Source organism: Ceratotherium simum, chromosome 3 (genome assembly GCF_057802395.1).
Source record: "Ceratotherium simum simum isolate JZ-2026a chromosome 3, ASM5780239v1, whole genome shotgun sequence".
NCBI classification, from domain to species: Eukaryota; Metazoa; Chordata; class Mammalia; order Perissodactyla; family Rhinocerotidae; genus Ceratotherium; species Ceratotherium simum.
In genome coordinates this window covers 71,410,586-71,482,674 of record NC_141902.1, presented here as the reverse complement: position 1 = coordinate 71,482,674, position 72,089 = coordinate 71,410,586, and positions in this window count along the sequence as shown.

Here is a 72,089-nt window from a genome sequence, read left to right as displayed (position 1 = left end):
CCCTTCTCTCCCACTCCACGACAGCAATCCTCAAAGAGAGGAAAGCAGGCCTCTCTAAACATAAACACAGCCTTCCTAGTCAAACTCAGATGGCTTGACTTTAGCATGCACATTTTGTTTTGGGCTTCACCTTCCACCTTCCTCAGGACTGCAAGGTATCCTTAACTGAGAGAGTCTGGTGGAGTCTCATGCCTGTTGGGGGTTCTGCCTTTTTCAGAATTAATCCTAGGTCAGCAAAGCACTTTAACTGCACACTTCTTCTGGTAGACACAGCAATCTCTAGTCAGCCCTGACTTTGACCACCAGCTTTCTAGCCCTTCAATTCTTGTGCATTGTTGCCTGGGTTGATCAACCTTCCTGCTTTTCTCCCCAGTCTAGGACTTGTCTCTCCTCTGCCCTCCTGTTCAAGCTCTCACTTCATGAATTGGATCCAGGACTCTCTCTCTGTCTTCTCCTAGTAGGCATTCCACAGACTGCTATCAGTCTGGCTCCAAACGACATTTTCAGCAAGATCCATTCTCTATATCTTCTGCCACCATCCTCTGCTCCACCAAGCTTCCTACAGCATGCATGATTTTATGAATCTCTTTAAACAGGTAACCTGCACAAAGCTGGAGCTCCGGGCAGCTCAGTATAAGCCAAAGTTGTATTTAGTATAAGTCAAAGTTGTAGTTAGCAAAATACCTCCAGCAGCCAAGAGCAATGAAAACAAATTGCCATTGTGCTCCTCTCAGTGGATATTTAACAGGGATCAAGTGAGTAGTTCACAGAAATAGTTTTTAAAAAATCTCCTTTCCTGGAGATAACGAGTAGTTACTGGAATCTGGAAAGGCAAGATGTATCTAGAGGGCTGCCCAACAGACCTCGGGGTGGTGACGGCTTCTGGCTGTTGCAAGTCCCTGGTTTTGTACCTAATCCCTGCTTTCACCTTTGTAGATGGTCCCTTTATTAGTCTCTCTTCAAATGACCCAGTTTGAGTGTGTCATATGTGTCCTGCCTGATACAGGAGTTAATTACATTCTCATCTATGCCCTCATAGCGTCTTGTACATATCCCTACTTAACACACAGCACATTGTCTTGTAGTAATCTATGTACCTGTTGGTCTTCCTGAGAAAACTGTGACTTCTATAGGGCAGGGACAATGTCTTGCTCACCACTCTACCTCTAAACCAAGTAACTGTCTGGTGGTGTCTTTGAGAACATAGAAGGAGAGGAAGAGATCAATCTCTTCCTGGGCAGGTGGGAGAGAGTTCCCAGACAATCCTACCAGGCCTATTCCATGCCTGAGCAGGGATCTTCCACAAGGCAAGAATGGGGAGAACAGTAATGGGGAGGCGTGGGTCTATATTCCAGGAGCAGGTTCCCCCAGACTGTGGGCATTACTGTTAGTGCACACACCCAGGAGCCAGATTATCAGAGTTTAAAGCCTGACTTCATATTTTTACTAGCTGTGTGATCTTGGGTAGGTTATTTGACCTTTCTGTGCCCAAATTTCCATATCTATAATATGATCATAAAATAATCTCTACCTCATGGGATTCTTGTATAGATTAAATGTGATACCATATGCTTGGCATATGGTGAGTGTTCAGTAATTGTTAGCTTAAAAATAAATAAATAACATCTATGGTCCCAGGATAAGGCACATGCTGGGGCACTGGGAGGTCTGGGATCTCAGGTTAGCTTTGTTGTATTACCTTGAACAAGTCAATTAGCTTCTCTGGGTCTTAAGAGACCTTCTGGGGCCAACTTTCTACTAACTACTGAATAGTTCTATCGGAGCTAATTCTTCATATATTTTTGAAGGTGGAACCGTCCATTTCCTCTTCCCACATTACTGCCAAACAGAAAAATGGGACCTTGCACCCTGAGAGCACTGGGGGTGGCGTCTGCCTTTCTCCCCACTCCTTCTTTTCTCTTCCCATGGGGGAAGTGATGGTGTCTCATGGGGAAGGTGTGGAAAAGTGCCATCGCACAGGTGTGTCCTTGCCTGTCCTTCTCCATCACTTTCCGTATTTTGGAATCTTGTTACCACCTGCCTTCTCTCCTCTTCTCTGCCTCCCACACATGATAAGCAACCTGGGGAGGGCTTTGCCCCCACAGAGGCGTGGTGGAGTTGGGCGTGGGGGAGAGGCCTGAGGAGGCAGCCTGCAGTTGTTCTGCTTGCAGCTAGGTGGGGGAAAAGAGCACTTGGCCATTGGGTCCAAGTCACATTTTCTAATCTTATCCAACTTCACTAGCAATAAAGCAGATACTTTGATTACTATGAGATCACCCTGAATCTTCAACATATGCTGGGCTGACAGGGAAACTCTAATAAGAAAGAGTCAGAAGGACAGTGACCCAAATCCTGCCTGGCAAGATTTGACTGGCATGGCTGGGTTGGAAGGTTTGGTTAGATTATTTGGTGTTTGTGATCTGCAATGGCTTGTATCCTGACTAATGTTTGTAGGCGTGTAGTTGGTTTAAACAGATGCTGGATGAACAGGCTTCTTTAGTATGAGTGGACCTCATGGGTCAGGTTGTTACCCAGGCAAAGCTCTGCCTTGTGTTCACCTCAGGGCAGGATGGGCTAGTCTGGGACCTCCCCTTTGCATGCAGAAGGGTACTCTCAGGCTGAGGTAGAGTCCCTCTCTGGTTGTCAGGGAGATTTTTCTTAGGGAACTGCCTCTGAAGAAGCAGCTCCACTCCTTGGGAACTTCAGAGTCTCACATGGATAGGGCAGGGCCTTTGCTTCCTCCTAGACTGAAGGAGAGGGGTAAGGTCCTTCCTAGTGTTTCAACCCAGTCCCTGGGGCATAAGGCTTAAGTGCACATGTGCTGATTTCTAGTGTTTATCATTTATGCACTGCTGAGCATTGGTGGGTAGAAGGCAAATGCATTTTTTGCTTGTTTTACACCTTCATCTTCTTTCTTAGTCTAGGTAAAGGGACTGGTATCCATGAGAAATCAAACTCTAATGAAACAGGAAAATGGTTGGTGGGAAGGAATTTTCATACTCGCATCAGAACTGAGAAACTTAACCAAGGCATGGGAAATTAAAAGCTGAAAAAGCAAGATGGGAGAGTGGGAGGGGAAGCATTTGCAGAGGGCGTTCCTCTTTGCAGGCATCTAAGGGAAGCCCTAGGGCTGAGAGACTGTTGGCCTTCTGCCTGGTTTGGGACGAGGAGGACTTGGGAGCACAATTATGCACTTGATGAGGGATTTCTTCCACTTGAGTGAATGCTCGTTGGTCAGGAGCTCTAGACAACCAGCAGAGACAGGCCAGCATCCTGGCAGAACTGAAACAAAGAAGGATTTCTCTTTTCTTTCATGATTTTTCTATTTACCCAAGAGGCCACTAAATCTCTTACTAGATCATTTGCTGACGACAGCAGTGTGGGTCTGGGCGACATTGGGCAGAAACTCTGCAAACCTAATGTTCCCTGGGTAACTGCTCCAAGATGACTGTGGTTGAGGCTGGTGCTGTGATGACTTTCTGTCTCCTAGATGCTTGGAGTCTGAAATGTTGAGCCTGACAGCACTTCAACTACTCCACAAAAAGTTAGCCCAGACTTTGAGCTACTGGAAGAAGCTTCTCTCTACCTAAACTCTGAGTGAAACCTCAGTGCCTGGGATTGCCAGATTGAGGGGTCAGGGAGAGAAAAATTCATGAGAATTTGCATGAACTTTAAATTACAAGGAAGGGAACTTAAATTTTTGGACCTCAATATATATATATATATTTTTTTTTGGTGAGGAAGATTAGCCCTGAGCTAACTTCCGTTGCCAATCCTTCTCGTTTTGTTGAGGAAGATTGGCCCTGACCTAACATCTGTGCCCATCTTCCTCCATTTTATACATGGGGCATCGCCACAGCATGGCTTGATAAGCAAGCGGTGCATAGGTCCATGCCGGGGATCTGAACCTGTGAACCCCCGGGCCGCCGAAGTGGAGTGTGCAAACTTAACCCCTATGCCACCAGCCCGGCCCCCTGGACCTCATTTTTTCTTGGGAAATAAGAAATGGGCAGGGGTTCAGAATACTGGTCCAACTTAGGGCATTATGTATGTGACTGGCATAGTAATTTTCGGAGAATTCTGTGTTGTCATTTGTACTTGTTGCTTTGTCTCTGAGTGGCCTATTCTAGACAATGTGGCTCTGCCACAATAATTCAAAATTAGAAATAGAACAGTGAGTGCCTTTTTGGCCCAAAGTTCAGGGTGACCTTTAGTAGATATGTTGTTTGGATCCATTCTGGGGTCCTTTGGGGGCAAAATCTGGATAGCCCACCACTGGTCCCAAAGGAGAGGTGGGTGTCTGCAGAGTGGCCGTACAGAAAGGAGGAGCAGGTCTGTCCTGATGAAAGGCTGGACTCCCTCTTCTGTCCACTTCACAGGGGACGCTGACACTCTTGGTCGAGCCCGTGTTCCAGTGTTAAGGCGACAGAACAGAGAGTGATGGGATGTAATTCCCTCACTAGGAGTTCCTGACCAGCCTGTCCCCTGGGAAGCTCGAGTTACGGAGCGGCTGGGAGAAAGCACCTCCCTTCTCATCTCAGCGGAGGTGGAATGACTCATCTGGTGGTGAGCTTGGAAAAGGGCAGTGCCTCTGCAGAGCCGAATCTCCCCTCTCGTTGGCCCTCCTTCTCCCCGCAGACTGCAGGCATTCTTGCTTGTATCCTCCTCCATGTGACCAGCCCACTAGTGGGTGTCCAGCTGTTCTCTCTACCACAAGGAGGGCATTTAATTCGCAGGGAAGGAGAAAGCCTGTTTTATCCTCCATCTAACTAGCAGCTATCAGACTGACACATTCAACCCCATCTAAATTCTGTGGCATCTGTCAATTGGTTAAAACTCTAGAGGGAAGAGGAATGTTTTATTAGCACTCTCAGTTCCAACACGTCATTCTATTCTCCTTCACATGGCCACAGGCTTCCCACGGAGCAGTGCTAGAAGCACATGGTCACAGACACACGTTCATCCACTCCCAGCCCCTGGCAGCAGCCCCTGCACAGATCGTTCCTCTGTTAGAGGCAAGAGCTTTAAGGCAGGGAACGCCTGTCTTGTTGATGGGCCTACCCCAGAGCCTTGCACGGTGCCTGGTTCACGGTCTGCACTCAAAGACTATTTGTGGCGTCAAATTCTTCCTTAAAGTTGCCAAAGAAGGAAATGCACTCATCTTCCCTGGAAACATATCACAAGGCAATGAAACTCTTCTAAATGCCTAACCTTAAATTTCTAATTATTTGATTAAATTTTCCCATTCTGTTAGCTCTTAAAGATGTTTTGAGAACTCATTGGATAATCAGAGAAGGAACTTCCCAGATGCAAAAATAAAATAGGTTCCATGCTGCCCAATATGGTAGCCACTAGCCACATGTGGCTACTCCTAATTGAGGTGTGCCATAAAAAATAAAGTGCACACCAGACTTTGAAGACTTAGTATAAAGAAAAGAATGCAAAATATCTCATTAATATTTTTTTCTATTGATTACATGTTGACATGATAATATTTTGGATATATTGAGTTAAAAAATATATATATTAGTGGTACTAGTTTCACCTGTTTCTTTTTCACTTTAAAAAAAATGTGGCTACTGGAGAATGTTAAATTACACATGTAGGTTGCATTATGTTTCCATTGGACAGAGCTGCTCCTGGTGCTGCTTATCTTAATCCTTCAGATCTCATCCTCTCTTGGACCAGGAAGGTATTGACTTGCCATGTGTCTGAAGAAGTCCTTACCTTTCTCTGGCTTCTTTTTACTCCTGTGAAGTCGAGTGGAATCCACACCCTGTAAGGTCACTTCCAAGTCTCTGTTTCATGACTTACATAGAAGAAGGACCAATTGCCCCAAAGGCTCCACCAGCAGGTATTAAAATATTTAATGACCACATTATGGCACAGCTGCCTGTCTGTCTTGGTAGATATTGGCCGTAAACAGAGGGTGGTCACACCAGTGTGGACTGGATGAGCATAAGCTGTGATTCCACCAACCAGTATGAAAATCTTGTAAATGATGAATGCAAAATAGGCTTAAATAGATGAACTGACAGAGAAGGAGCACAAATGTTCATTTCTCTGCTGATTTAGACATTTTGTTTTTTCAACCATCACAACTGAACTGCATCCTGACAACAATTAGAGGATGAAACAAGGCCCTGTATTCAGGCAAACAGCCAGAAGAGGTGTTTCATCCAACACAGGAGAACAATGCTGCGTTTGAAATGATGACCCCCTCAGCCCTAATCACTGTTCCTGCACATTTAAATATGATACTCAGCACTGGTTACGGAAATAGCAATTCAAATGGCTCAATTTTTCTTCATCAGACTTTGCTTAACACAGACTCATTGAAGTGGAAATCTAGTTTGTACAGAATTATTTACAGTTTGTTGGTTTTTTCAAAAAGGACCTGTTTACAAGAAGACACATAATGGGCTCAACTGAGCTGGCCTCTGAAACCAGAATCTTTTATATTGGTTTCATCTCATCAACTCCCTGCTAATGTGCTCTGATATCTTTACCGCATTTCTCTCATCCGCCCTGCCTGTTGGCCTAATTTCTGGGTTTATGTCCTCATAGTGGGCATCCTTTTATTTGTTCTGCCTGGCATCTTATGTGGGCATCTTAGTGGGAGAGGGAGCCTACTTCCTACTACAGAAGCCAAAATGGCCAGACACTTGCTGTCTTGTGTACTGGGAACTGGGATGTAGTCATGTGACCCAGGCTTATCCAGGCAGCTGCTCACACCTGAGGCTGTGATGCTGGAGCTAGTGATGCAAAGAAGCAGGGAACATAGAATTCATTCTCCTAGCAGTGAGATCCCCTGTCGTGGGGTCGCAGTGACACTAGTGGTCTCCAGTGGGCAGCAGAGGCCAGAAGTAGTGACCTGGGTGTGGCAGTGGTGTCTCAGCTAGACTTTTAGCTTAATGAGACCTGTCTGTCACCACTCGCTCCTAGCACCTACCAGCACCTACCCCCCTTATCTTGCTCTACATGTTTAAAAGGCTACATTTGCCATCTTCTAACATGCTATGTTGTTTACTTCTTTTTTTGTATTTATTGTTCACTGTTTTTCCCCGCTAGAGTGCAAACTCCATGAGGATGAGTACTTTTGTCTGTTTTGTTTGCTGCTGTATCCTAAGTACCTAACACATAGTAGGCACTCAGTCCATACTTGTCAAGTTAAATATTTGTTGAAAGAATAATTGAAGTCTTCCCATCGTGTGGTTTTGGCAGCCTGGCCTCCCTTGGTCCATCTCCTTTCTTCTGAACCTTGTTCTCCAGAATCCCCATCGATTTGATGAGTTATCGAATATCATTCCAACACACACCCCTCTTCGCCCTCTCAAGTTAACCAGAATCAGGTGCAGTTGTTTGCAAGCAAGATCTGCAACTGGAATGGGGTCAAGCCCTTTAACTTGCAAATGACTGGGGTGATTTTGCCTCCAGGCATTAGTTGGCAGTTTCTAGAGTCATTTTTTGTTATTGTTACAACTAGGAGGTGCTACTGGTGTCTAGTGGGTATAGGCCAGAGATACTGCTAAGCATCTTACAATGCACAAGACAATCTCCCTCAACAAAGAATTATCTGTCCCCTAATGTCAGTAGTGCCAAGGTTGAGACACCCTGCTTCAACTCCTTCTAGGGAATGCCCCCGGGGACGTCAGGCAACACCACGTGGTGGGTGTGGGCTCCCAAGTAGGGAGACCTGGCTTTGGATCCCAGCTCTGTCTCTGATTAGCTGTGTGATGTGGAACAAGACGCTTGTTCCCTCTGGCCTCAGTTTCCCTATCTGTAAAATGAGAATAATCATGCCTACTTTCAAGAGTAGTTCAGAAGCTTAAAAAGACAGTATGTATGAGAGTGGTTCCTAGACTCTGAAGAGATGTGTCAGCCCTGCCCTCCAATCCTGAGGGTCACTGTAGCCCATTCTAGGTCTGAGTGTTTCTGAGAATTTTGAACTCCAAGCTAAATCCACAGTCAGATATGTCCCAGAGTGAAGGGAAAGGACAACAGGAGTTGTCCTGTCCTGCAGACAGAGCCCAGGGAACAGGGCAGCAGACAAGCAAGGAAGAGCCGGGCTGGGACCTGGGCCTGGCCAGGGCAGCAGGACACCAGCTGCTGTATAAGCTGTCACTTAGAGGGGCTGAGTTTGCAAGGCCAGCTTTCTCCCCAGGCTGCTTCATTGTTCTCCAAGTGTCAGGACTAAAATCTGGCTGGTGGTCACCTGGTAAGTGAAGGAACTTGGCCTCCACTCGTGGTTTCAAGGTCAAGCTTACTATAGGTGGAAATAGCAGAATCAGAGAACAAGTAGAGCCTTCCTTGCCCAATAGTAGTTTTTATTCCCATGAAAGTAAAACTTCTGAGGGCCTGTTATCTATCATAGATGCTCTTATGAGATGGAGACGTAGAGGAGAATGCTCATGTGTGTCCTCAAAGAGCTCATATTCTAAAAAGGAAGATTGGGCAATAATAATTAAAATAACTTGGGATAAATGGCAACAGTAGATTTATGCACAAAGTACCTGAGAGGAGAAGGAGCAACAAACTGTGCCAGAGGCCCTGGGGAGAGGTCACAGAGGAGGGGACATGGGGGCTGAATCTTGTGGGATGGGCAGACGAAGAAATCACGTGGGAAAAGATTTTCTAATCAGAGAGAATAGCAATTGCAAAGGCCCGGGGGTTTGAGCAAACACGCCCCATGTGGGAGAGCCCCCAGCATTTCAGTAAGGGTAGAGCAGAGGGTTTAGGGGAAAGGGGTGGAAGAGGGGCTCTAAAGCAGTGGTTCTCAGTCTTGGCTGCACGTTAGAATCCCCGGAACTTTTAAGAAACTACTCATCTCAAGTCCTTCTCCCTCCCCATATTTGTAAAGAGCTTCCCAGGTAATTCCAGTGTGCAGCCATGGTGGGGAACTCCAGCTCAAAGGCAGAGGAAGGTCCATCTGAAAGAAAGTAGCATAGGGTATTGGCGCCAGCTGGGCCCTGGAAACTGATTTAGGTTCAGGGCCCAATTTTAGATTCAGAAGTAGGTTCAAATCCCAGATCTATCCTTATAGCTATGTGTTACTAGGTCTTAATCTCTCTGTGTCTTGCAGACTTAATCTCTCTGTGTCTGAGTTTTCTCAGTTGAAAAATTGAGATAATAATACTTATCTCTCAAGGGACTCGTAAGGTTTAAATAAAATAACTCGTGTGGAGTGGTTGGCACATAGACTTTAGGAAATGTTAGCTCCTCACCCCTCGTTCCTTATATTCCCTTTATTAAGGAGTTTAAACATTGTCCTCTAAGTGATGGAGAGCTGCTGAAAGATAACCAGATGACATTATTGGATGTGGTTTTTCTCTTTGACGTGCAAAAGTCATACCGGGATGGAGAAGATTGTGTGAAACAGAATAATAGGCAAGACTATTCACGTTGTTCTAGAATTCCTGCTAAAGTCCTACAGCCGAGGAAAATAGGTAATAAATATTTGACATCAAGAGAGGTGCCAGTGATGTAAGGCAGCAGAACCCATCCTGTGACTCTCACCAGCCCCCTTCTGAAGCCAGCCTATTTAAGCCATAGCTGTGGTATATCACCAGCTAAAAATGGTGTGCTTTTTATTATCATCACGCACCATCAATTTTAAACAATGTCAGTAATTAAATGGTCCCCCCCCCACGAATTTTTTTGTCTAAGTTCTAACAACTGCTACAGTTACTGAGTTTTAACAATGTGTGTAATCTTCCCATTTGCACATTTTTGTTACTTATCCTTTTTAAACATTGTATTCTACATGGAAGTTAATTCAAAGAACTCCCAGTTGCAGATCCCCAACCCCTGCCCCCCCAAAACTCAGCCACACGCATTCCTTTGGCAAAGAAGTTCGTAAGGATTTGGAATCATTCGAGCTTGTTTCAGGAACAGTTGGTATCTCCAGCCCCTGTGCTATATCTGTCTGTCTAACTATCTATCTATCTATCTATCTATCTATCTATCTATCTATCTATCTACCTATCTATCTATCTATCTACCTACCTACATTTGTACAGTAGATTAGAAATATAGTATAACTGTAGCACAGTGATTGTAAAGACAAAGAAATAGAACCAGAGTGACTTCAATTCTCTCCTTCTATGAATGCCAGGTGAAATGATGAAATGTGCTGACCTTCATTGCCAGGAGAAATCAAAAGGGCGATTATTTTCACCAAAAAGTGCACAATCTTTCTAAAGTAGTGGATCAAATAGTGTCAATGTTTGTCATTACCAGCCATTTTTTCTGACTTTTGCAGAAGAAAAACTTCAGAAGTTTTTACCAATACAATAGACCTCTATGCTGAATTTTCTGGTAAAGATATTTTAGTGAAAATTTTTCTACTGAAATTTTCTGTTTGAATGCCTCTAGAGTCAATTCCAAAGAAACAAAGACATGGACACTATTTTGATGTCTGGAATTTATTGTGGAATGGGATTTTTAATGAATCTCTGTCAAATTTATACTTAAGATTTTCCGTAATTATTTGTATATCTGTTGCTTCACGAGAAAGAAACTTTTTGAAATTAGAATGTATGAAAAATGTTCTTTTATCAACTATAAGCAAAATTATATGACAAATCTGGCTATACCATCTATTGAACCTGAACATGCAAAGAAGATTAATTTTTAGAAGTTATTGACAAATTTGCAGAAATTAAGCCTTGAAAATAGAAACTGTAATGTTATTATTCATTACTGCCACAGGCCAATATGTAGGTATAAGTTTTTCCTTTTGAAAATAGATTAATTTAATTAAAAAGTATTAATCCACTACCTTTGAACTATTTTGTGTTTTAATGTTTATTTTATTTTTTTATGATTTATATGTTGATTATATATGATTTATAGATTTTTTATGATTATATATTGAAGTTCAATGAACATTTTTCTTTCTGGCATTTCTTTTCTATCTATTATTATTTGTCTCATTTCATATTTATTCCTGAAAATAATTTTGTCATGTAGATGGGAGTAGATGGGAGTGTTAACAAAAGGATTCGCTACTTGTGTCAAATATACCACTGAGCAGAAGACTAGAAGTTCAAGGATTCATCGGTCCCATGCCTCTAAGCCAAGAGAGGAGTCTTGACACAACTCCCTTATAGAAATAGGTGGTCCCCACAAGTAGAAGGTAGTAGGATACCATTCCCCAGCTGGGCAGCCTTGTGCTGTGGGCTTGCTGACATTTCCTCCATGCCCTTCACAGCAGGGAGAAAGGGACTGGGGGAAGGAGAAGGGTAAATCAGGGACGGCAAGGATGAGTCTGTTTTCTGTGGGCAAGAACACTGTGGAAGGCAGCTGGACTTGGACAATTTACCAGGTCCTTGCCCAAGAGGGCTTCCTGCTAGGTGAAGGAACCCCAGCAGTAAGAAGCTTTGGGGGCACGGGTGCCACAAGGCAGAGCTGAGTATGGACCAGAAAAGGGTAGGTTAGGGTTTATCTCCCACACCGGGCAACTGTACAATGGAGAGTACCCTTCTGAAGGACTCATAGTAGTTTCCCCCAAGAACCAGCTGACTGGTTGCTATGCAGCTGATGTGGATGTTCAGTTAGAACAGCCAAGAGAGCACCTGGGAGAAGAGATAGGATAATAAGAACTTGAGGTTTTAAACAGGACTGGACTATTTTTTTAATTATCTAAAAGTGACCACAAGCCATAGATTTTGTGCTAGATGTCATCAAAGTGTTGATAAGAGAAGCAGACAAGGCAGAGCTGAAGGCCACAGTCATTAGAGAAAAAAATTCATGTTTGTATTTTATTGAGTTCAGACCATCAAAAAAATTTACTTACCTCCAGTCTTTAATAATAACAGCAAAATATTTAATATAATTTTAAGGTGAAAACAAGGTTTAAAGAAATATATATATTTTAGTGAGATTTTGAAATTTATCATTACAGAGTTGAATACAGTATCTTCTCATTTTAAAATAATCCATATTTGGAACTTCTGGCTCCTGTTTGTGGTGTGGAAAGCTGGAAAGAGGATAGTCTCTGCCCTTATGACCAAAACAACATTTGAAAACCTACAAATTCACAGCTTTCTTTGAATCCATCAGAGAGCTGAAGTTGTAGGGCAACTAACTCAAAATCTAAGGAAAGACAGTCACCAAGGAGAGATAGGAAATAAGCTTACCTGGTGCAGATGCTTCTAGATGTCTGTAAGAATTCAGCTAAAATTTCTAAAAAAATGTTAAAAGCAGAGTATAGGCTAGTGAGAGAATATAGAACCTCTGGGAGCACAGACACAAGGGGAATTCACACCCACTGAGGCTCTTCTCCAATGACCTCAACACGTGCTCTCAAAAAAGATTGGGGGCAGGGTGAGAGTCCTAAGAAAGTTTCCTTTGAGGTGCAGGCCTGGGGAAGGGGAAGAGCATATCTCCTCTATGGGACAAAAGCCATAGGGCCTCTGGAACAGGCAAAAACACTTTTGCTTGTAGGACCCTGGTAAAAACTCATTGCAGCTCTGGGATGGGAACAAAAAAAGCTCAATCCTCCTAAGGAAGGGACAGGAATATGTGCTAGGTCTAGATCTACAGTTGCAAGCAGGACAGGATCACTGATAGTGCCCCACCTTTGAGACAAGGATACTCATACCATGCCTGCCCAACAGTGAGGCTTAGTAAGAAAAATGAGAACACTGCCTCTCAGTTCGTGCTCTCCCCCAGCAGACTATCAAATGTCGAGTGTCAAGAGTATGCAAAGAGAACTTCTATGAGATTCAGTGCAAAGTGAAGCCTTAAAGTTAGGGATGGAACATACATTAAGAAAAACCTTCTGGCGTACCAGCCCATACTCTAAATAAAAAGCAATACTAAAGGATTTTAAAGACTGTAGCGCACTGAGAGTAACCATAAAACAACAAATTCCAAAACCTATTCAACCTCTGGCTAAATTGATTTAAACTTCACATTAAAGGGGCCTAGCAGAAGTAACAGTTATTTATTTTATTCTCTACTGTCCTACACAAATGGCCAGCTTTTAACAAAAATTTATGAGGCATTCAAAGAAACAAGAAAAAATAATATACTGTCAAGAGACAAAGAAATAAAACAAACCAGACTCACATATGACACAGAAGTTTGAGCTATCACACAGGAAATTTAAAATAACAGTGTTTCACATGTTAAAGGCTGTAATGGAAAAGGTGGGCAACATGCATGAACAGATGAGTGATTTCATCAGAGAAATGGAAAGTAAGAAATAACCAAATGAAAATGCAAGAATTGAAAAACGTAGTAGCATAGATGAAGAATGCTTTCTATGGGCTCATTCGTGACTCAACACAGCCAAGGAAATAATCAGTGAATCTGAAAATAGATTAATAGAAATTACCTGAGTGAAATAAATAAAGGAAAATAGTGGGGGGAAAATACCCAGAACAGAGCATCCAAGACCTGTGCAATAATAACAGTGATGTATTACAGCGGGCTTGCACTAGCTTATGAAAGCCAATTGTGCACATCTCTTTCCAGCTCTTCGTTCAGTGATAAAGAACCGGGTTGAAATTCATCTTGGTGGCATTTTTTTATACCAATGAAATCAGCAAATGCCACAAATCAGGGCTTTCCTCCATAGATAGCTTGTTACACATTGACCAGCATAACACTGGACAATATTAAACAGTTTAACATATGTGTAATTTGATTTCCAGACTGGGAAGAGAAAGAGAATGGGGCAGAAGAAATGATGACCAAGAATTTTTCAAATTTAATAACAGACAACAAATAACAGATCCAAGAAATAGTTCAGATCCAAATTTCAGAGAACTCCAAGTAAAACAAAACAAAACCATCTGGGTATATTATATTCAAACAACTGAAATCTAAAGACAAAGAGAAAATCTTAAAGGCAGTCAGAGAAAAGACACGTTACATAAAAAGAATACTTCTACAAAGACAAGAATTACAGATGATTTCTTATCAGAAACTATTAAAGTCAGAAGACAATGGAGTGGCATCTTCTAGTGCTGAAAGAAAAAAAATATGGTTAACCTAGAATGCTATACCCAGCAAAATGTCTTTTAAAAATGAAGGAGAAATAAAGACTTTCTGATAGAAAATCTGAGAGAATTCGTTTCGGGCATACATGAACTACAAGAAATTCTAAGGAACTGCTTCAGGAAGAAGGACTATGATACCAGACAGAAATTTGAATCTATGCAAAGAAATGAAAAGCATTGGAAATGAAATAAAATGGAGAGGAAATATGAAATTCATTTTTTTCTAAAATATAACTGATTATCTACAGAAAAACTAGAAGAATGTTTTGTGTTTTTATAACATACATGAAAACAAAATGTGTGACAACAATAGCACAAGGGATGAGAAGGAGAAATTGGGAGTATAATATTTTAGCTGGGTTGTTTGTTTTCTTATTGTTGAGTTTTAAGAATTCTTTGTATATTTTGGATAATAGTCCTTTATCAGATATGTCTTTTGCAAATATTTTCTCCTAATCTGTGGCTTGTCTTCTAATTCTCTTGATATTAGCTTTCACAGAGAAGATTTTAATTTTTATTAACTCCAGCTTATCAATTATTTCTTTCATGAATCATGTCTTTGGTGTTGTATCTAAAAAGGTATCACCATATCCAAGATCATCTAGGTTTTCTCCTATATTATCTTTTAGGAGTTTTATAGTTTTGCATTTTACATTTAGGTCTATGGTCCACTTTGAGTTAATTTCTGTGAAAGGTGTAAGGTCTGTGTCTAGATTCATTTTTTTGCATGTAGATATCCAGTTGTTCCAGCACCACACGTTGAAGAGACTATCTTTGCTCCATTATATTGTCTTTGCTCCTTTATGAAAGATCAGTAGACTATATTTATAGGGGTCTATTTCTGGGCTCTCAATTCTGGTCTGTTGATCTATTTGTCTATTCTTTTGCCAATACCACACTGTCTTGATTATTGTAGCTTTACAGCAAGTCTTGAAGTTAGGTAGCATCAGTCCTCCAACTTCGTTGTTCTCCTTCAATATCGCGTTGGCTATTCTGGGTCTTTTGCCTCTCCATATAAACCTTTGAATCGTTTGTTCATATCCACAAAATGACTTTCTGGAATTTTTATTTGGATTGCATTGTATCTATAGATTAATTTTGGAAGAACTGATATCTTGACAATATTGAGTCTTCCTATCCATGAACATAGAATATCTCTCCTTTTATTTAGTTCTTTGATTTTGTTCATCAGAGTTTTGTGGTTTTCCTCATATAGATTTTGTATACATTTTGTTAGATTTATACCTAAGTATTTCATTTTTGGGGGTGTTAATGTAAATGACATTGTGTTTTTAATTTCAAATTCCATTTGTTCATTGTTGGTATATAGGAAAGCAATTGACTTTTGTATATTAACCTTGTACCTGCAACCTTGCTATGATGCTCATTGGTTCCAGCAACTTTTTTTTATCATTTCTTTTGGGTTTCCTACATAGATGATCATGTCATCTGTGAACAAAGACAGTTTTATATCTTCATTCCCAATCTGTATACCTTTTTCTTGCTTTATTGTGTTAGCAAGCACTTCTAGTATGCCGTTAAAAAAGAGTGGTGGAAGGGGAGGGGACACCCTTGCTTTGTACCTGATCATAGTGCAAAAGCTTCAGCTTTCTCCCCATTAAGTACAATGTTAGCTGTAGGTTTTTTGTAGGTAGTCTTTATTAAGTTGAGGAACTTCCCCTTTATAGCTAGTTTACTGAGAGTTTTTATCATGAATCAGTGTGGGATTTCATCAAATGCTTTTTCTGCATCTATTGATATGATCATGTGATTTTTCTTTTTTAGTCTGTTGATGTGATGGATTATATTAATTGATTTTTAAATGTTCAACCAGCCTTGCATACCTGAGATAAATACCGCTTGGTTGTGGTATATAATTCTTTTTATACTTTTTTGGAATCAATTTGCTAATATTTTGCTGAGGATTTTTGCATCTATGTTCTTGAGAGATATTGACCTGTAGTTTTCTTTTCTTGTAATGTCTTTGTCAGATTTTGGTATTAGGGTAATTCTGGCCTCATAGAATGAGTTAGGAATATTCCCTTTGCTTCTATCCTCTGAAACAGATTGTAGAGTATGTATAATTTCTTCCTTAAGTGGTTGGCAGAATTCACCAGTGAACTTATCTGGGCCTAGTGCTTTCTGTTTTGGAAGCTTATTTTAACATATTCAGTTTCTTTACTAGTATAGGCTTATTCAAGTCATTTATTTCTTCTTGTCTGAATTTTAGCAGATTGTGTATTTCAAGGAATTGATCCATTTCATCTAGGTTATCACATTTGTGGGCATAGAGCTGTTCATAGTATTCCTTTATTATCCTTTAAATTTCCATGGGATCTATAGTGATGTTCCCTCTTTCATTTCTAATATTACTAATCTGCATCCTCTCTCTTTTCTTCTTAGTTAGCCTGACTAGGGTCTTATTAACTTTATTGATCTTTTCAGAGAAGAAGATTTTGGATTCATTGATTTTCTTTATTGATTTCCCGTTTTTAATTTTATTGATTTCTGCTTTAATATTCATAATTTATTTTCTTCTGCTTGCTTTGGATTTAATTTGCTCTTTTTCTAGTTTCTTAAGGTGGAAACTTAGATTATTGATTTTAAAGATTTTATTTATTTATTTTTTTCCCCTTAAAGCCCCAGGAGGTAGTTGTATGTCATAGCTGCACATCCTTCTAGTTGCTGTATGTGGGACGCGGCCTCAGCATGGCCGGAGAAGCAGTGCGTCGGTGCGCGCCCGGGATGCGAACCCGGGCCGCCAGCAGCAGAGCGCGCGCACTTAACCGCTAGGCCACGGGGCCGGCCCAGATTATTGATTTTAGATCTTTCTTTTTTTCTACTATATGCATTTGATGTTATAAATTTTTACTAAGTACTGCTTTCCTTGCATTCCACAATTTTTGATAAGTTGTGTTTTCATTTAGTTCATAATATTTTAAAATTTCTCTTGAGATTTCTTCTTTTATCCATGTGTTATTTAGAAGTGTGTTGTTTATTCTCCACATATTTTGGGATTTTCCATTTATCTTTCCATTATTGATTTCTAGCTTAATTCCATTGTGACCTGAAAGTAGGCATTGTATGATTTCCATTCTTTTAAATTTGTTTTTAAATTTAAAGATGTATTTTATAGCTTTGAATGTGGTCTATCTTGATGAATGTTCCATGTGAGCTTGAGAAAAATTTGTATTGTGTTCTAGTTGGATGAAGTAACCTATAGTTGTTTAATATATCCATTTGATTGATGGTGTTGTTGAGTTCAACTATGTCCTTGCTAATTTTCTGTCTGCTGATTTTGTCCATTTCTGATAGATAGTTGTTGAAGTCTTCAACTGTGATAGTGGATTCACGCATTTCTCCTTGCCTTTCTATTGGTTTTTGCCTCAGGAAAAAAACTGATGCTCTGTTGTTAGGTGCATGCAGGCTAAGAATTGTTATGACTTCTTGGAGAACTGACTTCTTTATCATTGCATAATACCCTTCTTTATCCATGATAACTCTTCTTATTTTGAAGTCTGCTGTGTCTGAAATTAATATAGCTGCCCCTGCTTTCCTTTGATTAGTGTTAGCGTGATGTATTTTTCTCCATCCATTTACTTTTAATCTATGTCTTTACATATATAGAATTTTATTGAGATGTAATTGACATATAACATTATATTAGTTTCAGGTGTACAATAAATTGATTCAATATACGTATATAGTGCAAAATGATTGCCACAATGTCTACACCTATCACCATGCATACAGTTTTTTTTCTTGTGTTGAGAACTTTTAAGATCTACTCTCCTAGCAACTTTCAAATATACAATACAGTATTATTAACTATAGTCACCATGCTGTACATTACATTCCCAGGACTTACTTGTTTTATAACTGGAAGTTTGTACCTTTTGACAACCTTCACCCGTTTCACTCCGCCACTCCCACCACACCCTTGCCTCTGGCTGGCAACCACCAATCTGTTCTCCATGTCTATGAATTCATTTGTTTTTTTTTTTTTTAGATTCCAAGTATAAGTGAGGTCATGTGGTATTTGTCTTTCTCTGTCTGACTTATTTCACTTAGCATAATGCCCTCAAAGTCCATCCATGTTGTTGCAAATGGCAGGATTTCCTACTTTTTATGGCTAAATAATATTCCATTGTATATATACACAACATTTTCTTTATCCATTCATCCATTGTTGGACACTTATGTTGTTTCCATGTCTTGGCTATTGTAAATAATGCTGCAGTGAACATGGGAGTGCAGATATCTTTTTGAGTTAGTGTTTTTGTTTCTTTTGGATAAAGTCCCAGAAGTGGAATTCCTGGATCATATGGTAGTTCTATTTTTAATTTTTTGAAGAACCTCCATACTGTTTTCCATAGTGGTTGCACCGATTTACATGCCCACCAACAGTGTACAGGGGTTCCCTTTTCTCCACATCCTCACCAACACTTGTTATTTCTTGTTCTTTCAATAACAGCCATTCTAACAGGTGTGAGGTGATATCTCATTGCGGTTTTGATCTGCATTTCCCTGATTATTAGTGACGTTAAGCAGCTTTTCATGTACCTGTTGGCCATTTGTATGTGTTCTTTGGAAAGATCCTGTTCAAACCCTCTGCCTATTTTTTAATCAGATTGTTTGCTTTTTTGCTAATGAGTTAACGAGTCCTTTATGTATTTTGGATGTTTACCCCTTATCAGATGTATGATTTGTGTGTCTTTATATTTGAAGTGGGTTTCTTTTAGACAACATATAGTTGGGCCATGTTTTTTGATGCACTCTGACAGTCTCTGTCTTTTAATTGGTGTGTTTAGACCATTGAAATTCAAAGTGATTATTGATGTATTCCTTTTCTCTTAATGCCTTACTCTTTTCACATGTTCAGGGACTTGTTTGTTTTCTCATTTGAGCAGAGAGAGGTATATGGCTTTCCATTATTGAGTTTTGAGCTGTTAAAAATTGTGTGTATTCCTTTCAAACCTTTTAGCTTCAGAAAAGGAGGAAAGGAGATGTTTTTTTCCCATAGTAGTTTGGTTTGTTATATTAGATGTCCATTTATCTGTGAGGGATGGGAGGGAATTACAGCCACACGCAGATCTTTAGTAGGATCTACCCTGGTGTTCTGAATGATTGTTTTCCCCTGTCTTTGGTAGATCTCAAAGTTAACTGGGACAGCCACAGTGGCCAGTACCACTGCCACTGATGAATGTCACCTGTGGCTTTACTCATCACTCCCTCACCTGCTAAGCATGGGCTATGAGACACTGGAAAGTCCCTCCATTCTGCCCTCTGAGAACTTGCACTTCCCTAAGTTGCTAATAGTGTTCAGATTTCTCCCTTCTAAACTGTCCCATGGCAATCTTGTCTCTGCTCCTGCTGCTACAAGCTGGGATATGAGTTTTCTCAAGTTAGAATTCTAATTAGTGGTGAATATTACAGAGGGAGAGGCTACCAGAATCAACCATGTCACAGGGAACAGTTGGGCAAAATGGTTTCTTTTCTGTGTTCTGTTGGGGGAGCTTATTTAGCTGCATGCTACCCCCCATCCAATGCTGACATTGGAGTCCAATCCAGCTACAGCTACGTTTTTCTTAATATTCAATTAATTCCATGTAAAGGCTGTAGATGAGAAATACAGACAACCGCTTTGTGCCCAACATAGGGGCGTGTCCATAAACAATTTATAGGAACAAGCTTTGCATTCCTTCCACTGCCATTTGTCTTTAAACCCTGCCATTGCCAGTTAGGTGTGTTTTGTGGTTCCGTTAGGGATGCTTCCCACTTGTTAGGGATTCTTCCCCCTTGCTTTGTAGATGAGCTGTTTCTTCAGATGCTGTCAGTTAGGAGAAGATTAGAAAGTTGCCCAACCAGTTCCATTCTACATAACTCATATAAATTTTCTAGCCTTTGGTGGCACCCTCCATTGCACTGATATAGATTTTCCTTTATTTCACATCTTTAGATGTTTTATTAAAAAATCAGGAGAATGAGAGGGTGCATGCTTGGGTTCCAATTTCCAACTGGAACCAGGCCAGCAAAGTTCTTGAATAGGAGAGTAACATCATTTAAACAGCATTTTTGGAGCCACCTTTCTGCACCCTGCTCCATATACAGACAGGTTTTCCATTCAGTAAACCTTGGACTAACCATGCTTGCAACTGGTTTGTGCCCAAACAGCTCCTGGCCTGAGGCAAAGCACCATCTCCTTGCCTCTTCATAATCTTCTTGTGGTCCATGGTCAGGTCATTATTTAAAACTCTCATCTTTATTGTCCAGATCCCTTGTTTGTGTCTCCTTTGGCTGCAAAATTTCTCCTTTGTTGAAGGAGAAATTGGACTTGTTGAATGTTGAGTTCATTCATGCTTGATACTTTTTGACCACTACCTGCTTACTTTGACTATGTTCTAGATATTCCAAATAAGTACTGATTAGCTCTTATTTCAGTGGGGATTTAGCCCTGAACATTACAGAGTGCTGTGGCAGAAACTGCTGTTTTTCTCCCCAGTAGCCATTCTCCCTCTTTTTCTTACTAACAAAACTCCAATGTTGTTGAGAATGGCATTGTGCCTAGATCAAAAACTATTATTTTAGAAGGGAGTAAAGATGGCGGCGTAGGCAGACTCTGAACTCACCTCCTCCCGTGGACACAGCCAATTTACAACTACTCGTGGAAAAATTACCCCTGAGACAGAACTGAAAACTGGATAAGAGGAACTCCTGCAACAACGGACAATCCTAACTGGGGTAGAAGAGGCAGAGACCCCATTCCGGAGAGGAAAAACGCCGCCTTCACAAGCCGCCAGCTTCACAGCCGCCGGGAGCAGCTCACAGGTACGCAGCCTCCCTGGAGGCGCGGGGTCCTGAGCCGGGGAGCGCCCCCGCTGTGGGCATTTTGTGGACCCAGCACAATCGACACCAGCGGCATAATATCTGACTTTGCCTGCTACTAAAGCATTGGGGAGTACCCCCAGAAAACGCGGTTCACAAAGAAACTAAAACTGGCTCTTAAAGGGCCCGCGCACAAACTCACCCGTTCCAGAAAGCATCCTAAAATCACCAGAAAGAAAGGTACACAGTGCTTCGGTGACAAGAGACTCACCTAATAGGCCCTGAGTGCATCTCGGTGAGGGGTAAGACCTCTCCAGGGACTGGGACATTGGCGGTGGCCATTGTTGTGGCCTGGTGTGAGCGTGCTGACACAGATGCCATTGGAGTTCTCCCTGAGGCCAGCTAGCCCAGGGTCTGCTCCACCCACTAGAGCACCGATTTAATCCAGCTCAGCCAGGGCAGGCAGCCCACCCTAGAGACTGGCCCCACCCAGCAACAAGCCCTCAGGCAACTTGTGGGCCTGCATAGATTGGTGACTGGATTCTCTGCAGCCTGGCAACTGAGCCAACTTGAGTGGGCAGGGTGTGCACAAGGAGCCAGTGGAGAGTGTGGGGCGGTGGCGGAGTGTGTGGGGCTCCCGCCATGGTGAGACTGGGTCCGCTTAGGGAGGTCGGGGCGCTCACACGGGGCAGGACTGTGTTGACTGTGTGTGTGGACCTGTGGGCAACAGGGCTTGTCAGCTGCAGAAGACTTGTGCTTCTCAAAGACACACATAGGGGGTTTGCCCCACCTTCCAAAGCCTGAAACAATTGGGTGCTCCTGTGCCTGAGGCCAGCCCCACCCATCTGCAATCCTCAGAGAGCTGACAAGAGACCTAATAGGCTAGAGGCTTACAGCAATTGTAAGGCCCTGAGCCTAACAACCTGCCACGCTGGGGGCCTACTCAATTAAAAGGAATACTGCAACACAAATGTGGTATTAGAACTTACAGCCAACTGTGCTGGGGCTCCCCACACCTGATAAAGAGACTGAAGGGCCCACAACAGCTACAAGCAGCTGAGCATAACAACAGCTGGCCAGGAGCATAACTCAGCCTCCCTGGGTGCCTACAGGGAGAGCTAACAGGCCACAATAGAAGGACACACGTAGCCCACATAGGGGCCACCCCTGGAACATTGAGAACTGAGGGAAGCACACTGGAAGCCTCCTAAGGCATCACTTACATAAGGTCACCTATCCAAGAGCAGGAGACGTAGCTGACCTACCTAATACGTAGACACAAACACAGGGAAAGAGGCAAAATGAGGAGGCAAAAGAATACATTCCAAGTAAGGGAACAGGACAAAACCCCAGAAAAGGAACTAAGTGAAACAGAAATGAGCAACCTACCCGACAGAGAGTTCAAACTAAGAGTGTTAAGGATGCTCACTGATCTGAGGAGAAGAATAGATGAACTCAGTGAGAATGTCAACAAAGAAATGGAAGATATAAAAAAGAACCAATCAGAAATGATGAATACAATACTGGAAATGAAAAATTCATTAGAGGGACTCAAAAGCAGAGTAGAGGATACAGAAGAACGGATCTGTGAGCTGGACGAAAGACTAGAAGAAATTACCCAAGGTGAACAGGTAAAAGAGAAAAGAATTAAAAAGAGTGAGGACAGTCTAAGGGACCTCTGGGCCAACATCAAAGCGCACTAACATCCGTGTTATAGGTGTCCCGGAAGGAGAAGAGCGAGACAAGGGGGCAGAGAATCTATTTCAAGAAATAATAGATGAAAACTTCCCTAACCTAAGGAAGGAAACAGACATCCAGGTACAGGAAGCACAGAGAGCCCCAAACAAGATAAACCCAAAGAGGCCCACACCAAGACACATCATAATCAAAATGTCCAGAATTAAAGATAAAGAGAGAATCCTAAAAGCCGCAAGAGAATGTCAAGTTACATACAAAGGAAACCCCATAAGGCTATCAGCTGACTTCTCAGCAGAAACCTTACAGGCTAGAAGAGAATGGCATGATATATTTAAAGTGCTAAAAGGAAAAAACTTATAGCCAAGAGTACTCTACCCAGCAAGGTTATCATTCAAAATGGAAGGAGAGATCAAAATTTTCCCAGATAAGCAAAAATTAAAGGAGTTTGTCACCAAGAAACCAGTGCTACAAGAAATGTTAAAGGGACTGATTTAAGGGGAAAAGAGAAGACCACAAATAGGAAAAATTATCTATTTCCATGATTAGAACGTAATGGATACAAATGCACAAAAAAGAGGTTAGATATGATATCAAAAACATAAAAGGAGGGAGGAGGGGAGTTAAAGAGTACAGCTTTCAGACAGAGGTCAAACTAAAGTGACCATCAATTCTGTATAGAAGAAGTAAGGAACAGAGAAGGACTACTAAAACACTGAGAAAAAAAAAGTTAAAAAATGGCAGTAAGTACATACTTATCAATAGCTACTTTAAACGTCAATGGACTAAATGCTCCAATTAAAAGGCATAGGGTGGCTGACTGGATAAAGAAACAAGACCCATATATATGCTGCATACAAGAGACACACTTCAGACCTAAAGACACTCACTAACTGAAAGTGAAGGGATGGAAAAAGATACTCCATGCAAATGGCAATGAAAAGAAACTGGGGTAGCAGTACTCATATCAGACAAAATAGACTTTAAAACAAAAACTGTAAAAAGAGACAAAGAAGGGCATTACATAATGATCAAGGGAACAATCCAACAAGAGGATATAACACTTGTAAATATCTATGCACCCAATGTAGGTGCACCTAAATATATAAAGCAATTATTAACAGACATAACAACAGAGATAGACAGTAACACAATAATAGTAGGGGACTTTAACACTCCACTTACACCAACGGATAGATCATCCAAACAGAAGATCAATAAGGAAACATTGGCCTTAAACGACACACTAGAACAGATGGACCTAGTAGATATATACAGAGCATTCCATCCAAAACCCGAAGAATACACGTTCTTTTCAAATGCACATGGAACATTCTCCAGGAATGATCACATATTAGGCCACAAAACAAGTCTCCATAAATTTAAGAAGATTGAAATAATACCAAGCATCTTTTCTGACCACAACGCTATGAAACTAGAAATCAACTATAGGAAGAAAATCAGAAAAGCCACAAATACATGGAGATTAAACAAAATGCTACTGAACAACGACTGGGTTAACGAAGAAATCAAAGAAGAAATCAAAAAATACCTGGAGACAAATGAAAATGAAAATACGACATGCCAGAATTTATGGGATACAGCAAAAGCGGTTCTAAGAGGGAAGTTTATAGCGATACAGGCCTATCTCAACAAACAAGAAAAATCTCAAATAAACAATCTAACAATGCACCTAAAGGAACTGGAAAAAGAAGAACAAACAAAGCCCAAAATCAGTAGAAGAAGGGAAATAATAAAAATCAGAGCAGAAATAAATGAAATAGAGACCAAAAAAACAATAGAAAAAATTAATAAAACCAAGAGCTTGTTCTTTGAAAAGATCAACAAAATAGACAAACCTTTAGCTAGACTCACCAAGAAAAAAAGAGAGAAGGCACAAATAAGCAAAATCAGAAATGAAAGAGGAGAGGTTACAACAGACACCTCAGAAATACAAAAGATTATAAGAGAATACTATGAAAAGCTATATGCCAACCAATTCGACAATCTGGAAGAAATGGATAAATTCTTAGAATCATACAACCTTCCAAAACTGGATCAAGAAGAAGTAGAGAATTTGAATAGACCAATCACCAGTAAGGAGATCGAAACAGTAATCAAAAACCTCCCCAAAAATAAAAATCCAGGACCAGATGGCTTCCCTGGTGAATTCTACCAAACATTCAAAGAAGACTTAATACCTGTCCTTCTCAAACTCTTCCAAAAAATTGAGGAGGGGGGGAAGCTCCCTAACTCATTCTACGAAGCTGACATTACCCTGACACCAAAACCAGACAAGGACAACACAAAAAAGAAAATTACAGGCCAATATCACTGATGAACATCGATGCGAAAATCCTCAACAAAATACTAGCAAATCGCATACAACAATACGTTAAAAAGATTATACACCATGATCAAGTGGGATTTATTCCAGGTATGCAGGGATGGTTTAACATTCGCAAATCAATCAACGTAATACACCACTTTAATAAAATGAAGAACAAAAATCACATGATCATCTTAATAGATGCAGAGAAAGCATTTGACAAGATACAGCATCCATTTATGATAAAAACTCTGAATAAAATGGATATAGAAGGAAAGTACCTCAACATAATAAAGACCATGTATGAGAAACCCACAGCTAATATCATCCTCAATGGTGAAAAACTGAAAGCTATCCCTCTAAGAACAGGAACCAGACAAGGATGCCCACTGTCACCACTCCTATTTAACATAGTATTGGAAGTCCTAGCCAGAGCAATCAGGCAAGAGAAAGAAATAAAAGGGATCCAAATTGGAAATGAAGAAGTGAAACTGTCACTATTTGCAGATGACATGATTTTATATATAGAAAACCCTAAAGAATCCACCAGAAAACTTTTAGAAGTAATAAACGAATATGGTAAAGTTGCAGGATACAAAATCAACATACAAAAATCAGTTGCATTTCTGTACACTAACAACGAAGTAGCAGAAAGAGAAATTAAGAATACCATCCCATTTACAATTGCAACAAAAAGAATAAAATACCTAGGAATAAACTTAACCAAAGAGGTGAAAGATCTGTACACCGAAAACTATAAATCATTTCTGAAAGAAATTGAAGAAGACACAAAGAAATGGAAAGATATTCCGTGCTCTTGGATTGAAAGAATTAACATAGTTAAGATGTCCATACTTCCTAAAGCCATCTATAGATTCAATGCAATCCCTATCAAAGTTCCAACAACATTTTTCCAGAAATAGAACAAAGAATCCTAAAATTTATATGGAACAACAAAAGACCCCGAATAGCTAAAGGAATCCTGAGAAAAAAGAACAAAGCTGGAGGTATCACACTCCCTGATTTCAAAATATACTACAAAGCTGTAGTAACCAAAACAGCATGGTACTGGCACAAAAACTGACACACAGATCAATGGAATAGAATCGAAAGCCCAGAAATAAACCCACACATCTATGGACAGCTAATCTTTGACAAAGGAGCCAAGAACATACAATGGGGAAAAGAAAGTCTCTTCAACAAATGGTGTTGGGAAAACTGGATAGCCACATGCAAAAAAATGAAAGTAGACCCTTACCTTACACCATGCACAAAAATTAACTCCAAATGGATTAAAGACTTGAATGTAAGACCTGAAACTATGAAACTTCTAGAAGAAAATATAGGCAGTACGCTCTTCCACATCGGTCTTAGCAACATCTTTTCAAACACCACATCTGACCGGGCAAGAGAAACAATAGAAAAAATAAACAAATGGGACTATATCAAACTAAAAAGCTTCTGCACAGCTAAGGAAACCATCAACAAGACGAAAATACAACCTAACAATTGGGAGAAGATATTTGCAAACCATACATCTGATAAGGGCTTAATCTCCAAAATATATAAAGAACTCATGCATCTCAACAACAAAAAAACTACCAACCCAATTAAAAAATGGGCAAAAGACCTGAACAGACATTTCTCCAAAGAAGATATACAGATGGCCAACAGACAGATGAAAAGATGTTGAAAATCACCAACTATCAGGGAAATGCAAATCAAAACTACAATGAGATATCACCTCACGCCCGTCAGAATGGCTATAATTAACAAGACAGGAAACAATATGTGTTGGAGAGGATGTGGAGAAAAGGGAACTCTCATACACTGCTGGTGGGAGTGCAAACTGGTGCAGCCACTATGGAAAACAGTATGGAGATTCCTCAAAAAATCAAGGATAGAACTACCATATGATCCAGCTATTCCACTGTTGGGTATTTATCCAAAGAACTTGAAAACACCAATTTGCAAAGGTACATGCACCCCTGTGTTCATTGCAGCGTTATTCACAATAGCCAAGACTTGGAAGCAACCTAAGTGCCCATCAAGGGACGAATGGATAAAGAAGATGTGGTATATATACACAATGAAATACTACTCAGCCATAAGAAACGATGAAATCCAGGCATTTGTGACAACATGGATGGACATTGAGGGTATAATGCAAAGTGAAATAAGTCAGAGAGAGAAGGTCAAATACCGTATGACTTCCTTCATTAAGTAGTAGATAATAACAACAATAAACAAACACATAGGGACAGAGATTGGATTGGTGGTTACCAGAGGGGAAGGGGGGAGGGAGGAGGGTGAAAGGGATAATTCGGTACATGTGTGTGGTGATGGGTTGTAATTAGTATTTTGGTGGTGAACATGATGTAGTCCATGCAGAAATAGAAGTACAATGATGTACACCTGAAATTTTTACAATGTTATAAACCAATGTTACTGCAATAAACAAAAAATTAAACAAACAAACAAACAAACAAACAAACAAAAAAACTATTATTTTACACCATCCTTGAAACCAGTAGTTGTAAGCAAAAACTTTCTGGGAATTATTAAGAAAGTTTTACCTTCCCAGTATAGATGACACGCCTTCCTCTTTCTGGCCCTTCCTTGTTCTTGGATCTCAGATATTTTGGCTGGAGCTGAAGCATTCATTTTGCAAATAGGAGGAAAAGGCCAAGATAATTTGAGAGATCTTGGCCCCTGACATCCTTGAGCCACCTAACCATGCCAGAAATCACCTATCTCTGGACTTACTGTTACAGGAGAGAAATAAGCTCCTATTTTGTTCAGGATTCTCTTAATTTAGTTTTCTGTTATATTCAACCAGATTCAGTTGCCAACTGACACTGGTAGTGTGTTGTTTAGGAAGTGTTCAGATGCAAGTAAACAAGACATCCACTCAAAATGACATAATGGACATAATGGACCACTCAACAAGGAGCCCATTGGTAGGACAGACTGGAAGTGTGGAACTTCGGAATTCCAGCTGTGCCTCTCTGTGTACCTTTTGGCTCTGCCCTCTCTGCATGTTGCCTTCATTTTCAGGTTGGCTGCAGCAGTTCCAGACATCACATCTACCTCTGGCCACATCACTTGTAAAAGAAGGACTACCTCTTCCTGTGTGTCTCTTTTTGTCTCTCATAGAGTGTCCCCAGCAGACTCCCCTCACATTTCACTGGCCAGCATTGCATCACATGCCTACTCCTACAGCAGGAGTCCATGGCTCTGTGGGGAGGTTGGATTCCCCCAGAAAAAAGGCAAGGAAGAACAGGTGAACGCCCATTGAGTAGGCAGACAACAAGGTCTGTCACAGTGATGATGCCAGTGCAAAGCTGCTGACCTTTGGCATTTCGTCTTGCATTTTAATTTTCTGGACTTAAACCCATCAATGATTCCAGAGTAAATCACCCTGCACTAAACCCAGCAGAAAGGAAGCTGGGCACTAGCTCACCTGCTGTTCTGTCTACAATTTACATGGAAATTATGTGTTTTATAACAAGCAGGTTTCTGAGATGGCTTCTGCCCAGGCTGGGCTGAGGTAGGCCCAAGAAGGAGAGAATCAATAGCCCTTATGTACCCAACCAGGCAGTGAAATCTCTTAATAATTCTTCAAAGAACAAAGAGCAGAAAACGTTGCTACATCAGAAGGCCAGTTATTAACTAGGGCACCCTGACCACATATATCTAAGTGGGAATGAGTTAGAGATTATCGTCACTGGCCACCAGACCACATGGCATCTGCTATATGCATTCAGCCAGCCACCCTGACAATTTAAACTCTCAGAGCCTCAAAGTTTTATTTGATAAAACCAGGATAATAAGAACTGCATTGCCATAGTCTTCCCACTCAGAGGGCAAAACAGTTTTATACAAATATATGTTGAAGGAGTGAGAATTGAAACTGAAATCAAGTAAGGGGAAAGCACTCTGTAAACTGGTAAACATTACAGAGTTTAATCTATTTATTCAAGAATTAATTGGGCAAACGTTAGTGGCTAACCACTCTTTTCCAGGAGCTGCGAGTTAGGAAAGACCCCATACCTTCCCCTGATGAGATACAAGCTAGTAGGAAAGGTGGACCCGTGGATAACTGTGTTATATTATCATGTGACAAGAGCAGCCATGGAATCTCATTCTAGCACAGCTTTTTAATAAAGCTAGTAGAGCTTAAAAAAAAAAAGGAATGTTAAACTGTATTGAAGGGATTCGAAGGGTATATTAGTTATGATAATGTTAGTTATAACAGCAGCAACTACAACAAAGTCCAAGGTTTCAATGGCTTGACGTTATAAAAGATGTTTCTTACTCATTTAGTAGCTGACTACAGGTGTTCTTGGTTGGTGGGGGTTATGGTTGGGGGTGAAGGAGTGAGGAGATGGAGAAGTTCTGCTCCACATTAGGAGACTCAGTCTGATAGAGGCCCTGTGCTTTCAACATGTTGTGGTTTCTAGGGTCTCTCTGAGTGTTGAACTCCAGACAGCTGATAGGAGAATAGAGAGATTAGGGAAGATACACCCAGTTTTTCATCATTTCAGCCTGGAAGTGACACTCATTTCTTTCCCTCACATTTCATGGTTAGAACCAGTCACATGGCCTCATCTAGACTTTAGAGGGTTGGAAATGCAGTCCCTGGCTGGGTAGATTTCTCCCAAAACATCTCAAACCTGTAGAAAAGAAGTATGAATATTTGGTGAGCAGCAATCCAACTTGCCCCAGGGGGCTTCCTGGAGGACACAGACAATGCAGGTTTTGAAGGACGACTTGCAATTAGTCAGAAATTCCTGATATTGACACACATTCCAGCCAGAAGGAAAATATCTGCAGCAACAATCATTATGAGAAGATTTATGAAAGATTTAGAGTCATCTCTGTCCATTGAAAAGCTTTCAGAGGTTTCATATTTGACAGAGTGTTCAACAGAGCAGTTTACGATCCATCTGTGTGGGACAAAGACCTATAAACCAATTTCTGGGTTAAGAGTGATGACTTCAATTTTCTTGCTAAGAAAGCTGTCTGGGTGTGGGATTTGATCATAAGTTCATCTGAGGTTTGGAGAGAGTCAGGTGGGTACCAGGCTTGCCCTCTCTTCTGGGGCCATAGCTGAGAGAGCAGACCGTGACCTTGGGGCCAGGAATGAACCAGCCAAGTTGCAGTGCAGGATTGGTCTTGAGTTGCAGGGGCAGCAGATGGGGAGGGTCTGACCAGAGAGTCAGCTTAACAAGGTCTTTTCTAATCTTGGTTTCTTCATCTCTAAGACCACACAACTTTTCACTGCCCAGTCCTGCCCTGCTTAGCTCACATGGTTGTTGGGAAACAATAAGTAGCAAATGAAGGAGAATCCAAACAAACAAATAGTGTAGATGGAGACATTTTTTAATGATTAAATGTGACGCAAATTAATAAATTAATTAACTTGCATTTCTATTCAATGGCATTTAATAAATCATTACTCTGGAGAAGATCTAGAGCTAGAAGCTGATGAAGGGTCATGAATGCCAGGTGGCAAGCTGCAGGATGTATTTCTCAAGCAGTGGGCAACACTGAAGGTTTTTGATCAGCCAGGTGGCCTAATAAAAATGTTCTTTTAGGAAGACAAGCTGGCGGCCATGTGAGGATTGTGAATTTACCAATTTTGTTATCTGAATTGCTTTTGAATTTGTTCCCTCCTCTCCATTCTCATATACTGCCATAGTTCATAGTTTTACATCTGTCATGTGGAACAGATATTGCAAGAAGCTCCTAAATGCTCTTCTTGCCTCTAACCTTGCCTACTCTGCTTCATTCTCCATATATACCTAGAGAGTTCTATCCAATTATTTCTTGATTTGTTCATGCATTCATTCAATATTGATTGAGCTCTATCATACACAAGGCCTTAGGAACATGGCAGCAATTTTTGCTGAAGTGTAGACTTAGCACATTGCCGTTCCCTATCACCAATACAATAAAGCCAAAATCCCTAGCATGACACACAAAAACATTCACAACCTAGACTCAGTGCCTCTTACCAGCCTCATGGCTTGGCATTCCTTTCTCTGCTTTACAATCTCCCTTCTGTATACAACTATTTGCTACTGAAGTGCTAGAAAAGACTCTAGGATAAGGATTGGGTATGAATTCTAGTTTGGAGACTTAATAGCAAGATGACCTTAGGTAAGCCACTTAGGCTCTCAGTTATCTTATTTGGAATTATAAAACATGCCTTAGACATCTACTGTGAAAATCCAATGAACTAGGAATGTAAATTGCCTAACATAGTGTCTTATATTAGTTAGGTGTGTGTTTGGTTTCAAGTAACAGAAAACCTGACCATAGAGATTTAAACAAATAAATGTATAGCAAGAGACTGAAAGTAGTTTTTGATATTGATTCAGTGGCTCAAACATGACAGGACTGAATTTCTTGATGCTTCCCTCATGCTGGTCACCTTGTGGTCACGAGATGACTGCTGTTGTCCAGGACTTCATGTCTATATCCAAGGTGGAAAGAAAGGAGAAGGGACAGTCCCTGCCATATTACTCCTCTTTTTATCAGGAAGGCAAAGCTTTCCTAGATTCCACAAAGCAGACTTCTCATTAGATCATTTTTTTCCAGAAACGGATCACATGGCCTTCTCCAGCTGCAAGGGAGCTTGGGAATTTGGAGAAAAGGATTTTCCAGATTGATTGAAACAAATCATGATTTGTTGCTTGAGGACGGGCATATTGTCACCCTGAACAAATTTGGAGTTCTGTTAACAAGAGTGAATAGTATTGGCTAGCATTACTCATTAGCATTTTCCAAATTCATTACTTATTAGTAGCATTACTCATTAGTGTTTTGAAAACTTTCCCCCAGAAATGCCATGTGTGTTCATGCCACTAAGCATTTGCACACGGTATGTTGTGTGCCTATAACACCCTCCTCCCACATTGTGCCCACAAGATTTTACGTTGTGCTTTTTTCAATACATAAGCTGTTTTCCATTTTACCACTTATTCATTATAATTTTTAAAGGACACACAGAGATCCGTTAACTGGTTGCACTATGGTTTACTTAACCATTCTTCTATTGTTGGATATTTATGTTGTTTTCAATTTATTATTATTATAGGAGAGCGGAATTTAGTTTATTAAGTTTATCTGGGCCACATACATTACATAGATTATCTCATTCAATCTTTGAAACATTTCTGTGTGGTAGGTGTTATTCCCATTTAACAGATGTGGAAATCTAGTGCAGTGAAATTAGTTTGCCCTAAGCCCTACAGTTAGTGAGTGGTAGAGTTAGGATTCACGCAGAAGATGATTTAACTGCAAAGGTTGTGCTTTTTAATTGAAAACCACACTGTATCAGCCCTGTTCAGAACCTCTCAGCTTCCCCATTTCTGTGGCTTTTGGGCATATAGTCCATCTCAACAGCCTTTGCTTAGACTCTGTCCAACTTCGTGTAGGCACGTCCTGCTACACTTTACCTCATGCCCGGGGACTCCCTGTTGAATCTGAAGTGTGAGACGCTGTGGGACCCTCTGAGCATCCATGCATGCGCAACCTGGAAGTATGAAGGAACTAATGCCCCGCGAGACAAAACTTTGACCAATGGGAGATGGAAGCCAGGGGATAATTTCTTTGCACTTCCTTGCCGCAGATGGACTACCCTGATTCATGGTCATTATGTGGCGTTGTAGAAGGCAGTCTTGTGAGATCAAATAATCAATCTCGTTTAATACCAAGCAGTGGCCAGCTCGACTATGAACCCCCCTCACATTGGTTCTTTCTCCTTTTCTGCTTCGTTCCCTGTTTTCTCCACTCCAGCTTCTCTGGTAATAAAGTGGTAGCACATAAATGTTAATTTCAGCTTAGCTTTGTGGGCAACCCAGGCTAAGACAATGCATAAAGGTATTTCATTATTCCAGATGATTTCCTTTGTCTAAAAGATTCCTGCAGTGGGATCCCTGAGTTAAAAACTATGCATATTCCTATGGCTGTGAGAACTTGATAACAGACTTCAAATCTACCCACCCCTGGCCCTTGGCTCACCCCATAGATGACTGTTGCTATGTCTTTGATTCGGATTGGTCTCACTCATTACTGAGCTGAGGGTGGAGCTAAGGTCCTGCTGGAAACAACTCACAGAGAAGGCTATAAATAGGAGCATTTATGGCCATATTTATAAACCAGAGTTGATTCAATGTTAATGTATGGAAAAATGTAATCTTTGCTGTAACCATTTGGGTATATGTTCCCTAGGGAAAGAAAACCCAGGCACGCAGCCTTTAAGAGTGTGCTGGACTCAGGTAATTGCTCTAATTACCTGTGAGCTAATTAGGGACCATTATGTATTCAGAAGTGAGATTTTCATCCTTCAAAATTTGCATTTCCAGCGAGAAGCTCATTCTCTATGCATCATAAGGTGAATGTTCCCTGCTGATTTCCCTTCCTCATATATAAGCTGGGCTCACCCTGGGACTGCTATAATCAGAAGTCCATTAGGTGGAGCCCAGAGAAGCCAGGAAGAGGGAGCAGGCTTCTGGAGCCCACAGATGGATCTGGAATCTATCTCACCCCAGAAACAAGTATTTGGAATGAGACTGAATTTGAATAGCTCTTTACAGGGGTTGCTTTTGAGTTTGTTCAGTCACAATCACAGCCTTTCCGGAAGAAACCAAATATTAGACACCGCCTTGAGTAAGAAATGGCCTTTGTCTGAGCCCTGATAAGAATGCAGGAGAAGCCCTTCAATTGCCCAGGTGGGGCCTGCCAAGGCATGTGTGACAACAAATATGGTGACGTGGGGAGTTCCCCGGGGCCTGCAAGTTGCTTGCTTCCTCTCCACTTCTCCACTGACTTTCACCTTGTGTCTCTGAGTTCCTTTTGCTGTCCTCGATAGACTGAAGTCTCAGTTCTCAGCCTTCTCACTTCATACCAGGGTTGTGGCTTATTTCCACCTTCCTGGGAGAAAGAAGGGAGGGAGAAGAGAAGGGAGGGAGAGGAGAAGGAAGAGATGGTCTCTTTCCACTGGCCAGCTCTGACCACAGATGGTGGGTTGCAGGACTGTAGGCCCTTCAGGGTGAATTGTGTCCCCAGATAGATGTCAGTGCTCATGACGTGAGCCATGGGCTGCTGCCATGGCCTGGGGAGTCTTGAGGGATGTATCAGAACAGGATCAATATTTTAGATCAGCAGAGGTTAGTAAATTTACAGTGTAAGGGAAATTAGATTTGGGTGCTAGGAGGCCTGGGTTCCTAGTTCTACTCTTTATTGACTGTGTAATCTTGTCTTTTCCCTGGGTCTGTGGTTCCCAAATAAAAAGGTAGAGATTAGAGTAGGCATAGCAGCTATTTGTCATGCATACTGTCACCGCCATGTTCTCTACTCCTGGCGGTGTTCCTAATCAATTACAGATTTATTTTATCCTGAACCCAGGCTTGGCCTCACAAATCTTCTCAACAGGGCATGCATGGTAGCCACACCAATTGAGATTAGAGTTGGCTTGAGATGCAACCTGTTTCTCCAGGGTCAAATTATCCCCAAAGTCCCTTCTACAAACTGCCTGAAAACCGATTGTTTCAGTTAAGCAGGTTAATATCAGAATTGAAATCTGGCTTCCTCTAATAATTTGCTTAGTAAACCTTCCTTCCCCCCACCCCCCAACAACCCTTTGCATTAGTTTTCCATTGCTAACAAATTAACATAAACTTAGCAGCTTAAAACAATATTTCCTCTCCTCAAAAACTCCCCATTTCTTGTCTTACAGTTTCATAGGTCGGAAATCCAGGCAAGCTTGGTTGGGTTCTCTACTTAGAGCCTTGCCAGGCTGAAATCATGGTATCGGTGTCCTGGGCTCTTATTGGGAGGTTCTGGAAGCAAGTCTACTTCCAGGCTTATTCAAGTTGTGGCAGAATTCAGTCCTGTGTGGTTGTAGGTCTAAGGTCCCATTTGCTTGCTGGCTGTTGGCCAGGGGTTGTTCTTAGCTTCCAGAGGCTGCCTGCCTTTCCCGGCTCATGGGCCCCTCTGTCTTCAAAGCCTGCAGTGGCGCATCGAATCTTTCTCATGCTTCAAATCTCTCTGACTTTCTTTTCTGCCTTCCTCCTCTGCACCTGGCCAGAGAAAATTCTCTACTTTTAATGGCTCATGTAACCATATTAGGCCATCTGGTTAATCTCTCCTTTTAAAGGCCAGTTGTACCATATAACATAACATAATCACAGGAGTGCTATCTCATTATATTCACAGGTCCTGAAGGATTAAGGTGGTACATCTTTGGGAGGTACACCTACTGGTGAAACACCTACTAGTACCAGGCACCTGAATATTGTGGTCTCTGCCTTTAAGAAGTGCACAGTCCAGTGGGGGCCAATAATCACTCAATGTTTTAGGGGCCTTTTATGGTAGAGGTAGGTACAAAATATTTTGGTGGCAATGAAGAAGGAGTAACCAATTATGCTTGGGGCAGTGATGGGGAAGTGATTATTGGGGAAAAGTTCAACAAAAATTGATATTTTGGTTGGATATCAAAGGATGTAGTTCTGCTTCTGAATAGTATTTGGGAAGTTACTTTTCCTCCCAGAATCTCCATTTCCTCATCAGTATTAAGAGAAGTTTAAAGAAGATGATCTCTATACCCATTTCACTTCTCTTGTCATTTGGATTTACATTTCCAGGTGAGTGTGTGTGAATGTACAAGAGATGGTAGTGAAGATGGGTGGGGATAGAGAGGGTGAGAGCATCCCTGGAGGTAGGTCTTATCTGCCTGCCTCAGCTTTCAGTGGCAGTTGGGTCTATCTGTCCTGCTCAGGAGTGGGGTAAGAGATGAGGTCTAGCAATCAATTAGGCCTCAACAGGAGATAGAATTCAAGCTGGCACAAACAAGGGCCATAAGACCAGAAATCCAGAGGTAGGGCAATCTTGAGGTTGACTTAATCTAGTGGCGCACTTTCTATTTCCCTGCGATCTTCTTGGCTCTGCTCTTCTCAGGCTAGCAACAGAGTTCTTGACCTCACATGTGAGTTCAAAGAAAGAACCTCCCAACAACCTTTTCTAGAGTCTCATTGGCCCCAGTTGACTCAATCCTGAGGACGTAGGAAAACCTTATGCTGATTAATGTCATCCTGGGGTCTTGACCCATTCACTGGTAAGAGGATGGGAGCACAATGACTGACTTAGACCTTCAGGATGCACCCTCAAATTGCTACACATTGGGGGAGGGGACCAAAAAGTCCACTCACTGGCTCTGAGTCCTGGCTCCTCTAGGACGCTTAGGACTTTGCTCAGGGACCAGCAATCAATCCAGCTTTGCTTGGGCACTGATGATGGAGCAGTTAGTATTATGTGACTCCTTCAGGTATCAGAGTAGCGTATGCAGAAGAGGCTTGTAGAGAGGCACAGCCTGCCCCAAGGCAGTGACTAATGTAAAACTTGGGGCATTGTGACAGCAGGTCAGTGTCTAACAAAACTGCACGGCAGTGAAAATACATGGGATGAAGCTCAGAGGCCATTTGAGCAATCCCTTGTAAATAGGCCATGTTCTTAGAATAAAACATAGATAAATCATACTCAGATAAAAATGTCTTTTCTCTTTAAATCAAGCCTTCCTTTTATTCAGGCAAAAAAAAAAAAAAAAAAAACCTGAGTGCGGAGGCTCTGCTTCTCCATGCTGTGGCTCTGCACCATTGGTTCAGTCTCATTTCAGAGATGCAGGAATTTATAATTGGTTTTCTAATTGTCACCGAGGCACCTTAATGGCTTTTTACAAATTATTTGTTGTATGAACAACATTGATGGGAACTAAACCGAAAAAAGAAATTAACTCATGCTCCGACCACTACAACGAATCAAGCTATTTATATTTATTTATGCTTTATTCAAGTTTTTTCCCATGTGCACACAAAATTTAATCATAGAATAGTCTCAGTTTATATTGGTATATTGTGAGCGTATTCTATGTTTATTGCATAATGTTTTTTAATGACTGTTGGTCTATAATGGATTTCTGAAAATGAAAATCAATGACTGTCTTTGACACAACCATACCCTTGCCCTCTCCTGCTTCCCACTCAGATTTGGAATTGATTTCAGTTTAAGTTTTCCCCCTTCCTGTTTTATTTTTGTGTGAAAGGTGTTACTGCTCCCAGGTGAAAGAAAGTATGCTGTCCTAATGTAACATGAATTGCATGTCTCCAGAGGAACACCTCCTACTTCTGCATAACTATTTTTCCCTTATAATCTTGCTATTTTAATTGTACAGATATTTTACTTGACTCTATTATTTAAGAGTTATACCCTGTTAACTATCCAAAGGCATTGTGTGGTTTAGCGATAGAGACAGTGTAAAGCTTAATTAGAGATTTGTCTTAACATAGGATTGAGGTCAGACCCAGGGTAGGGAAGTGAGTGTAAGACAGTGCAGGGGAAGCAGATCCCTGGCATATCTACCTTTACCCCTCCTTCCCATGGAAGACATCATTAATCAATTATGATGCTCTTTCACACTAAGCTTAGAGGCAACTTCAAAATGTTTCTTAACACTGTTCTTCAGGCACCCACGATCCAGCAATAATAGTTGACGTGTGAGATGAAATCTACTGTCTCTGGCATTGAGAAAAGTGCACAGAGCTGGGAATGAAGAGTATTCTAACTTTGCCATGGATTAGTTGTATAACTGGAGGCATTCAGAAACTCTGAATTGTGAGGAGGTTGGAAGGGAAGATTTGAATTCTGGAGGGTGTTTAGATGACTCATTTTGTAGAAAGTTCCAGTAAGTGTCCTACAGCAGTATAGCATTGGAGAGTTTATATGGACAATTCATCATCTTGAACCATTCGAGGGATAAAGAGGGGGACTAGACCTTATGATTGAGACCTTCAGAAGGTGTCCTCCAAGAACACTTCCTTATTTTCTCAACTTTACCTCTCTGATCCTCTTCTTATCTCTCCCACAGCCCCTTTATGAGAGTTCCATCATCTGAGGGCCGCATCCTTCCTCTGAACACATCACTCTTCTCCGCCTCATGTCTCTTGTGTCCATCACCTTTGCCCCCTCATACTTTGCAATATGTTAAGGAGTTTTTCTTGCCCTAAAATTTTCCTGGCTTCAAAGCAGGGAGTGATGAGGTCTGATCTTGTGCTTTGGGAGTGGGTAGTTGGGGGAATGGGGGTGTGTATGTGAATGCTTTGTTTGGAGTGTCTCAGTGACTGAGAATACCCAGGCCACTCTCATTATATGTGGGGCACTCTTTTTATAAAAACGAAGGAAAGATGAAGCAGTGTTGCAAAAAATGATGATATTTTAAGGTTTACATTTTACAAATGAATACTTCTAACACAAAAATGTCCTATAACTAATTTATTCTGAAGAATTAATTCAGACTGTACTATGCGTTTGGTGATGGGCTACACGTCTAATGCTCTGTGGTGAAAGCAACTTCTCTCAGTCCTCTCTGTGTAGCTCGGTCACTCTTGTTTGACCTCATCTGGAGATGATATTGAAATATGTACCTTTGAGGGCTTTGGGAATGTTAAGTCTGGGCCTAGTGGTCCATCTGATTTCTCCTGTGATAGGCCCTGGCTTGGACCCACATCCTGGTCTCACTCCTTCAGTTATGATGACATCTGATTCCTTCTTGAAATACCCAAGATGAAATACTTTATCATATCAAGTATTAATTTTCTTCCAAAGGCTAATCTAGTCTCTTACAAGGAATTTGCATTTCTTATTAGCATTACTTCAGCCCTACGTTTTGTGAAACATTAATCTTGATCTCCTTTCTGCTCTCATTCCAAGGAGCCCCCATATTACTCGAGAAAGTCCTGTCTAAACTATCTGGGATAGATGGTGCCATCCTCAAATGGTATCTATATAACCTCAAATTTCTTCCCTAAGAGTAGGCGATGTTTCAGTTCATCTCACCACAAGTGACCATCATAATATTACTGTCTTTTTCTTTCTTTAGAATGTATTCTGTGTTCTTCAGGCTGCTCTGAATAATATCATAGTGTCAGACAGGAGTAGCTTATGGCATATGCCAAATTCTCATCTCCCCTTATAATGTCCTAACGCTCCTCATAACTACATACATTGTGTTGAGTATAATGAATCTCTTCAAGAGTTTCTATCGTGGAATAAACGTAATGATTACTCTGTCACTTGAACAGATAGAAGTCTGAGTTATGTTTCACAAATTCTATAGGCTAGATTTTATATACTGTAGTGTTTTATTTTCCATCATGTTTTAGACTGTTAACTCTTTTTTCCAATGAGACTTTGGACAATATGCTGGGTTTGGGGATTGTGTCAATCAGATGGGTTAGGACTATACTGCGGTAATAACCCTTAAATCTCACTTGCTTAAAATAATAAAGGTTTATTTCTTGCTTCTGCTACATGTTCATCCCAGCTTGGCTGGCAGCCTTTTCCTCGTTCAGGAATGGAGGTCAACAGGGAGTTTGCCATCTATTGGTTGCTGGTCACCATGGCAGGAGGGAGAAAGGGAACGTGGCGAATTATATGCTGGAATTTTTGTTTGTTTTACTTTTATTCAGCTTTAATGTGGTATAATTGAAGTATCATAAACTGCATATGTTTAAAGTGTGCAATTTGATGCATTTTGACACATGCATACATGTCTGACACTATCACCACAAAGAAAATGAACATTTCCATCACCCCAAAAAGCTTCCTCATTCCCTTTGCAATCTGTGCCTCCCTCCACCTTTGTCCTCAGGCAACACTCACTTGCTTTCTGTTACTATAGATTGGTTTGGATGTTCTAGAATTTTTTATAAATGGAATCATACAGCATGTACTCTTTTTCAACTAGTTTCTTTCACTCAGCGTAGTGATTTGTAGAATCATCCATGCTGTGTATCAATAGTTCATTCTGTTTCATTGCTGAGTAGTATTCCATTGTGTGGAAATACCATGATCTGTTTATCCATTCACCTGTTGATAGAAGTTTAGTTTGTTTCTAGTTTTACAAATAAACTGATAAGAACATTTGGGTACGAGTCTTTGTCTGGACGTATGCTCTTATTTATCTTGGGTACATACCTAGGAGTGTTTTTCCAAAGTGGTTGTACCAGTTTACATTCCCTGCAGCAGTTTACACGAGTTCTAGTTGCTCCACATCCTCACTGACACTTGGTATGGTCAGTTTAAAAATTTTTAGCCATTCTAATGGATGAGCAGTGATATCTCACTCTAGTTTAAATTTGCATTTTCCTAATGACTAATGATGTTGAGCATTTTTCACGTGTTTATTGGCCATATTGTAATGTGTTCTATGGTGCTATGCTCCTGACTTAGGCCTGGTATGTCAACCTGGTAGAATGACCTGTATCCAATTTTTCCCAATGAAGCTATTAGCCCAGGATCTGTATACTGTAACACCACCAGCATCCCTGGTCCTGCTTTGTTTGATCTGAACCAGTTTAGTCCTTTCATTTCTCCCCCTACCTATGGCAGGTTTATGGGCTCCCTGTAAAATGTTCCCTCCCACTCTCTCAAGTACCTGCCCCCGCCAGCAATCTCTCGAGACTCTGCCTTGTGTTCCTATTTGGCTGATTTCAGCGCTAGACTCTTTACTTTAGGCTCTCTGCCTGTCTCTCTTTTCCAATTACCATTCCAGAGCTGCCTTAATCCCAGTGCTCTTTTGACGCAAATTTACGCCATATCCTAGAGTTGAGTGTGAGCCCCTCCCAGTTCTGGAACCATCTGGGTCCCAGAGACATGATCTCTAGCCAGAATCCTGGACAGTCTACTCTCCCAGGGGTACCCAGACAGCCTTGCAAAGAAAGTGATATTAAGTAAGACAGTTTGTAGGGTGTAAAGAATTCATGTGAAAACTATGGTGACAAAAAATCCATTCTGTTCATCTCAAAAAAAGAAATTAACTAGCCATGTCCTGTTGAAATTCCTCCCAGATCTTCTGCCAAGAGTGTCCTCTCTTTTAGCATTAGTCAGTCTGAGACTTAAATCAGTGCAGGGTTTCCAAGGCTATGGCAGATTCTGGATGATACTGGCAAACAACCGACAAGATGAATTGGTAGGTCTCCTGGCAACAGAGTCAGGCTTGAAGGTTAAACGTCTAGAAGGTCGAGCCACTGTAATGAGAGGAGTTTGTCAAGGAAAGTGTAGGGCTCCAGAAGGGCACTTGGGGTATGGTCAGCTAACAAAACTGAAACTCAGGAGTGGACCCTCCAGCCAGAAGTACAAGCTGAGGCGAGTCAACTGGTGCTCAGATCTAAGCAGGAGCCACCTATGAGGCCTGATGTGTCATCCACATCACGCCCACAGTACTGGGGATAACACTGAAGCCTCACATCCACAGTTTACACTGGTCCTGCAAGCTGGGGGGGATGGGGGTGGGGCCCGGGCTGCCCCAGCTGTAGGTGCTGATGAATGAGTGAAGGGGCGCCAGGCAGAGTGTGACGAAGGATGTCATGTGTTGCCTTATTTATAGAGGACAAAAAATGAAAACACCCTCCAGATGCGAACACTCACAATTCTACTAAGGAATCCAAGAAAAGAAGCATATAAATCCAACTTATGGAGAGACGTTCTTTCTAAAGGTCTTAAAATGCGCTATCCTGTTATGGGAGTCATGGGTGAGGTCCACGGGCTCATGACCCTGCTGGCATGGCCACCGTGCAGCGTGGACAGGGCCAACCGGAGGCGCTTGGACCTGGAGGGAGACCTGTCCCCAACAGGTGGAGGCGAGGAGGGTGGAGGACCAGCTGTAGCTGTAGGTCGTGGAGGAAGCCCAGTTAACAGGTAAAATACAGCAGCACTTCTCAACTTCACTGTGCGTACCCTGGGGATCTTGTTAAGTACAGATTCTGAGTCAGTAGATCTGGGGCAGGGACCCAAAGTCTGCATTTCTCACAAGCTCCCAGGTGATGTCTGGTGCAGCTGGTCTCTAGACCACAAGTTGAGCAGCAACGAAATACAGTATTCAGAAGGTAGCAGCAGCTATGAGGGCATTCAGGCCAACTATTGAGGGGAGTAGTTGTCAGAGAGTAAAAGGGTGATAGGAATGTTTGTACGGGTGGGGAAGGCCAGTAATAGGGACAAAGAGCAGGTGAGGCTTAGATGGAGATGTGCAGCTGTAGCCTGCCTGAACGGGATTCTGTTAGTGGGAGCTGATGTGGCGTGGGAGAACGCAGGCACTGGAAATGGATGACCTGGGTGTGACATCTGGGTCAGCTCATTCCTATCTGGTTGACCTTGATCACTTTAGTCTCTCTGGGCACCAGTTTCCACGCTAGTGTAACCCTTATTGGATTACTGTGAATATTAAATAAGCGATCACATGCAAAGTGATGCTAGGTGTTCATTGTGTAGCAGGGGTCCAGCCGTAGGGCAGGAGGATAGGGAGGATGGGGACCACTGAGGATAGGGCAGGTCTCCTGATACCAGCAGGAAGGGGGCAGGTGAGTTTACCATAAACATAGAGTAAGGCAGAGCTCTCATCGCCAAACTGGGATATGAAGGGGGCACTGGTATATGGGAATGAGGAGATGGCATCACAGCAGCAACGGGTGAAAAGGGCAGGGTCGACTTACCAGCTGAGGGTTTGGGGCTCAGTGCCATGGTGTGAGGCTGGTCCTTCGAGAACTCTCCTGCCCAAGATCAGACTTGGGCCAGTGGCCAAGGCGGAGCTCAGCCTGAGGGTGAGGGTCCACAGGACAGTCTGGGGGAGGAGAGAGGCCGAGGCAGGGAGTAGGCCTGCCTGAGTCTCCAAAGCAGGCTGTCATCGGAAAGCCCCCTGGACAGGGTCCCCTGACTGCACCAAGGGTGGGTCTTCCTGCTCTTTCCTCCCTGTGCGGCCACGGTTGGAGCTGCTTCTTAACCTTTGCCTCACTACTGTTATCCCTTGTGCACTACGCTCATGGAATTGATTTTAAGTGATCGTCTTGACAGGTCATTAAAAACCTGTCTATGCTTCTACTCTTCAACCCGCTGTAATCAAGTCTTCTCTTTTGGTTTTACAGAATCAGCTGTGGAAAACATTTCTAATTGCTGAATCCAGTAGACACTTGTTAGCATGCATATTATTTGGCCTCTTGAAGGCCACTTGAATTTGTTAACTAATCCCTCCACCCTGGAACTCTTTCTTCTGCTTTGGCTTCCTTCACACCGTTTTCACTTGGCTCCTCACCTTCATTTCTGGGACTCTTCATCCCGCTCACCTGCACCAAGTACTCTTCTCCCAGCTCTCCTTAAGCGCTGGGCTTCTCCAGGGCTCGATCACCTTTTTCTTTACAACATGTTTCCTCCTCCTCTTCTTCCTCCTTCTTTTTCTGCTTCTTCTTTTTCATGTCAGGACACTTTCAGCTGTACATGACAGAAACCCCACTCTATTCTTTTAAAAAATTTTTAGATTTTGGTAAAATACACATAACATTTACCATCTTAACTATTTTTAGGTGTACAGTTCAGTAGTAAGTACGTTCATATTGTTGTGCAACCAATTTCTAGAACTCTTTTCATCTTGCAAAACCAAAACTCTGTACCCATTAAATAACTCCCCATTCCCTCTTCCTCTAGCCCCTAGCAACCACCATTCCACTTTCTGTCTCTATGAATTCGGCTAGTCTAGATACCTCATATAAGCAGAATCATATAGTGTTTGTCTTTTTGTGACTGGCTTATTTTACTTAACATAATGTCCTCAAATTCATCCATGTTGTAGTATGTGTCAGCATTTCCTTCCTTTTTAAGGCTGAATGGTATTCTATTGTATGTATACACCACATTTGTTTACCTATTCATCCATTGATGGATACTTGAGTTGCTTCCATGTTTTACCTACATGGGTGTAAAAATATCTCTTTGAGACCCTGCTTTCATTTCTTTTGGGTACATACCCAGAAGTGTAATTGCTGGACCACTCAATTTTTGTATCAAAAAGGAGAAGAAAGAATAGAAAGGGAGGGCCGGCCTGTGGCTTAGTGGTTAAGTGTGTGTGCTCCGCTGCTGGCGGCCCGGGTTCGGATCCCGGGCGCACACCGATGCACCACTTGTCCGACCTCATGGCCACGTCCTACATACAGCAACTAGAAGGAAGTGCAGCTATGACCTACAACTATCTACTGGGGCTTTGGGGGAAAAAAATAAATAAAATTAAAAAAAAAAATAAAAGAATAGAAAGGGAGCTCCATGGGCACAGAAACTGGGACATGTAGAGGTGGACTTCCGGCCAGTGAGGTCCCGATGCTCAGATGGCATTCCCATGGCGCTTTCTCTCTTTCTGAGTCTTGCCTCTTTCCTCTGTGTGCTGATTTTATCCTGCTGACACTCTCTTTCTATGTGGTGGGGAAATTGGCTTCCAAAGGCCTCAGATTTACATCTTCCCAGCATGGAAACCCCAGCAGAGGGTGAACGTCTCTCCTGAGACTATATGTGAATCCAATCAACTAAGGGCAAGAAGCTCTCCTGCTGAGAACAGCAGAGCAGACAGATAGAAAGAGCTTTGTTCTTGATAGTGTACTTGAACTTGGTGCACTCGCCAAAACTGGAACTCATATCCTCCAGACATCTCGCTATGTGAGATAATTAAACCTCTTCACTGCTTAAACTTCTGCTATGTATTACTACTTTCAGGAAACACATAATAACTGCATACTGGATAACCACAGTAAAACCTCCCCTTAGAAAAGGAGAGAAGGGGAAACAACATGCTGTGGCCACTGCTCCTGTTGGACAAGAAAAACAACAACTCCCTTCTCTGACAGTGGAGTGATTCATCAGTCATTTTGGCTACCCTTCATTTTGTTCTCTGAGATGATCTCTCTTGTCCGTTGAGGAACAGATTCAGCTGATATGCTTTACCTTTTTGCCTGGAATGCAGATGTGATGGCTGGAGTTGCAGTAGTTATTTTGGGTTCACTAGGGAAAGGCCAAGAAAATCTCAGAGACTTCAGCCCTAAGATCTTAAATCTACTGGATCAATGTCAGCAACCACTTATCTCCAGCTTTCTTGTTACATAAGAAAAATGTTAAGTGAATTTTAAGTTCTATTTGAATCTAGGCTTCATCTTTTTGATTTCTGTGTCTTAGCAACAGGCCTTGATGTTTTGCTTTATAGTTTCCCTCAGACATGGCCTTGTGGCAACATGAAGCATCAGATCTGGGAGGTCAGGCCCTTGCCTCAGGTAGCATTGCCATCGATGGGCTCACTCACCTGTATTTGCCAGCAGGAGGGTTTGAGAGAAGCCTCATTTATCTGCCTCTACCTAGGTCTCAGTTTATTCTCTATCATATTTTCTCTTCACTCCCACGAAGCTTGTGCTACATTTATCTTGGGGTGCAGAATTTGGCTTTTACACTTCAAAAGACAAGTGTTTATCTGATGGACTGTGCTATGTCATTACTGACCACAGGCAGAAAGGTTGTCTCCTGAAAAGTCTATGTGCCCTTCTCCTTCCATTTTCAGACAAGGCAACTGGATCTGAAGCTTGTCCTTTTCTTCAAGTTCTGGAGAAGTGGCAAGCACATTAAATCATTACACCATCCCGAGGTAAGGGTGTGTGCATGTTTGTGTGTGTGTGTGTGTGTGTTCCGTTTTGTTAAACTAAGTTTTTATTTTCAAATATTTTGAAAGTGACAGAAAAGTTGAAAGAAAAGAACAAACACCCGTATACTCCCTTCACCCAGATTCCCCCATTATTAACATTTTACCACGTTTGTCTTATTCTCTCTCTGAATCTCTCCCATATATGTATATATATACATATACATAAAAATAGAAAAAAAGAAAACATATACATAAAAACAGAAAAAAGAAAAATTATATGTGTATCTATACATATAATGTATATATAATACACACATATAGACATATATAATTTTTTTCTGAACTATTTGTCTTTCATGATCTTGATATTCTGGAAGAGTATAGTTTAGTTACTCTGTAGGATATTCCACAATTTGGTTTGTTTGAGGTTTCCTCACAAGTAGATTTGGGTTATTTGCTCTTTTTTTGCAAGAATAACATAGATGCGATCCTGTGTTCTTCTCAGTGCATCATATCAGGAGTCACACGTGTCAGTTTGTCCCATGACTTATGATGTTAACTTTTATCACTTGGTTGAGATGGCATCTGCAAGTTTCTTAACTGCAAAGTTAACCAATAAGTGCCTTGTGCTTGGTGATTAAAATGTATTTTATGGGGAGGTTCTTTGAGAATAAGTAAACATCCTCTTCCTCATCAAACTTTCTCTCACTGATTTTTGCATTTACTGATGATTCTTGCCCAAGTCAATTATTACTGTAGTGTTTGCCACATGGTGATTTTTCTAATTCCATCATTTCTTCTATGCTAATTAGTTGGCATTTTACTATTAGATAGAGGGTCCCCTTTATGTATTTATTCATTCATTTATTTATATCAATACAGACTTTATGGATTCTTATTTTATTCAATGGATTATAATCCATTATTATCATTAGTTATTTTGACCCTCAAATCTTCCCATCTTTGGCCAGTGGAAGACCTTTTGGTCTGGCTTCTGTGTCCTTTTGACGTGTCCTCATCATTCTTTGAGCACTTTCTGACTTTTTGGCATGTCAAGGTATTCCAAGTTCATCTTGTATTTTCCTTGCACCAGCCCTGGATTCAGCCATTTCTTCATGGAATCCTGCTCCTTTTAGTGAAGAATGGTATTTAAAAGCCAAGATGTGCAAGATTTTATCTTGTGTGCTTCTAGGAGGTCTTAGCCCTCTTGGCGGAAAGAGCTAGGAAATATGTTTATCTAAATACGTATACAAACACATATATTGTATTAGTTTGCTAGAGCTGCTTCAACAAAGTACCACAAACTGGGTGACATAAACAACAGAAATTTATTATCTCACAGTTCTGGAGGCTGGAAGTCTGAGATCAAGGTCTCAGTAGGGTTGGTTCCTTCTGAGGGCTGCGAGAGAGAATTCATTTCATGATTCCCTGCTAGCTTCTGATGGTTTGATGGCAATCCTTTGTGTTCTTTGGCTTGTAGAAGCATCACTCCAATCTCTGCCTTTATCTTCACGTGACAGTCTCCCTGTGTGTGTGTATCTATCTCCAAATTTTCCCTCTTTATAAGAACATCAGTAATTAGACTAGGGTTCATCTTAACGACCTAATTTTAACTTGATTACCTCTGTAAAGACCCTATCTCCAAGTAATGTCACATTCCGAGGTCCTGGGGATTAGGACTTCAACATATGAATTTTGAGTGGACAATTTAACCATAATACATCTATACATATGCATCTATATGTATTTCTATATTTATCTCTCTTTATTAGAATCCATAAATTCACATTGATGTCTCCAATTGCAATTCACTGCCCCAGGTTTTATTCTCGTCTTTTCCCTTCCCAAATTCTACTTCCCGTCTCTGATAGTGAACAGCCTGGCTCTACTTACCTGCAATATCATTGCTTATTTACTGAATCTCTTTTGGTAACCAGCCTCCCAGTCCTGGCCCTGTTGCAGTGGCAGTTGCACCAGCCAAGTTCCACTGCCTCGTCCGCCATACACATAATTCTAACCAAGTTCCCTAAAGCTCCAGGCTTAGTAGGCACACAGTCTGTGTCCTGAGATAGATAAGAATTCAGCCACTTGCTTTGTCCCCATACGACATTCATCACCAACTTCTCAGTTGAAAATTGGAGGGATGTTCATTTTCCTCCATTTCACTTTGATTCAGCCAGTTCTGTCCTTTATTCTGTTTCATTGGCAGCACATCTTCTCTGGTTCAATTTCTGTGTTGGTTAGGACTGTTTGGTTTGCAAGAAACTCAAATAAAATTAACATAAACAACAACAACAATAAAAGGAAATTGATGGGCTCACAATTGGCAAGTCTGGGGGAGACTCTATCTTCAGGCCTAGCTAAATCAGGGTTCAAGTGTTGTTAGCTGGACTTTGTCTTTCTTTCCATCTCTTGTTCTGTCTCTCTCTGTGTGAGCTCTTCATTCAGCAGTCATGCTCCCCAGTTGCATGTATCAATCCCAAAGAAGATTCCGAATTTGTGATCCTTGGGTTAAGTGCCCATCCCCGGCTGTGCGAGTGGACATGTTACAATCAGCCATGTCTGACACGGGGGGTGGGGGTGGGTGTTTATAACTGACATTCCTGCCAGACTATGTGTGACACTTCCATACAAGGTAAAAACAGTATGTTCACCCTCATCAGGTGATCTCATCTGGATTTCTGGTTTCAGCTATTAGCAATATAGTGCCAATAATTCCCGTATTGGATTTTCTTGCCTTGACATCTGTCTTAAACTAAGGACCAGTATATCTAATTCCCTGTTGGATATTTATTTCCACCTGGATGGATATTCGACAGGTGGCTCAAACACAACATTTCCAAGGCTGGACGCATTCTTCATCTCTGAAAATCCTGCTCTTCCTCCTGGGTTTATGATCTCAATCAATAGCAGCATCTTCCACTTAGTTTTCCCAGCCAGACACCCAGGAGCCAATCCAGATCCCTCCCTCCCCCTCTCCCTCATCCCACCCTCCTCCTGCCAACTCCTGTCAACTGCATCTTCTAAATACTCTTAGGTATCTTCCCTCCTTTCTTTCTTTTGCCCCTGCCCCAGTTCCAGGCTCTGTGACATTTCTTCTCCCTGGGTATCATAACAACCTCCTAACGTGCTCTCCTGCTCCCCATTCCTTCCAAGGCAGTCAGAATGAACTTTACAAACTCGGATCTTACCCACATCATTCTCCTGTAAGAGAACGTTTGGAAGCTCCTCACCCTGGCCTAATAAAGCCAGGGACCTTTGGGACCTACTAACTCTTAGACCCCAGAATTATACTTATTCAGAAAGTAACATTTATATAGTGCTTCAGGATTTCCCAAGAATGTACATATGTTCTTTTATTTAAACTTCTGAGCATCATAAAAACACTGGGGGGTTTGTTTTCAGCCCCATTTTAAAGATAAAGAAATCAGGACTGATTTAAATTGTGTTGACAAGGCTGTGATGAGTAGCTCAGCCTGGGATTACACCACACACTGCATGCCATTCTGCACCTGCATATGATGTAGCATATATTACACTGAACATGCCACATGCTTAGAAAAGATATCGTAGGACCCTTGGGACCCTGGACAGAGGGTTCATTTTTCAGGTTCTTCAGTCCATTTATACATTTGTGTGTCTCCTGTCATGTGTGAAATGAATTTTCTGGAGTTATCCTTTACCATCCGCTAGGCATACATATTTGTGATTTGTGCAGAACAGGACACGAACGTTGAGTTCTTTCTTTACAATGAAATGTAGATTTTCCATTTAAAGTCAAGTCCTTCATTTCTAAATGCTGAGTGGGATGGCACTTTTTAAAGAATTCCAGATGGTTAAATTAGGAGACTGAGGGAAAAAAAAAAAAAAGAAAAAAAGAGACCAGCCCAAGATTACTCACAGATCCTGAAGCCCTTTAATTTGGTTATGAATGAAATGCATTTTCATTTATCTTAAGTGTGCAACTTTTCTTACTTTGTTCTGAAATCATTGCCAACCCCATGACAATAAGCCCTTGGGCATTTTATGGCCCAGCCCCACCCCACCCCCCAGCTGCACCTGACTTCCCTCACAAACCTATTTCTTTTGCCAACTCAAAATGAAGATGCTCTGCTTAAAATAAGAAAGGGCTCTACTAAGAATGTAGGTGTTTTCCTATATGTTTGCCTTTTTGAGGGAGACGGGTCAGCGTGGCTCAGAGAGAAGCCTTGGCGGGCCGTGACGATGTTGCTTCTTGGGATTTACAGACAGGGATCCTCCACTGAGGCTCTTCCCCCAGGTTCCTCTCTGGGTCAACAGGCCGAGACTGGAGGTGGCCCCTGGTAATTTCTCTCGGGGAAGACAAGGCACTCCCAGTGGGTCATGAGAAATCATCCTCTGACCTGAGATTCTCAGAGACCGGGTTTCTTCTCTCTGTGCTCTCCCTCTCTGATTCTCTGAGTGTGTGGGAAAGCTGAAGACGTGTGAGGAGGAGGAGGATGAAGAAGAGGAAGAGCAGAAAGGAGGCACCTTCCCTGTGGTTTGGGCTCACAGGGACCCCTTGCACAAGTCTTCAAGGAATCAAGAGGATGCTGCTAGATGTTCCCATGTGGAGAAGATGCCCGCGTTGCGTTGAGAGCCTGGCTGCAGCACCCTGAGGTCACTTCTCAAGCCAAGAGACTAAGGCTGTCTCATGATATGGCTGTCGAGTTCCAGACAGCTGGCCCAGGAACCACAGGATATGACTGGTCCCAGGGTTTCAGCAGCAGACAGATTTGGTTAGAATCCAAGCCCTGATACTTGCAAGAGTTGTAACCACCCTGAGCAAGTACTCCCACTGGAAAAGCTGAATGGTTCCCAGACTTCCTTGAAAGACTTCTCATTGCACGGAATATTCCCTGTTCCTCCATGTGTGGTACATGCAGCTGTCTTCTTCCAAGTAGCAGCCAAAGACTGGTTCTTTGCTCCACTCCGTAGAACAAAATGAACTTATTCAGTCACTTCTCACCACACCGTCTGCAAAATAGTACCCTGGTCACTCCATGCCTCTGCGCTCATCTCCACCTGACAGGTGTTTACCTGCTGATTTGTTTATTACCTGTGGCTTGCACTAGATTGCTCACTCTGGAGGGCAGGAAGTCTGCTTATCATATTTGCTGCTGGGATCTTCACTCCCTGAATCAGTGCCTGCCTCAGGGGAGGCTCTCAATTCATATTTATTGAATGAGTGAAGGGATGAAAAGAATTTTTGGAAGCATGGGAGTCTTTATTTACAGGACCGAACTAGGTATGGGCAGATTTTTGTCAGTAGCTCACGGAAGGGGATTGTGTATGGGATTCTGGGGCCACAATATATGTATGAAGCCAAAGTCAAGGTTTGGGCTATCCTAGTTAAGCTCTAGAAATATGTCTCATCCTAGCAGAAGGGATGGAGCTGGGGCCAGGATCAAGACTGCCGTCGTTCAACAATAGGTGTCAAAATCTTAGCAGGGCAAGTAAGATGTTCAAATCTCCTGGGTCATTCTGGAGTCAAAAGCTGAAAGGAATGAACAAGAAGATTGGATTCGAGAAGAAGATAATAATAATAATAATAAAATATAGCATTTATTTATCATTTATTTGTTTGTTTATTTATTTGTAATTTATGGGCCAAGCAATGTTTTAAGTGCATTATGTGTGTTATCTCATTTACTCCTTATAAAAACCTTACTTTGTCTATTATTATCTCTATTTTGCTGAAAGGGGAATTGAGACACAGAAATCATAGGTTATCATGGTTAGTTAGGAGCTGAGCTCGGTTTCAGTCTCAGGAGGTCTGGCTCCCAGGTTAGACCAGCACAGCTACTATGGACATGGGCTCTTTCTTTAGGCCTCCCCATCGAGGTTCCTAACCTCCTCCACCCAGCAGGCACTTTCTTTGGAGTAAGTGAGTCGCTGGGTTTGGCAATGTTAATCATTTGAAATAATCAAAATTGGTGATATTACTTAAACTGGAACAGTTCTCAAAAATGCACATCTCTACTTCTGCAATGCTCGTTTGTTGAAATGGTTGATTTCAAAGCATCCCTGATTTAGAGGCTCTGAGAAGGAGGGGGGCCTTACAGACCTTCTCGTGTACCCCTTCATCCTACTGGTGGGAAACTGGGAGGAGAATCCTGCATCTCCCAGACCTTCCCTTTCATAGTGTAGTAGAGAGCCATATAGCATGGAGATTAAGAGTCCAATCTCTGCTGCACCATTTGCCACCTCTGTGATGCTGGGCAAGTTACTTAAACTCTTTAGCCTCAGTTTCCTGTAAAATGAAAATAATTGGTCTCGTCCATGATGCACATGCCAAGCACAAAGTTGGTGCTCAGTATAAGTAGTTTTAAAGACCTGGACTCTTGCTCCTGTCTCACTCTGATATCCTCAGGATGACGGTGTAGGGGAGAAGAAAATGTTCCTCTACCCTCTAGGTTCTTCTGGCTGGTCTAAGAATTAAATTGACATGAGACAGAATAATAGGAGAAAATCAAACAAATTTAATAACATGTATACATGAGAGAAACACCAGAAAACTGAATAACTCACCAAAATGGCTGAAGCCACCACCTTAAATACCATCTTCAGCTAAAGACAAAGGAGGATGTTGAGGGTAGTGGTTTGGGACTTCATAGGAGAAGAAGGCAATTCACGTGGAGTTGGAAAAGCCAAAGTTTGGTAACAAATGTTTGCCATACCTAGCAAAAACAAGAGGGCATGGAGAGGACTTTGATCAAAAGGGCCTTGCTAGGTTCCTCCCTGTCTACCACACCTAGTTCATATTATACTACAGTTATCTATGGTGACAGCTCCTTCCTGGAACAGGCCTGCTCTCTTAAATTCTTTGAGGCAGTTAAGGGGAAACTCAAAGTTTCTTTCTGAGTCTTTTGTTCTTAAAAATAATCAAGCCAAAGAGACATATTTTGGGGTGGCAAATTCTGACCCCCCACAATGGTGTGTCACCTCATGGTCACAACACGGCAGACAGTGCCCTCAACGCAGGCTAGCAGAAAGAGTGGATGGGACACGCTTATACTAGAAAATCATTTGTAGTTTATTTGAAGTTCAAGTTTACTAGGTGTCCTGTATCTTTATTTGCTACCTCTGGCAACCCTATTGCACGTGTATGACCATCAAAAGTCAGCCAAGTATGAGAACCCCTGTTTCCCCTCATCCTCACCAGTACTAAGTCAGGTTATCATTAGTGCTGCTCACTGATAACGAGCTCTGGTTAGGGGGAAATCTGATCTTCCCAGCCCCCTCGTGTTTGGGCAGGACTGGATGACTAGTTCTGGCCAATGAAATGTGAGCAGAAGTGATGTATGTCACTTCTAGGTGGGCACATTTAATTGCCTATGTGTGATGTTCTAGAATTCCCCTGATGAAGAAATTGTAGAAGCAGAAGTGGGTTTGGAGCCTCCATCAGCCTGGATCCCTGAGTGTCTGTAATGAACAGAATGTCCCTGCTGACCTGCAATGGACCTGCAGCATGAGGGAGAAATAAACTTATTTTAAGCCAGAGGTTGGCAAACTATGGCCTCCAGGCCAAATCTGACCCACTTTCTGTTCTTTAAATAAAGTTTTATTGAAATACAGCCACACCCATCCATTTATGAATTACCTATGGTTGCTTTTTTTTTGCTATAATGACAGAGTTGACTACTTGCAACAGAGACTGTATGACTCACAAAGCCTAAAATATTTACTATTTGGCACTTTACAGAAAAAGTTTGTCAACCCCTGTTTTCAGCCACTTAAATTTTTATGGTTGTTTGTTATTGCAGCATACCTAGCCTCTCCTGATTGCTTTACCAAGCACAATTTTTAAAGCTTGCTAATTTAATGGATAAAAACTAGAGTAACATTTTATTTAGTTTACATTTCTTTGAGTATTACTGGAGTCACACATTTTTCTGTTTGTTGACTAGTTTTATCTTTTGTCTGTTTATGTCCTTTGCCATTTTTTTTTTTTTTTGGTGAGAAAGATCGGCCCAGAGCTAACATCCGTTGCCAATCTTCCTCTTTTTTGCTGAGGAAGATTAGCCCTGAGCTAACATCTGTGCCCATCCTCCTCTATTTTGTATATGGGACACTGCCACAGCATGGCTTGATGAGTGGTGTGCAGGTCCACACCCAGAATTCAAACCTGCGAACCCCAGGCTGCCAAAGTGGAGTAAGCAAACTTAACCACTATGCTACTGGGCCAGCCCCTCCTTCACCATTTTATCATTACAGGCTTAGTGATTTTTCTTATTGATTTGATTCAGTTCTCAAAGGAGAGAGGACATTAATCCTTTGTAGTTTATATTTAATTTATTCCACCAAGTCTCAGCTTAGAAAGGAGACAGTGCTTTTCCTCCAGAAGTTCAAGTGTTTAATTATATTTGCTCTAGTTTTTGTATTTAATTTTTCAAAAAATATTTAATCTATCAGCATTTTGTTTCAACGCGAGGAAGAAGATAGAGACCTAAATGAATGCTTTTTTTCAAATTGCTAATCAATTTTCCCAACACTATTTATTGATAAACCTTCCCTTTCTCTTTTTTTTTTTGGAGGAAGACTAGCCCTGAGCTAACATCTGTTGCCAATCCTCCTTTTTTGCTGACGAAGATTGGCCCTGGGCTAACATCCGTGCCCACCTTCCTCTGTTTTATATGGGACACCACCACAGCGTGGCTTGATAAGTAGTGCATAGGTCCATGCCCGGGATCTGAACCTGCAAACCATGGGCTGCCACAGCGGAGAGCACGAACTTAACTGCTACGCCACTGGTCTGGCCCCCCCATTTCTCATTTTTTTAATACTTCTTTTGTAATTTGATAAATTCTTTTATATGAAATGGTCCATTTTAAGGCTACTTTTTCTTTTTTATGGATTATCCTGTATACTCTTGCAAAAATGCTTTTGTTATAATGTTAAGTGGAAAAGTAAAATACATACATATGTGTGTATGTGTATATATATTCTCAACTATACAAAAAACATTTTAAGCATAGTAAAAATAGACGGGAAGAAAAAATTCTAAAATATTAGTAACTATAGTATTTGTATGAAACTGTGTTTTATAGTTTTCTTCATCTTTCCATTTTTCTGTCATTTTCAAAATCTTCTCCTATACACAATAATGGAAAACTATTTTACGGGAAAGACAATTCATTCTAAAATGGAATCTTGGTTTTCTAATTTCTTTGGCTGTCTGTTATATTTACTGCTGTCTTGAGAGGTTCTGCTGTCATTCTAAAACACTTCCCTACTTTTAAATTTCTATGAGATTCTATTGACTGCCACGTAAAGCTGTTCTCTTTCCAGCAGCTGCTGTTTATCACTTCCTTATTTACTCAGACAAAAACTCTTCTACCTTTTTGCCAGTTTTTCAGGACTCAGTGCTCTGTTGAGATCTAGATCAATGTTGTGAAAGCTTCGGCTCCTGAAGGAGGAGCCGTGGGTGGCTGGTTGCAGGAATGAGGAACTCCCAGGCCTGATGGCTCCTGATTCTGCCTCCAGCCCTCCAGACGCACCTCTCCAGCCACCTACTACACATCTCTACCGACCGCGTCCACAGCTTTTCTCAGCAGACCCACCTCCACCTTCCTGTGCTCCCCACAGCCCATCTACCTAGCTACCCAGACCAGAGAGTGGAATACCTTTTTCCTAACCTCTCTCATTGTTATCATCCCCAGGTTCATCCATCCTCTAGAGTTCTCTCAAAACTCTCCTATCATCTCCACTCATAGTTTAAGCTTTCGTTATCACTCAATTGTATTTAGTGGGTCTTCTTTTCTCTGGTCTAATCTACTCTTACAGCCTGCAAGCTTTTCCTTCTAAAATACAAAGCTGAGATCAAGTTCTTTGCTTAAAACTCTCCATTGTTGGGGCCGGCCCTGTGGCTTGGTGGTTGGGTGCATGCGCTCCGCTACTGGCGGCCTGGGTTCGGATCCCGGGCGTGCACCAACGCACCGTTTCTCCAGCCATGCTGAGGCCGCGTCCCACATACAGCAACTAGAAGGATGTGCAGCTATGACATACAACTATCTACTGGGGCTTTGGGGAGAAAAAGGGAAAAAAAGGAGGAGGATTGGCAAGAGACGTTAGCTCAGGGCCGGTCTTCCTCAGCAAAAAGAGGAGGACTGGCATGGATGTTAGCTCAGGGCTGATCTTCCTCACAAAAAAAAAAAAACCAAAAAAACACAAAACTCCTCATTGTTGATTTTGCTACCCTGACATGCACTCTGCTCTTGCTGTTCAGAGTCAGTATTTACATTTTATGTTTTTGGTATCTAAGCTTCAGCATCTCCTAAAGAGTAGTGGCTAACAATGCTAAGAGCTGCTCTTTACTGAACATTTTTATGTGCCAGGCACTGTGTTAAGAACTTCACATACATTAGCATATGTATTTCTCATAACTCTACGAGGATGATATTATTAGCATCTCCATTTTACAGATGAGGAAACTGAGGCACAGAAAGATTAAGCAGATTGTCTAAGGTCCCATGAGTAATACTGGGTGGAATTGGGAATCATATCTAGGTCTCTCTGATTTTAGAGTTTATACTCTTAGCCATCAGGCCATATTTCCTCTCATTCTTCTTTGACTTGAATTGTCCTTTTGGAGTGTCCATGCCCTGTGCTGACCCAGGTAGAAATCCATACCCTCATTTGATCTCCTTTAGAACCCTCAAGCCATAAGGCCAACACCCTAGCTAGGTCACCTTCCACTGGTTGTAAGTTGAAAGGGATTTATTAAAAGAAGGAAGTTGGATTAGAGGCCTTTTGAGGTCCCTCCCAGATCCGGACTAGGTGATTTGTATGATGCTTCCTGGAACGTGGTCTGCCATAACAGTGGCCAGTGATGCTCAGGGCATTACAGGAAAATGGAAACATCTTTGGGACATTTGAATATTGTTCAGTTTTCTGGATTGTGCCACAGTTCTTTATCAGTATTCTCACTTCAAATGGCTGATGGCCAACTGTGCTGTCAGCCAATATTTTGCACGTCCTGTGTAACAGGCCATGTTTGTCTCTTGGAGAGGATATGAGGATTGGGAGGCTCTTCCGAGATTTTCTGCTTTTCCCATCTTTGCCTTCAGTAAAGTCACTTTGTTAGTGACATTGACAATGATGGGAGTATTTACACCATGAGAATCAGCAAAGGCTACAAATCATGGCGTTCTTTTTTTCATGGAGCCACTTGTAAACCACTTACCAGAACACTGCTGAATATAATCCAGTGGCTAAGTGCACAGACTTATCATCAGACAAGGCCTGGGTTTGCATCCCAGCTACACAGCTTGCTGGCTCTATGACTCTCTGAGCCTCAGTTTCCTCCTTGGCAAAATATAGATCATACTAGCAACACGATAGGGTCTGTGTGAAGTTTAAATGAGATAATGCATATAAAGTGCTTAGTCAAGTGTCTGACCCATCATAAACATTCAACAATTGATAGTGATTATTATAACTAATAAGAGTGAACAAACAAAAATGAAAAAGTTAGAACAGCCATCAAAATGCACTTGAAGTGAAAATTGAACCATGCCCTTAACCATACATAATATGCCACAGAGACACAAACTAGAACACAAAGTGCACGTATTTCCAACAGTACAGATGTGTATGTATGAGTCTTAAAGATGTTGGGAAGTGGGAGATGTAGAGTAAGAGACTGTTGTGAGTGAACAGTTCCTATGAGGCTAACAGAAGGAATGATTCACAGTACAGATTTCACAGAGTTGGAGCCAAAGGACCTTATAAGAATGAGATTTGAAATCCAGCAGACCAGGATACCAATACTAGTTTTATCATTTGGAAGTTCTGTGACCTTGAACAAGGTACTTAATTTTTCAGGACTTCAGTTTCTCATTTATAAAATAAGGATAACCTACTTTGTGCTGTAAGAATTATGTGAACTAATGATTTATGTGTAAATAATCCTTGCTCTGTTATAAACCATCCCAAAGCAATGATTTACTATATCTTATAATTTTATGGTTTGGCAGTCTGGTCAGTTCTTTCACAGGTCTTACCTGGAATCCCTCATGTGATTGTGTCATCTGATGGCTCACCTGGGGCTGCAGAGTCCACGATGGCCTCACTCACATGTCTGGTCATAGGTGCTGGCTGACGGCCGGGATGTCTTGGTTCTCCTCCACATGGCCCCTCATCCTCCACATGGAGGCTGGACTAGATTTCTTCACAGCACAATAGTCCCAGGGCTCCAAGAGCAAAACCAAAAACTGCAAAGCTTCTTCAGGGCAAGGTTCCAGAACTTGTACAACATCACCTCTGCCACATTCCGTTGATCCAAACAAATCACAAGGCCAGTCCGAATTCAAGGAGAGGCATAGCTCATCGCAAAGGGACTGGAAGCAGCGAAGAGGCTTCATCAGGGCTGTTGTTATAATCATCCCTCACACCTATTAACAGGGGGATATGCTCGGCCTTTCCCTTTTCTGCACTTTCCCATGTCCTGACTTAAAGATCGTATTGTCTTTGTCTTTTCCAATTTCACCCATTCCTCATCTTATGAGATGATTTCTGTCTTGCTTGTCTGACTCTCTGGACGTTTGTGGTTTTGAATCAGGAGAATGGTTAGAAATAGAGGACCAGAAAAACAGGATGAAAAGGGGAAGAAAAAAAGAAGCCAGAGCCAGAGTGGTGGTGGTGGGTTTTCAGTGCATTTTGGGTGGAAATGAAGGCTGAGGACGGGATAAGAGGCTCTAGAACTGCAGAGAGTATATGAGAATAGACAGGAGACAAAAGGGAATTTTAAGGAGTTTGTTTCAAAATGCAAGTAATGAGCAGAACTATTTTAAAATTTCTTTTGATTGCTGGATTGTATGTCTTTGAATGTGACTTTGCCTGGAGATCGGTTTACACTGGGTCTTCGAATTTATTTGGGTAAAATACGCAAATACCTCTTTAATACATAAGACATAGTGGGTAGTCAATAAATGATACAGGCTATAATGATCATAATTACTTCTGGCTGCTGCTTCCCTATTTCTTAGGCTAAATAGGATGGGTCTGTTTTCAGGCACTCAGCTATTTCTTGCCTCTGTTTTTGTCCAGCCCTCATGGTGAGATATTACTTTTGCAAGACCCAAAGTAAAAATCTGGGGCATTGCTGCTGGGCATTAAATTCAGGTATGGCACGACAAAGTAATTTCATTTTCTCCTTTCTCCATGCATCATTTAAGGCCATAGATTCTGAGGAAACTGTCAGAACACAAGCAGCACTGGCAGGGAGAAAATTCATTGGCACAGATTTCTAGGACTGCAGAACCACACCGGTCCTATTCTGAATGTCCTGAGTACTTGAATTTCCAAGGTCCCTGATCTCATATTTTTCTGTATTCTTTCGAGTGGGACCCTCCCTTTCATTTCTCTACTTTGACCGTGATATTTGTAGTTACTATGGGGACATGTAAGATAAACTTTATAATCTCCCAGGGCTGACAATTTTCTCTTATTTACAAATGAACATTTTAATAAGAGTTTCTAATTTTACTTAATTTCTTTTCACTTTATCACCATATGAAATTAATTTATATAACTATTTATTCCATCATTTATTTGCTTTTTCAATAGAATGTAAGCCCCATGAAGTTTCAGACTTTATCTTTTTTATTTACTACTGAATTGCCAGCATTTAGAAAAGTACCTGGCACAATCAATATTTGTTGAACGAATGATTGAATGAATGGATTTTTCTTCTGAAAAAATTTTTTTTTTTTACACGGGAGACTTCCAGTTGTATTAAGTGTTGTCAGAACAGAATGGACTCTGTATATTTCCTGAACTTCATAAACTCGGAAAATAGAGAAATAAGAGTTAAACATTAAAGTCAACTCATAGTGGACCAGAGCAAAAGGTGCAAAGTCATCTTAAAAAGACTGGTTTTAAGACTCAAAAGATTTGATATAACATGATTGAATGTATTAACATAGATAAAGAATATGTCAGTGAGGAAAGAGATTGTATAGTCATGGAAGTAAAAATTAAAAAAATAGTTGGAGGGGCCGGCCCGATGGCACAAGTGGTTAAGCGCATGCGCTCTGCTGAGGCTGCCTGGGGTTCGCCGGTTCGGATCCCGGGGGCGCACCGACGCACCGCTTGGCAAGCCATGCTGTGGCAGCGTCCCATGTAAAGTGGAGGAAGATGGACAGGGATGTTAGCCCAGGGCCAGTCTTCCTCAGCAAAAGAGAGGAGAATTAGCAGATGTTAGCTCAGGGCCGATCTTCCTCACACACACACAAAAAAATAGTTGGAGAGGTGACTTTGAGCCATTTCCACCCAATAGTACAAGAGAAGCATTCCTGGTTGTTGGAGTTGAGTGTTGCATTCCCACTGAAGGGCTCTCTCTATTGTGAGAAGTGGTCATTAGGTTATTCCAACTGGATGCTGTTGAGGCCTTACTTGCTCACCAAGCCACCTTCTGTTGATGACTTAACTTCCCGCTTAGATCTGCTTTCTGGGAGAAAGTGTGCTGGTCGTAATTACCAGAGGCCTCTGGACCCTTCAACTGTTGTACTTCTTTTTGTAACATAATTGGAATTCTGGTGTTATACCTCATTTTAGTCATCTTGGCTAATGGGAGTCTAGCCTTGAGAGGCAGACCTATTCTCTGCATGCTAGCAATTATGGTTTTGAGCCTGCACAGCCATGGGTCAAACCTACATTTTGGGTTATTCCTTGTAATGAATGTCCCCCTGTGAAGGTTCCAAAGACACAGCCATCATCTTCTCTTGGAGCCACCATGACTTTGCAATGGGCCACTTCCCTTTGATCTAACATCTTTAGGAAGAATTGAAACGGTCTTTGTAACAAACATATGGTGTGAACACTGTCCATCTGGAAAACTACATCTTTATTCCAATGATGCCATTATTGTTCCAGCCATTTCTCATGTCTTCTTTGAGAATGACCTTCAAGGCCACTTATGATAATTTGTCTTAATATTTCATTTAAGTTCAATCAATGAGCTTGTGCCTTGTGCCAGATAGAGTGCTAGTTATTGAGGGCTATGATATTTAGCAAGAGCTCCTCAGAGACATTGGGCCTAATACCCACAATCGGAGCACCCAGCTTGGTTAACTACCAATTTACCTGACTTAATTCCAAGTGATATTTCATTGACTCCAGAGGTTAAATCTGCAACCAAAGACCAAAATCTTTTCACCATTCAAGACATTTTAATAAATCTCAGTCTCAAAGGGCAATTTCTCTCAAATAAATTTATTTTTCCTTGGTGGCAGCATCATTAAAATAGGTTTTATAGCTTATCTTCATGAAGTAACTACTTTGAAGGGACATAATTCAGATATATAACTCCTTTGTCATATAGATCTTTGTCAAAGACAAAGCTTTCCTCAAAAGTTCTTTTTTGTATATTCATTCTTAACTTGATTGTTGGACAGTTTTACTATGAATGTTAGAGTTTTTCCATTCCTAAGCATATTCTAGTTTTGCTTACACATGTGAAAAGAGGTTGTTTTATATTCTTAAATCCCCCTTTTAATATTCAAAAGCCATTTTAAATTTTCTGAAAGGTGAACATGGAGACAATACATTTGAGAAGAGTTTAGCCAGCGGTTCTCAACCCTGGCTGTGCATTAAAATCATCTGGAGGTGCTTTGAAATTACCTGTCCAGGTCCCCTGCTGGAACAATTAAGCCAAAATCTCGGGACGATGCCCCAGGAGATTCTAAAGTGCATGCATAGACAGAGAAGCCATCTGAAAACCCAGTGGTAGTCATGGCTTTCTTCCAAATAGAAACGGCCCTGTTCACCAACCAGGGGTTTCACTATCTTGTGTAAGGTGACCAATCATATTGGTTTTCCCAGGCCTGAGGTAGAGAACATGAGTAGAGAGAGCTTTTTCTGCATTTGTTGCTTCTTGGCTGCCTTCAGCTCAAAATAATTTTTATGTCAAAGAGACATATGTTGGGGTGACATATTCTGGATTCCTTCCTTCTGGGTCTATTCTGACCCAGCATTGTGCTAGGTGATGGGGAAAAGTAGCTAAAAGACTTGGTCCTTGTGCTCAAAAACCAGTGAGGGAGACAGACAAAAGACCAGTACTTGTAACTTACTACGGTGGCCTAAATCCTGATAAAGGATGGTCTAGGTTGCTACTGGAGCTCATAGGAGAGGATTCAGGGAGGGCTTCCCAGAGGAAGTGATATGCTGAAATCTGAAGCATGAATTGGGTAGAAGTGGTTGGGGCCATGGTGGGGCTGAGTAGAGAATATTCCTGGTAGGGGGAAGAGTATGCCTAAGGTCTAAAAGGTTATTTGGGGAAATAAAAAATGTTCAGTATAAGTGAACTGTGACATATGTGTGTGTGTGTGTATGTGTAGGTGAGGGCGAGGATGGTAGGAGATAATGCTGGAGAGAGAAGATTATGGATTATACAAGGTTACTGTGAAGTTAATTTTAAGAGCAACAAGGAGCCATTGATGGGTTTAAAGTAAAGGAATAACAAGATCAGATTTGAGATTTTAAAAGATTAAGCTGACTGCGGTGTTGGACTGGACAGGAGACAGGAAAGAGGGGTGGCAAGGAGGGACCAATTAGAAGATGGCAGCAGAAATCCAGTTGAGATGTGATGGTGGCCTAACCAGGACAGTGACTGTGGAGTTGGAGAGAAGTGGACTGACTCAAGAGATTTTTAAGGGTAGAATGGACCGGACTTGGGATGAAGGAGAAGGCGGAGAGACAGATGACTTGGCATTTGGCCATCTTCACAGATGGTGAAGGTCGGGGTGGAGATGATGATGAAGTTTAACTTGGTTATATTGTGCTTAAGGAGCTTAAGGTGGGTGGTCAAATGGAACTATCTGCTAGGAAGTTGGACATTTGGGTCTGCTGGCCAGGGATGGATTTATGGCTTTGGAAGTCACCAGCATATGAATGTTAATTGGAGCCACGGTGTAGAGAGCACTCAGGGAATGCATGTAAAGAAAAAGGGAAGAGGGCCTAGAAAAGAACTCTGAAGATACCGACATGTAAGATATGGGCAGAGGACGAGGGGCTCTGGAAGAAAACTAGGAAGAAGTGGACAGAGTGGTTAGAGGCAAAACAAGAAATTATAATGACATGAAATCCAAGATAAGAGGGTATTTTAAGAAGGAGAAGTAGTCAAAAGTGCCCAAAGCTGCCAAGAGGTCAAGCTAGATAAGAACTGAAGAGGATCCATTAGATTTAGCACAAGGAGGTTCTTGTTGATCTTGGTGAAACAGATTTGGAGGTGGGGGCAACAGCCAGACCATAGTAAGCTGAGATCTCTAGGGAGGAGAGGAAGTGGATATAGCAAGGGTGCCTCTCCTTTTTTAAGAAGTTGGGCTGTGAGGGGAAGGAAAGAGGGCAACTAGAGGGAAATGTGGAGTGGAGGGAGGGTTTTGTTGTGGTGATGGCGGTTAAGATGAGACCTGCTCAGGACCTGACTGAAGGGAGCCAATATGGAGAGAGAGGGGTTAGAGAGATGGAGAGGGAGGGGATTATTGATTCAGGGAGGCAGCCAGGGGAGGAATGCAGAGTACACACAAGCAATTGACCTCGGGCAGGAGGGACAGGTGGAAAATGGACCAGTATAGGTGCAGGCACTGGTGAGTTTGGTAGCTGGAAGTTGGGGGAAGATGAGTTTCATTTTCTCTGGTGTAGGAGGTGAGATGAGGCTAGTTGTTGAAGGTGGTGGCAGAATAGGACTGAGAAAGAACAAGGTTTAAAATAGCAGCTGTGGAGAAGGAAGACAGGACAAAAAGGGAGACATAATTTGCCTTTTAAAAATTTCTATTTTTTTCTCCTAGTGGTTTTGAGCCAGTAAAGATAAATAAAAGGAAATGAATTCTCTTCATTTTCCTGAGAAATCAACAATAACCTTTATTTCTACTTCTGGAAATCTGTTCCTTGAAACCAAGGTCCAGCTGACAATATTGTACCACCTAAAGACTTTTGGGTGTAGGAACAGGACTGTCTTTTGGGGACACTTCAGTTCTTTAGCAAAAAATGGGCATTCAGACCTTTCATATTGAATGACTCAACTAATAGGTGCTCTAATCATTACAACAGCTCTCTGAGACAAGTGTTACTATCACCCCCTTTTACAGATGAGGAAACAGAGGCATAGAAGTTAGGGGATTTATACAAGACCAACCATTTTTGAAGGGGCAGAGTCAGGAGGTGAACTAAGTCTAAGATCTTTCCCTTATAAAATATCATTCAGTGCATTTGATATGGGGGACGGGGGATCCCTGGTTTCCGTCCTGTTTCCCCCATCCTGTAAACCAGACTGTTCCTGCATGTTTAATGAGCCATATTATGTTTATATTTCTCAACAGTCGATTAAGCATGGGTAGATTTTAATGTGTTGATGTAAGCTGTTTTTAAGTCTTAAATGATTTTCTTGGGAAATATCTCCTTAATCAAAAAAAAAAAAAGATAGACTATTCAAAAATGATATTGGGACAATTGACTATCCATGTGGAAGACAATCAGATTAGACCTCTAACTTATGCCATACATCAAAATAAATTCCAGAGGGACTCAAATTCTAATTGAATAAAGCCAAACCATAAAAGTTATAGAAGAAAATGAAGGATTATTTATAACCTAGGGATGGAGACGCCTTCCCACACAAGATACAAATTCAGAAGCTGTAAAACAAAAGATTGATAGACTTGATTACATGTACGAGGATGTAATTACAGCATTGTTTATCATGGTGAAAGATTAGAAAGAATCCAAAGATTCCTTAATATAGAACTATTCCAATACATTATTGAACGTTTACATTAAGAAGGAGTAACGTAGCCTAGCAATCAAAAGCATGGTATTCTGCCTGGGATTCTATCTCATCGCCTTCACCTAACTAGCTGTGTTTCTTTGGGAGGATGACCTAACTTCCTCAATTTCCTCATCTATAAATTAAGCGTAATGATTTTATTTATCTCAGAGGCTTATTGTGAGGATTAAGTGAATTCATATTGTAAAGCACTTTGAGTAGGTCCTTACACATGGTGACCTCCACATGAGCATTAGCTACTTTATAGTGTAGCACTTAAAAAAGAATGAGGCAGGCCAATGTGCAACGATTCAGTACGATCTCAGACATATTATTAAGAAAGCAGGACAAGGTATAGAGTATGGTTCCATTTTAATAAAAATATGTCCATATTTACATATGCATGGATGAAAAGGAATTAAGTAAAAGACTATGGAAGAAGACAACCCAACAAACTACGAACAGCTGTTATCTCTGGGGAGCGCACTAGAAGTGTTGGAGAGGAATATTCACATTTTACACTCCATAACTTTGTATTACTTAAGTCTCTTACAAAGAGAATGAGGTTACACACTTTGTGTTAAGGAAAAATGGAAGGAAGGAAGGAGAACGGAAGGAGGGAGGAAAGGAAGATGTCTTTAGCACTCTCTGCTGTTGATATAGGATGAAATTCATAGCATAAAAGCACAAACACTCACTGCATGGGGGCACTGCCCCCTCTCCTCCTGACACACCTCCTAGTCTTTGAAGCTCGATAGGGTGCAGGATCTGGAAGGAAGAGGGAATGAACCAGAAATGGGTAGCACAAAACCTGTGGTCCAAATGATCTTTATGTTTAACGGAAAAGTCAAATCTAGGCAGCTGACACATGAACCCAGACATTAATTCAAATGGTATATTGAGTCTCATTTTGAATAAAGAATCAATTCTCTTTTCCCAATCAGAGCATTAGTGCTCTTCTTTCCAGATTTGTCATGCTTTAAACAAGAAGAGGAGTTTTCTCATAAACTCTCAGGCCAGTTACAGGAGAGCAATAAGATGTGCGTGTGTGCACATATGTTTGTGTATATGTATTTTTTTAGTCATTCCGATATATTACCTTGGTTTGTGATTTTCTTCATATCGCCATAGAAGAGACGTAATTTAGAGAGGGAGACTCATTAGATGGAAAGAATCCAGGATTGGGAGGCAGGAAAACTGACTGGTCCTCTTTACAATTCCAATAGTTTGTCGTGTGTCCTTAAGCAAATCGCTGAGTTCTTTAGCTGTAAAATGCAGAGATTAGATGAGTTCCTATATGATAACTTTGTCCCTGTCTAGTTTCCAGAATTCCAAGACTTGCTGTGTATTTTTATTTTCAAAAACAAAAGCAAAACAATCACTCTCCAACATGATTGCAATGAGAAACCATCTGCTTCTTATTAGACTGTATATTAGGCTTAATTTATAGGAATATGGTATCTATGTGGGAGGTGTTGGAGGTGATTATTTAGAAGACTATTCTTTCCCCAGTGAATGGTCCTGGCACCCTTGTCAAAATGTTAGTTGACTGTAGATGTGTGGATTTATTTCTGGACTCTTAATTCTATTCTATTGATCCATATGTCTATCCTGTACCAGTACCATACTCTCATGATTACTGTTGCTTTATAGCAAGTTTTGAAATTGGGAGGTGTGAGTCCTCCTCCATTGTTCTTTTCAAAATTGTTCTGGCTGTTTTGGGTTACTTGCAATTCCATAAGAAATTTAGAAAGAGCTTGTCAATTTCTACAAAGAAGTCAGCTGGGATTCTGATAGGAATTGCTTTGAATCAGGAGATCAATTTGTAAACAGTGTTACATGGGGATGTCTTTCTATTTCTTTAGATCTTCTTTAATTTCTTTCAACAGTGTTTTGTAGTTTTAGGGTATTATAAGTTTTTCATTTCCTCTTTAAAATTTATTCCTAAGTGTTTCATTCTTTTTGATGCTATTGTAAATAGAGTTGTTTTCTTAACTTTATTTCTGGATTATTCATCGCAAGTGTACAGAAATACAATTGATTTTTGCATATTAATCTTGTATCACGCAACTTTGCTGAACCCGTTTGTTATTTCTAGTAGTTTTTTTTTTTTGATTTTCTAGGATTTTCTGTATATATTATTATGTCATGTGCAAATAGACATAGTTTTACTTCTTCGCTTCCACTCTGGATGCCTTTTATATTTTTTTCTTGCTTAATTGCCCTGGCTAGAACCTCCAGTACCATGTTGAATAGAAATGGTATGTGCAGACATCTGTCTTGTTCCTGATCTTAGGCGGAAAGCATTCAGTCTTCCACCACTAAGGATGATTTTAGCTGTGGGTTTTTTGCAGTATTTTTCTCTTTCTTTCTTTCTCTCTCTCTCTCCTTCCCTCCCTTCCTCCGTCCCTCCCCCCTCCCTGCCTCCCTCCCTTCCTTCCATCCTTCCTTTCTTTTTTGGTGCTAATGTAAATATTATTGTGTTTTTAATTTCAAATTCCAATTGTTCATTGTTGGTATACAGGAAAGCAATTGACGTTCCCACAGCAACGTACAAGAATTCCAATTTCTCCACATCCTCATTAACATTTGTTATTTCTTTCTATATTATACTAATTTTGTATCCTGTGTCCTTGCTATCATTGCTTATCAGTTCCAGGAGTTTTTTGTCAGTTCTTTGACGTTTTCTACACAATCATGTTATATGTGAACAAAGAGTTTTGTTTCTTCTTTCCAATCTGTATATATTTTGTTTCCTTTTGTTATTTTTTTCATTAATTAGGACTTCCAGTATGATCTTGAATAGGAACGGTGATAGAAGACATCCTTGTCTTGTTCCTGAACTTAGGGAGAAATCATCTGGTTTCTTACCAGTAAGTATGATATTAGCTGTAGGTTTTATGTAAATGTTCTTTATCAGATTGAGGAAGTCCTCCTCTATTCCTAGTTTTCTGAGAGTTTTTTTTTTTTTAATCATGAATAGGTGTTAGATTTTGTCAAATGCTTTTTCTGCATCTATTGATCAGATCATGTGATTTTTCTTCTTTAGCCCATTGATGTGATGGATTACATTAACTGGTTTTTGACTGCTGAACTGGCCTTACATATTTGGATTAAATTCCATTTGGTCATAGTGTATATTATTTGGTCATAGTGTATATTTGGTCATAGTGTATATTATTTTTATACGTTGTTGGATTGAATTTGTTAATATTTTGCCGAGGATTTTGCATCAATGTTCATGAGAGATATTGGAATACAGTTTTTCTTTCTTGTAATGTCTTTGTCTAGTTTTAGTATTAGGGTAATGCTGGCCTCATAGAGTTAGGATGTGTTCTCTCTGCCTCTATTTTTTAGAAGTGATTGTAGAGAAGTGAGAAATCTTTTCTTTCTTAAATATTCAGTAGGATTCACCAGTGAAACCATCTGGGCCTTGTGCTTTCTATTTTGGAAGTTTAGTTTTTGATTCAACTTAAGAAATAGACATAGGCCTATTAAGGTAATATATTTTCCTTGTGTGAGTTTTGGCAGTTTGTGTATTTCAAGGAATTGTTCCATTTCATCTATGCTATTCAATTTGTGGGTGTAGAGTTGTTCATAAAGGATAATATTTCTTTATTATCCTTTTAGTGTCCCTGGAATTAGCAGTAATGACCCATTTTCCTTTTCTGACATTAATAATTTGTGTGTTCTTTCTTCTTAGCCTGTCTAGATGTTTATCAATTTTATTGATCTTCCAGAGAACCAGATTTTGGTTTCGTTCATTTTCTCTGTTGATTTCCAGTTTTTCATTTCAATGATTCCTGCTCTAATTTTTATTATATACTTTCTTCTGCTTGCTTTAGGCTCATATTTCTCTCCTTCTTCCACTCCTAAGGTAGAAGCTCAGATTACTGATTTTAGTTCTTGCTTGTTTTCTAGTGTGTGCATTCAATGCTATAAATTTCCCTCCAAGCACCGTTTTCACTGCATCATGCAAATTTTTGTAAGTTGCAATTTCATTTTCATTTAGGGCAAAATATTTTTAGATTTTTCTTGAATCTTCTTCTTTGACTCGTGTATTATTTAGAAGTGCGTTATTGAATCTCCAAAGCTGTGGTTGCAGGCCATTGGTTTTCAAGGACACTGTAGAACTGCGATGGGGAGGGAGGAGGGTTGAGTACAGGGCAAGTTAAATGCCACAAAGTTTGCTGTTCCTACTGCAATCTAGCTCTGCTTTTTTTTTTTTTTTTTAAATAAATGCTCTTCAGATTGTGGCAAGCCTCTAGTTAAAACTAGAGTTCTGAAAAAGTTGATATAGACATTTTTTTCCACTGTTCTTGTTGTTTTTATGGAGGAATGGAGGAGAGAATTTTTGGAGGTCCTCATCCACCATTTTCACTGATATTCTTAACATCTTTTAATGTGCTTATTTGTTCTCCATATATCCTCTTTGATGAAGTATCTATTCAGGTCTTTTGCCAGTTTTTGAATTTGGTTGTTTATTTTCTTTTTGTTGCATTTTCTTAAATAAACTTCATTTTGGAAAAATTTAGGTTTACAGAAAAGTTGCAGAAATAGCACAGAGAGTAGCTTTACTACTGTCACTCAGTTTCTCCTATTGTTAACGTATTTCATCACCATGGTACATTTCTCAAAACTTAAGAAGTCAGCATTAGTACATTAAGATTAACTAAATGCCAGACTTTATTTAGATGTCTTATTGTTGAGTGTTGAGAGTTCTTTATGTATTCTGGATAGAGGTCCTTTGTCAGATTGTGATGAGCAAATCTTTTCTCCCAGTCTGTAGGTTGTCTTTTCATTCTCTCAACCATATTACGTTTATTCTTAAAATGTCAGCAAAAATTATTCAAGTGGTGCCATTTTTGTTTTATTCTTTGTATTTCTCTTCGATGAATATAAATGTTTTAAGTAAAATAATAGCAAAATATTATTCTAAAATATCATGCTCAGTTTAACTTGAATTAAATGGCTTATGAGAAAGTTTCGGTTTTGTTTTCATGTTGTTTTTGACTTAAAAATTCCAAATGTATTAATGTCTTTTTCAATTTAGGATGTAAGCCTTAAAATTCAGGCTATGATTGTAGCATGTTATTACTACTTGAGGGCAACATACTTTTTATAGTGATAAATTAACTTGGTTTTATACCTGAGATTGTAAAATCAAGTTTAATAATGGCTGAAACATCATGGCTTGGCTATCAATACATGTAATTTATGCCCCGTTGCAAGGTTGAAGCTATCGATCTTTAATTGTCCAGGCTTGGAAATCTTCTGCCTGTCCCACTATATTTGTTGACCCAGTCGTCATGCCACTGTAATGGTTCCATGCCTATTCTTGAACGCAAAGAATTGCTATCAAGTGTGAAGAGGCTGAAGAACTAAGGAGCTCTAGAAGCCTCCAGCCATACACTTGGCTATGCTGTCATTCAGCCCTGACTGAGGCTTGGAGTGGAGCAAGTACAGTCAACATCTTCCCCTCTGTCCAGCTTGGTTGTATCATCATTTAGTGCCCCACCCATGGAGGCCTACTTTCCTCCCTTGGTCTGTCCCCATTGTCTCTCTAGCTTCCTGGCTGTCATTTCTGTCACAGCAGCCCCAGTGATTTTGAGAACGTTAGCAATGGCAGAAAGCTGTCAATCCCCCGTGAACAGTTGGAGAGGGAGATGCACAAAATACCGAGGAATCCTAGAAGAGAGAGAGGGCATTGGAGCTTGGCAAGGGTGACATTTATTATAGTTACCGCCCACTTGTGAGAGAGCATCTATGAATATTGAGCATGGTGTTGGAATGAGCACTGGAGGGAAGGTCAGGATGCCTGGGGTTTTTAGCCAGGACTGGATTTGATGCACTGTGTGCCTTAGGCAAGTGTGAAGGGGTTGGGGCAGTGGGGGTGGGAGGGGGCTCACTCTCTTTTTCTTTGGCTCAGTTTTCTCATCTATAAAATGGTGCCGGTGGTGGTGTGGAGAGGCTGAATTACTTGATCCTCAAGGGTATTTCAAGTTCTAATAGTCTAGGACAGTGGTCTTCAAATATTTTTACTCATGTACCTCTAAATGATTTTTTGAAAAACTGTGACTCTATGCACATTATAAAGTTGATAGCTAAAATTTTGCATCTTCTGTTTAAATAATTGCAAAGGATATGATTTTCAATATGCCGTAAAAATGGACAATTTTAAGGAGAGAATTTACATATTTAAAGATGTATCCAATGGAATCTAAATGCCAAGTGATATGAGTCCCCCTTCATCCACTTAAGAAACTATAGACACAAACTTTTCTTCAACATTTTGAAATTTTATAATTTCCTTTTATCCGTGCATTCATATTTTTATTCCACTTCTCCCACAGAATTTTATGTTAATGCACATATATTTTATGCTTGAAAGTTTTTTATTGACTGTTTTATCATACTTATCACAATAAGATTGTCTTAGAAATTTAAATTTTAATATTTGTTTTCTTTTCTGTGACCATAAAGTTTTAAGTGTTAAAAAAGTCTTCTGTACTGAGTTATAATTACAATTATTATTAGTACATAATTGATCAAAAATAAGAACATATATTAAATTTTTATTAATAATTATTAAATGTAAGTAATTTTTATTGAAAATAAATTTATTAATGAGATGAATGAGGCTTTTTTCTGATGATTTCTTATATCTCTACATAAATGTGCCTTATTTATGCAATGAAGCAGAGTCCGGCATCTCTTGTTACTACTCTCTTTTTCACAGAAGTAAGCACTGAAAAAACTTGTCTATATAAAAAAGTGCACATAAATAAAACTATGCTATGTCACTGTCACTTGATGTTTTGAATGCCTTTTGAGTTATTTGCCAAAAATCACACTGATTTATCATTAAGATTATTTTCAATTTTGTTAAAAGCAAAGAACTGGGTATCACCTGGCTTGGAAAAGGATTTGCTACTCACTCAGAAAGTCATTTACCTTGTCAATTACTGAGAAGTATAGAAAATGGTCTTAAAATATTATAAATTATCTGTTAATAATCCAATTATTCTTTCACTTAGAGGCACCTTGTTTAACCAGCTACAATTTAAAAATTATTGGGAAAATCAACATATTATTAATGCCTTCTACTTTTGCTGAGACAATATTTTTTGTTGTAGTGCTTTTTTATCATCGTGAGCTTTGAATATATTTTCATCAAAACCTTGGAACTGTAAGTTTGGTTTATTCAGTGTGTGTAAAATATGTGCTATATAATCTATTTGGCAAAGTCAGTCCTCACTGTAAAACCCATTAGCCAAATTATTCTTACTTTCTGTTAAGATAAACATCTGACTGTTTTTTCAATTCAATCAGACATGCTAATAAGCATTTCACGGACTATTGTAAATAACACTGGAAAAAAATTATGGAGCCCATATTGTAGGATAGATAATAAAAGTGGTCAAGTCAGGACTAAAATGATGCAGAACTAATGTAATTAATTTACCCATTTGATAATGTTATAAAAACAAGATCGTAAATCAATACACAATTTCTCTTTACTGAATTTGTAATAGAGCAATGTTACGTGTATGCCCAAGGACATTTATAAAATAAATCTGGTAAATGTGGATATGTGTGTGTATCAAACATTGGTTTTCTGCTTTGGAGAATAATTAAATAAGAGTCAAATATAAAGATGAGAAATAACTCCATTAATTTCATGAGACAGCATGATCAAACTTAGATGTTAGACGAAAGAGAAAGCTATACAGCACTAAAAACTAATCAGTCTGGAAGTTATGATTTCTTTTTTTTTTTTTGCTAACAGGAGGTGGAAAATACTAAACATTTTTTATGTTGAGATATGGTGTGAGCTCAGGAATATCTGGGGTTCCTCCAATTCTTAGCGTGATACCTTTCCTGTGTGGAGGTGACAGGTGCTGGAACTGGGTAAGCCTGAAGGGACTCAGAGAGGGTAGAGGG